The 69,459-nt window shown below is 50.5% G+C and overlaps 2 protein-coding genes and 1 long non-coding RNA gene across 7 annotated transcripts; 1 reads left to right on the top strand and 2 right to left on the bottom strand.

Annotated features, from left to right (window-relative positions):
• Positions 1–10,139: 10,139 nt before the first annotated feature.
• SAMM50 (SAMM50 sorting and assembly machinery component) lies at positions 10,140–31,468 on the bottom strand. The gene is made up of 15 exons (XM_001362433.4): positions 31,196–31,468; positions 26,670–26,780; positions 25,976–26,077; positions 25,534–25,621; positions 24,165–24,271; positions 21,422–21,552; positions 21,176–21,263; positions 18,768–18,896; positions 18,311–18,382; positions 17,807–17,893; positions 16,711–16,781; positions 15,497–15,564; positions 13,961–14,107; positions 13,256–13,397; positions 10,140–10,338 (listed from the first exon to the last, which is right to left on the bottom strand). Exons 1-15 carry the CDS (start codon positions 31,214–31,216, stop codon positions 10,293–10,295), a joined length of 1,410 nt encoding a protein of 469 aa, XP_001362470.1. The 5' UTR covers positions 31,217–31,468; the 3' UTR covers positions 10,140–10,292.
• Positions 31,469–31,511: 43 nt separating this feature from the next.
• Positions 31,512–51,656, top strand: LOC103105925 (uncharacterized). 2 transcript variants are annotated; one of them, XR_008911950.1, is made up of 3 exons: positions 31,512–31,711; positions 38,759–39,914; positions 42,517–51,656. It is a non-coding gene; the product is annotated as an uncharacterized LOC103105925 (long non-coding RNA). The 2 variants fall into 2 exon arrangements; XR_001624639.2 differs by lacking the exon at positions 31,512–31,711 and having other exon boundaries at positions 37,736–39,914.
• Positions 36,341–65,110, bottom strand: PNPLA3 (patatin like phospholipase domain containing 3). Of its 4 annotated transcripts, none has more exons than XM_007502785.2 (9): positions 64,731–65,092; positions 60,138–60,370; positions 54,330–54,395; positions 49,530–49,739; positions 47,489–47,549; positions 45,276–45,500; positions 42,644–42,776; positions 37,294–37,398; positions 36,341–36,779 (listed from the first exon to the last, which is right to left on the bottom strand). In XM_007502785.2, exons 1-9 carry the CDS (start codon positions 64,915–64,917, stop codon positions 36,551–36,553), a joined length of 1,449 nt encoding a protein of 482 aa, XP_007502847.1. In that variant the 5' UTR covers positions 64,918–65,092; the 3' UTR covers positions 36,341–36,550. The 4 variants fall into 4 exon arrangements, 3 of the variants coding, with proteins under 3 accessions (XP_007502847.1, XP_056653474.1, XP_056653475.1); XR_008911949.1 differs by having other exon boundaries at positions 36,736–36,779; positions 37,294–37,744; positions 64,731–65,110; XM_056797496.1 differs by lacking the exon at positions 54,330–54,395 and having other exon boundaries at positions 64,731–65,096.
• Between the last annotated feature and the right edge of the window lie 4,349 nt (positions 65,111–69,459).

The following is a 69,459-nucleotide window of genomic DNA, read 5'->3' as shown; positions in this document are numbered from 1 at the left end:
TAACAAATGTCTGATCAGTGACTGAGCTGAACTGTGTGACAAGAGCCTGAGATACCCTGGGTCCAGGTTGGGTCTCACAGAGTCGTCCACTCTCTCTATCTCTTACCATGGCTTAAGTATTCTCACCCGGGGCCTAGATTCCTTCTCAAGGTGAATTGTGAGCGTGTCCCACCCTGGCCCCCAGACAGCCCCCTCCCTCGAGAGGACCCTCTTCCTGCTGGGTATTAAGTGTCTTCCACCCTGTGAGGAAACAAACCCAACCAAGCCGATTTCTTTTAACACACTGGCCAGCTTACTTTCACTATGGAAATCTCCAGTTCCCCAGGCAGCAATGGACTGGCACAAAGTGGCACTGGAGCTGGGTTTTAAGAGACAGCAATTCAAATGGTAAACGGAGGCGGGAGAGTATTTGTGGCCTGAATAGCACTGCCAACATAGGCAGAGAAGCAGAAGACTGCCATGTATGCTGGCTAAGAGCACAGGCTGCGTGGAAAGGAGCTAGAGGAAACAGATCTGTCTCTGTTCTGTGTCTCTCTGTCTGTCTGTCTGTCTCCTATCACCTCTCTCTCTCTTAGGTGTGTGTGTGTGTGGATGATAAAATGAAAATATGAGCTCAAAGGGATTCATTCGCCTTTTACCAGACCAACCGGGGGGCCACCAGGCTCCTGAATTCCCCAGCGGGGCCACACTGTTCCCATATACATGGGCTAGACCTTGACACCCTACCTTCTGGAGCACGCCCCCCGGGGGGGAGGGGATGTGAGAAACTCTCATTCCCAGAGGGGCCCCCGCCACCCCTCTGCCGCAGGGACTGCTTCTCTCTCCAGAGCTGAGCGGCAGCAGCTTGGCCAGGCCATGCCCACTGAGATCCAGGCTGCTGGATCGCCCTCCTGCTTGCTGCCAAGCTTTCTGCAGAGCTGCTCTCTGCTGCCATCTTCTGGCCTTGGCTACCTCTCATGGCGATTGCCTGCCCTCTCTAACCCACTGCAAGTCTACTGGGGTGAGGGCTTTGCCACATTTCCCAGGGCCCCAGGCCTCCACACCACGGCCTCTTCTAACTCCACTAGAGTGGGGTCAGAATTGTCCTTTTTGATTTGCATCCCAGCTCTTTGGTAGGAGGCCTAAAGTAAATAACTTCCTTGACTGGCCTGTGCTTGGAGAGCTCTAGTTTTGTGTGGATGCTGCCCGAAGAGCATGGTAAGAGCGCAACAAATTCTCTGGCCGGCCGGCTGTGTCTCTCTCCATCTCTGTTTAGTCATCCACCCACCTAGCAAGCTGGCATCTCGCTGTCCTTTTACCCTGAGCCCCAGGGGCTGCCTCTGGCTGAAGAGTAGCCATCCAGAGTGGTCCTTAGACAGCAAGTCTGTCCTTTTCAACTTTCTACTTCTGTCTTTCCATGACCACATTGCCATGACTTGGGGTTAGAAAATTCCTTTCAGGTGCTCAGTGGATTGAGACCTAGAGCCCAGAGACAAGTGATTCTGGGTTCAAATCTGACCTTGAAGACATCATAGCTAAGTGACCCTGGACAAGTCACCTAACCCCAGTTGCCTAGTTCTTGTCACTCTTCAGCCTTGGAACCAATATTTAGAATTGATTCTAAGATAGAAGGTTAGAGTTTAAAAAAAGACGAGTGAGGATTGGGGAGGTGGCTAATGAGGGTGCCTGGGGATTTGGCATTAAGTGACAAGGTCCTGGGCTCTGGAAAGACAAAGAGCTTGGTGGGGGCCACCCCCCATGCTCCATCCTGCTTTGGGGAATCCCCCAGGGGCAGCTTCAGAGGCCTCAGCTCTGTTAGACTCCCTGCCATTTCGGGGAGGTCCATCGCCTTCTGATTTCTGTGCTCATCAGCTCAAATCGGTACCTGCTCAGCACCCAGAACAAAGCCCTGTCTCAGAGTGGCTTCACATTTCCAGTGCCAATCTTACTTACCAATGTAATATTTCAGGGAAATGAAGCCAGGCTGAGCTGTAATTTCTGAGTGTGGTAATGAGATGGAAGCAATTGTACCAGGGGCTCTGACTCAGGAGAGGGAAGTCACCTTGGAACGTGGTGACGGATGGCTCTGCGGCTCCTTGAATTGGGCAGCACACCCATCCAACGGCAAAGCTTTCCTCCAGGTGGGAAAAGCTCCCTCTATTAGAAGCTGATTGATGGAGAAGACAGTGCCAGACAGGCCATCATCAGAGAAGTCGGGGGAAATGGCCGGAAAGTGTGTTCTGAATAAAAAGGATATTTAGTCCTCTGCTGAGGAGGCCGAGGCTTTCTATTCAGGGAGTCCAGTGACGGACCTGTCTGAACAGTGTCGTTGGTGAGACCCCAATTCAGAGGTTCTCCCCAGTTATCTCTGAGTGCGCGGCTAGGATGGATTCACAGCAAACTACAAGTTTCATTCAATTCACCAAAGGATGGTCTGTACAAGATGCTGGGGGAAATGTAAATGAAACAGGTTCTATGCTAAGAGAGACAGATGGGGCAGAGGGGGGGGGGAGAGAGAGAGAAAGAGAGAGAGAGACACACACAGAGACACAGAGAGAGAGAGAGACAGAGAGACACAGAGAGAGACAGAGAGAGAGACAGAGAGAGACAGAGAGACAGAGAGACAGAGACAGACAGAGGGAGAGAGACAGGGAGAGAGACAGAGAGGGAGAGAGAGAGACACAAAGAGAGAGACAGAGACAGAGAGAGAGGGAGAGAGAGACAGAGAGACAGAGACACACACAGAGAGAGAGACAGAGACAGAGACAAGAGAGACCGAGGGAGAGAGAGAGAGAGACAGAGAAAGACAGAGAGACAGAGGGAGAGAAAGAGGGAGAGACAGAGAGAGAGACAGAGACAGTCAGAAATAGAGGCAGAGAGACAGAGAGAGAGACACAGAGATAGAGACAGAGAGAGAGAGGCAGAGAGACGGAGGGAGAGAGAGAGAGAGAGGGAAAGAGAGACACAGAGAGAGAGAGGAGAGGGAGGGAGGGAGGGAGGGAGAGAGAGACAGAGAGAGAGAGAGAGAGAGAGAGAGAGAGAGAGAGAGAGAGAGAGAGAGAGAGAGAGAGAGAGAGAAAGACAGAGAGACAGAGGGAGAGAGAGAAAGAGGGAGAGACAGAGAGAGACAGAGACAGTCAGAAATAGAGGCAGAGAGACAGAGAGAGAGACACAGAGATAGAGACAGAGAGAGAGAGGCAGAGAGACAGAGGGAGAGAGAGAGAGAGAGGGAAAGAGAGACACAGAGAGAGAGAGAGGAGAGGGAGGGAGGGAGGGAGAGAGAGACAGAGAGAGAGAGAGAGAGAGAGAGAGAGAGAGAGAGAGAGAGAGAGAGGGAGGGAGGGAGGGAGGGAGAGGGGGGAGACAGAGAGAGAGAGAGAGAGAGAGAGAGAGAGAGAGAGAGAGAGAGAGAGAGAGAGAGAGAGAGAGAGAGAGAGAGAGAGAGAGAGAGAGAAGGAGAAGGGAGGGGCGGGGAACTAAGTTATTAAAGCTGAAGAGACCTTTGATAGGAATCAATGTGGCCAATAAGAAGGATGATCCAACGCCTCGCACGCCAGTCACACTGAGGTGCATGAAGTGATGACCATCGATCCTCCACAATAACCTCAACAGCTTTTATGCGCTGGACACTCTGCTAGAGACTCCAGACACAAAGGCAGACACCAGAGTCCCTGTCCTCCAGGAGCTTATCTTCTACTGGGTAGAAGGACCTGGAGGGAAAGACAGGGAGAGGCAGGAGCCATGGTGGTGATGCCGTCAATGGGGCACTCCTTCCCATGGTACAGCCAGCAGCCCACCGTAGATCCCAGGAGCGAACAATAATAAAAACTGAATGCACTGAATGCACTGAATGCATGGCGGCGTCACAGTGAGCGGAGCGGGTCTGGGAGTCAGGTGGGCTGCACGGAGCTCTCAAGCTGTCCTAGAGGAGCCACCAATCTGGAGGGAAGGAGGATGTTTGCTCGTTGGACGACATTACAGGTTGTGACGTTCTGGAAGAATTCATCCTTTCTAAGCAGGGAGACCAGAGAAGGCTTCCAAGAAGAGGAGGCACTTGAGAGGAGCCCTGAAAGGGTGGGCAGGGTTCCAATGGGCAGGAAGGAAGGAGAAGCAGGGAATGCAGGTACAGGGAGCATCGTGAGCAAAGATGTGGAAGCAGGAAAGTGCAACGTGCCCTTCCAATAGTTGTTAGTCTGGTCTGGCCAGATCTCAGATTTCGGAAGGGGCCTTTCTATGAGAGAGAGCTTGGAACAAGGTGGAAAATCTCCAGATCTTGGACACTAAGGAGTTTGGCTTTTCTCCAAAGTCCAGACCAAAGGGAATAATTTGAGGTTTTCCCGAGTGGGATGATGGTGCCAGATCTCATCATCAGCAAGTGTTGGGTGGTTCTGATGTGGATGGACCAGGGGTGGGGATGGGGGAAAGTGATGAGAACTGGGGAAACTAAGGAGGATGCCATTACAGTACCAGTCATGGGGATGAAAAGGATGCTAGGGGTCAGATTTAGAGGACCTTGTTCCTTGTAATGACAGTGTGGTACATTAGACAGGGCAATAGGCTGGGAGTTGGGAAGACCCAGGTTCAAATTTCTCCTTAGACATGTTTTAGCTGGGCAACTCTAGGCATGTTGCTTGACTGCTCTATGCCTCAGCCTCTTTATCTGTAAAATGAAAGAGTTAAGACTCTTTGAGCTTTAAATCTATGATCCTATAATCTATAAAGAGGGGAGGGGTTGGATTTCATGATTTCTGAGGTTGGTTCTTCCGTCTGCCTCCATTTCCTCATCTGTAAAATGGGAATAACAAAAGCACCTACTTCATGGGGTTGTTGTGAAGATGAAATGAGATGTTTGTTAAAGTGCTTAGTACTGTGCCTGGCACATAGAAAGGACTTAACAAATGCTTATTCCCTTTTCCTTTCCCCTTGAGATCTCTGATGATAACGATGCCAGGAGACTCATAAGGTACTATTAGCCCCATTTCACAGATAAGGAAACTGATTTTAGAGACTTACCTATAATCATATAGTAAAGATCTAATGCAGGATTTGCAACTAGGTCTTCCTGACTCCAAGTCTAGTGCTCTACCCACTGCCCTACATTGCCTCTCAAAAGTCCTTGTCAGTACTTTTTTAAACCGTACCTTCTTAGAATTAATATTGAGCATTAGTTCCAAGGCAGAAGAGTGGTAAAGTCTAGGCAATGAGGGTTAAGTGACTTGCCCAAGGTCACCCAGCTAGAAAGCGTCTAGGGCCAGATTTGAACCCAGGACCTCCCATGTCCAGGTCTGGCTCTCTCCATTGAGTTCCCTGATGCCCCCACTCCCATCCCTTGCTAGTTCTAAGGTCCAAACGACTTTCCTTGTTTCCAGGCACTCATCAAAAGTACTTAGCAGAAGGCTGTCTGTTTGTTGTTTTTGTTTGTTTGTTTGGCCTGCCGAGAACCACCCTTCATTTTCCCTGACCTCTGACCATTTTCTTTAGATTTCTGAGGAAGGAGGTGGGAAGTAAGCAGATACAAACCCCTCAAGGGGCCGCCATAGAGAACTGGACTTGTGTTTTCGGGAAAGAAGGGGGCTCAAGCCTAGAGGGCCCCCACTCTGCTCCATGAAATGCTGAATATTTCCAGGCTGAGCTGTTCTCTGGATTCCATATTTGGCCCAGAGGGATGGATCCTCTGAAGTCAGACCTCCAGGGAACGTTTGTCCTGTTCAAATTTAACAGCCAACCTTAATTCATGGTGTTTGGAGAAGACAAGGCAGTTACTTGGAGTCTGTTTTCCAGAGGATAGAAACTGTAAGAGTGTTGAATTGGGGAAATGCTCTATTTATGATGTGTCTGCATCGTAAATTGGAGAAATCTTCCCCTGGTATTTCTCCTTGGCAAAGTTATTGCTTCTAACAGAGCCAAGGTGGAGGCTCTGATCCTTCAAATGGGCCAGGGAGGTTTGCCACGGAGGAAACCACGCTGCCACGACATGAGTGAATCCCTCACCCTAGGCTGGCCTCTTGTGAATGCCGGGCGGGTGGCTGAAGAGCGAGTCTATGGTCTGCCACTGCCCCAAGATGAGGGGACAATATGTGTACCATCATGAGACCTGGCTGCACATAGTAGGCCCACAATAAAGACGTTTCAAATTAAAAATCAATCACACTCTGCTATGGTCTAAGAAACAATGAGGGCTCAGGGGAAGAGATTAGGTACCCAATAGATGGTAGTAAATGACCGTCGTAATTCTAACGCTTGATAAACCCAAAGATCCGAGCATTTGGGACAAGAGCCAACTATTGAACAAAAACTGCTGGGAAAATTGGAAAGGAACTAGGAATAGAGCAACAACTCCCACCATATGCTAAATAAAATAAGGCCAAAATGGGTACATGAGTTAGACATAAATGGATGATACCGCCAGCAAATCAAGGGAGGATGGAACAGCTTACCTGTCAGATAATGGAGAAGAGAAGACTTTGGGACAAGATAAGAGGGGATACAAAATGGATCATTTTGACTGTATTAAATTAAAAGGGTTTTGCACAAACAAATCCCATGCAGCCAAGATTAGAAGGAAAAAGGAAAACGAGAGAAGAAAATGTTTAGAGCAAGCTTTTTTCTGAGAAAGGCATCATTTCTCAAATACAAAGACAATGGAGTCACATCTGTAAGAACGTGAGTGATTCTGACATGGATGAAGGGTAGGAACAGGCAGCTTTCGATGAAGAGATCGAAGCTATCTCTAGTCACATGGAAAAAGTGATCACTATCAGGGAAACGCAAATGAACACAACTGAGACATCATCAGATAATATGACGGCAAAGGAAAATGACAGCTGCTGGAGGGGATGCGGGAATGCTGGGACATCTCTGCATTGTTTTTGGAGTTGTGAGTTGATCCCAATATTCTGGGGGGCAATTTGGGAATCATGCCCAAAGGACCACATACCCACCCTTGGGCTAGGAATACATTGAGCCACTAAGCCTGCATCCCAGGGATCATAAAAAAGGAAAAGGACTTGGGTACAAAAGTACTGATAACTCTGTGTGGTGGTGCAGAACTGGAAGCTGAGGGAATGCTCATGAGTTAGGGAATGACTGAACCAGACGTGGTGTGGATTGTGGTAGAGCGTATCGCTGTAGGGCATATTGAACACGACGATTTCAGAAAAACTGGGGAAGCCTTACATGAACTGATGCAAAATGAAGGGAGCAGAACCAGAACCGTGGACACAGTTACAGCAATATTATTTGATGATGAACTGTGAAGGATTTGGCTATTTTCAGCAATACAATGATCTAATACAATTCCAAAGGGTCATGATGAAAAATGCTATCGACCTCCAGAGAAAGAACCAATGGAGTCCAAATGCAAACTGAAGTATACTTTTTAAAAATGGGGGGGTGGGGGGGGCAGCTGGGTAGCTCAGTGAATTGAGAGCCAGGCCTAGAGGTGAGAGGTCCTGGGCTCTAGGCTCAAATCTGGCCTCAGACACTTCCCAGCTGTGAGACCCTGGGCAAGTCACTTGACCCCCATGGCCCAGCCCTTACCACTCTTCTGCCTTGGAGTCAATACACAGTACTGACTCCAAGACGAAGGGGAGGGTTTTAATAAATAAGTAAAATGCCTACAAAGAACAAAACAATCCCTGCTCACAATGAAGAAGGTGGTCCTTGGGACGTACTTTGTACTGGAAAGGATGAAACCAACCCCAGATGGTCAATCCTGAAACGTGCAGGCTAAAGGAAGAGAGGGCGACAGGGCAAAGCTAGCTGCTCCCCGTGTGTGGCTTGGTCCCCGAGCTGGCTGAAGGCCATTCTGGTGTGCTGGGACAGCAACGTTAAAGCGGATGGGGCCAAGCCAAGGAGCTTGTCACGGAATCCTAGCAAAAATCCAGCCTGCATGAAGAATAGTGTTTGAGTAACTGAAAAGGGAAGTGGTGCTAAGAGCGCTCGTGGGCCCATTTCATCCCAGCCGTGGTAGGCTGGTCCCTGCTGCCAGTTGTGGCACGTGTACTCTTCTGGTCTGTCAGGGACAGCAGGATCCTAGGTCTAAAGGGGACCTCAGAGGTCACCCGAGAGGGCCTCGTTAACCCAGAATGACCCCATGAGACGGACGTGCATGGGAAGTGCTCTGTAAGCCTGGAATCTGCCAGAGGAAGGTCCACTTGATTGGTCCCCTCCCCGGATCTTTAGCAAAGCACTGGCGAAATCCTTCCTGCAACTCTCTGTGAAATGTGGAGACAGACAAGGATTCGTCTAATTAGGCAGTTCAGAGCCATGAATGCAAGGATATCAGCGTAGTAATATCCAGCGGGTGCTGGTGGGCATTTTTAATCCATCGATTTAGAAGATCTGGTAGCAGCCTTATGGGAGAGCTAAGCGGACAGAAGCCAAGATCAGAACACCAGACGCTGCCTTACTAGAATGCTTAGGGTTCCAGGCTCCTCACGAATGGGGAAAGTTCCCTTTGAAACCCAGCTCAGCAACCCAGAAGCACTGCAGAGCCTACTAAGTCAGGTGTTGGGAGACGGCAATGGACAAGCACTCATTAAGTGACTACCGACGGGCTGAGACAAAAGTGGGACAGCCCTTGCCCTCAAGGAACTAACACTCTATCAGGGGAGACAAGCGGCCAACGTCTCCATCATAAGGCCTTTCCCCCGAGATTCCCAATTGCTACTGCTTTCTCCCCTCTGAAGTACACTGGGTGGGTGACGTCACTTCTCCATAAGCACTGTTTCGCTGAAGGCGGGGGCTATTTCATTTTCGACTCTGTATCCCTAACACCTACGATGTCTTGCACATAGACTGGATCTCCACAGGTTCAAATGATGGGATAACACTTAGGAGATTCCAGTTAACAGGACGAGGTGGCCAGTAAAAGAAGCTAACATGACCTTAGTTGATATGAAGGAAGGGTGATGGCTACAGCGTCCAATGGCCTACTTGGGGACATCAAGCACTGGCTTTCCTTTGGACGACATGGACAAAGTGGGGCAAGTCCAGGAGAGTGACAAAGATGTTGAGTGGATTAGAATATAAGACCAGTTAGGAAAAAACAAACAAACAAAAACTTGGGGGGCGAGAACGTGACGGCTATTTTTAAGAACTCTAAAGGCTGTTATAGAAAAGAATTAGACCCAAAGGACAGCATCAAGAAAAATGGTACGAGATGCAAAATGGGAGATTTGGGCTCACTGTACGGAAAAACTTCCTAATAATAAAAGTGGAATAGGATACCTTGGGAGGTAATGAGTTCCTCATCACAGTGGGTCTTGAAGCAGAGCCTGAATAGCCATCTGTGAAGAACATCAGGGAGGTGATTCCTCTACACACTCAACTGGGTTAGGTGACCTCTGAAGTCTCTTTACATTCTACATTTTTCTTCTTTAAAACCCTTACCTTTTGTCTTAGAATCAATTCTAGGACAGAAGAGTAGCAAGGGCTAGGCAAGGTCCAGGGTCACACAGCTAGGAAGTACCTGGGGCCATCCTTGAACTCAAGACTTCCGACCTCTAGGCCTGGCTCTCAATCCACTGTACTGCTTAGCTACCCCAGATTCCTTTTAATTCTGAGAATCTGTGATTCTATGACTTGCCCAAGGCTATAAAGTGGCCAAGCATAAGCTTGAATGCATTTTTCCTCCCTCTGAGGCTGGGATACTTTCCATCGTTCCTCAAAAACTAAGAAATGGCAATCCAGAAATAAAAGTATTTGGAAATAGCACATTTAACAGCTTCTGTGGGCACACATGGGGCTATAATTACACAAGGCCCTCTCACATATTTCAAACAATTGAACATAGCCTGTGGGGAAAGCCCTGGTGAACACCACTTTTAATACTCCCTAAAATCTGTGATTTCTCTGCAAGTTCTCTTTCCATTGATATAAATAGCAGCTCCGATGCATCTTGGTATCCTTTTCTGCTTTGTTTTGGCTAAAAAAAAAATGGCCTCCCTTAGAGGCTAGCCTTCTGGAGAAACCTCTCTGGACTTGGCTGAACTGTCTCGATGAGACCTACAGAGTCTTCAAAGCTCTTTTGCCGTACGTGGTAGGGCCTGCTTGTGTGACTCGACACAACCTCCAGAACTCCCCATTTGCACGTGGCCACGTGGCCACATATAGACCACTCTTTTAAGGAAATCACAGCCACAGCATAACCAAAGGAATAGTATTTTTAAAATTTATTAGTGCCATTTCCTGTAAAATTTGCAGTTAAATAATCACATAAAGATCGAGACCGTAAGTAAAAAGTGGATAGCAATGAGTGATTTATTCCAAAGCTTTTGTGGGTAGCAACAGGATTGGGTTTTTCTTCAAAATTACAGAAATCTTATCCCAGCTCCAAACTGAACACCATCACATATCCTGAAATGAAAAACACACACGTCAGACGTGAGGCGCCAGCACAAAACAGCTACAACCAAGTTACCTCCATGCTCCTAAGCATGAAACTGCACTGAAAACAGGCCAAGGAAAATCCCAAGACAACCGATTCTACAAATCTTGAGGAGTTTCCACCAGAAGCTGCAGTTTAATGTGATTTCCAAGTTCTGTAATCCAACCCAGAGTGGCTTCATCATCTGGGAATGGTGTTCATCAGAGGTTCTCTCAGGGCAAAACAGTGTGGCTGCCCACTAATCATGGGCCTGGGCCCCGGCTGCACGGCCTTGAGCCTGTGAGCCCCTCACCCGAGAATCTTGCCTCACATTTCGCGGAAAATGACAGACCATTTGCCAACTGCTCCCTCCTCCTCTCTTCAATCCCCAACTACCTCTTCTTGTCCCAAGGCCACATTCTCAGGTGGCCTTTCCCTTAGCCGAGGCTAAATCCTTCTCCTTGCTTAAGCAACCTCATCCTCCACCCACTCCTCCAGACTTGCCTGCTCTGCCATCTCGGCCCTCCCCAGTCCCCCGGCTGCTTCCCTGTCGCTGACAAATAGTCATTCCCAACCCTCCTCCGTCCTCACTGGACCTGTCCCTCCCCACCAGCTAACATCCGTATCTTTCTTCCTTTGGAGCCCGACCTCCTTGAGGCCATCTACACTGGGGGCCTCCACCATCTTTCCTCTCTGAACTCTCTCCAGACTGGCTTCTGATCGTCTCCCGCCACAGAATCTGCTCTCTAAGGAATGGACGAATGCTCCTTAATGGGGAATCCAATGGTCTTTTTGTCCTCCTCATGCTTTGGGACCCCCAAAGCAGCCGCGTCTACTGTGGAGCAGGGGCTATCCTTCACCTCCTTGGGCTCCCTGTGACTTGATGCAATGCCTGGCAGAGAGGCGCTTCATCGATCCTGGCAGACAACCTAACCCCAAACTCTTCATGCCTTAGACCCCAAGTCTCCTTGTCGCAATAACGCTTCTCTCCAGCTTACAAGCTCTTGTGATAACCCACCAATAAGCAGCCGTCATTCATGAGCTGGGGCTGGAAGGTCTACTGAGGCGCAACCACTTGAGGATGGCCAACACGCCTCCAAAATGGTAGCAGAGCATCCCCCTCCCGAGCCGCCTCTCACTTCCAAATCGCTCCCCTTCCTTGGGAGGGGGCCAAGTGCTTTGGGCGCCCAATCCTGCCACATGCTTTCCAGGCGGAAAGCCATCCAGGGGCGACATCATCCATGAAAGAAGCTCAAGGCCCGGCCACTGGCCCTGGGGAGTCGGGCTACAGAACTCCTAGAGAACACTGACCCCAAGTGGCCACCAGAAAGGCTGCAGATTGCAAAAACATGACAGCCAGAAACCCGAGCATCTTGGAGCGGAAGGGTCAGCAGAGGGGAGGCCCGCAGGGCAGCTTCGAGGTCGAGTCTCCCAGTTTCCCAGCCTGCCCGCTGCCCACAGACCCACGAGGGCTCTCTCGGTCTCTTCTGTCCCCAAGCCTGCGAGGTGCTCGGCAGAAGCCAGCCAGGTTCAGCACTGGCCCCTCCGAGGCTGCTTGTGAGTCCTAATTGGGTTTCACCAAGGATCATCTTAAGGCCAGCTGTAGCCCCGGGCCCAGGAGGCCGACCTGACCTCGGCCAGGGTGCAAGGACCGCCCTGGCACTGAATCATGGGGCTGAGAACACGTGTGGGAGCCAGAGTGATAAAGCAGTCAGAGCTGCGAGGCCCGGGGCCCCATCTGTGGCAGGAGGAGCCAGTGGCAGCATCAGCCGTTCCTATGGGGCCTTGAAGGCCAAGCCCCGAGTGACGAGGCCCTGTTAATGTGCTCACAGGCTGACCCTGTGCTCCTGAAGGCTTCTGAAAAGGAGCGTCCTCCTCTGCTGGGACACAAAGCCGTCTGGAGAAACTGGTGGCAAAGCACAGAGCCCAAACACAGCACCAGCCAGTGCCAAGTGACGGCGGTCAGAGCCCACCCTGCGGAGCTCGTTCACGAGAGAAGAGGGAAAACACGCAGACAGACCATTGCGGCCCAGCCCCGGCACGGTCAGGTTGTGAGGAAGCGGTGAGCCCACAGGTCCTCTGAGGAGTGCACTGACACCAGAAGTCACCGGGTCCAGGGAGAGGGACAGAGGGAGGAAGGGGGAGGGCAGCGGCCCTTTCCACCCTGCAGGTTCTGGCTGCTCCTCCCCCAAACTCGGTCTGACTGGACATCCATGGCTGCATGGCATGAGCCTCACAGATAAAACAGGGATAAGGGGGGAAGCCAACGGTCCTTGGCCGCCACCAGGAGCTTGATTGCCCCCCCCCCCCCCCGGCTCTCTCAGAGATGACCAAGCACCAAGAGAGCCCGAGCTGCTGACCTGGCCACTTGAAAGTGGACACTGAGGCTGGGGGGTTCTGGCCCAGGCCCAACCCCTGCTCTATTTCTGGTTGCATCTGACTCCATTTTAAGACTTTTTGGCAGACATCTCCAGCTTATTTTCCCATTGAGGAACATGAGGCCAATAGAGTGCAGTGACTGGCCCAGGGTCACTGAGCCAAGATCTGACTGTGGAAGGAGTCCCCCTGCCTCCAGGCCCAGAGCTCTATCCCCCCGCCACTCTGCGGCCCAATAACAACGAGGTCGGGGGCCGGGCTGGCTCCTTGGACCCTGAAGGCCTGAGCAGCACCCACTGGCATGCACCAAGAGAAGAGAACGAGCTTCGTGTACCAGACCATCGGGGTCACTGGGGCTCAAAGTGTGTTTGCACAGAGAAGTCGAATGCCAGAGTTCCTGCCCCGGCCAGGCCTGGTCCTTCCCAGCATGGGGAGAAGCCACAGGCGAGCGTCTCCTCCCTCATGGGAGCCCGAGCGCCCCCTGGCCCACAGACATCCGGGACCAGAGCCCGGCGCCCCCGGCCGGCTTACCTGTCGCCCCTCTGCACGCCCATGGGGATGCAGTAATTCAGCTCCAGCCGGGCGATGTTCCCGAGCCTGAGGACGATGCCGGCACCGTACGACCAGCGGATGCACTCGGCCAGTTTGCGCAGATGAGCTCTGGGGCCTTCCCCTGAAGAGGAAAGGATTTCCCGTTGTCCGTGTCACAGGGTGGGAGCAGAAATGCAAGGCCTACTGGTCAGGTAGACCCTGGATGAGCCCCCCGTTTGCTCAGCTTCCCCATCTGTGAAATGGGGACGACGAGGGCATCTGCCTCACAGGGCTGCCGAGAGAACAACTGTCGGTGCTCGGCAAGGAGGTGCCCAGAAACGCTAGCTGGCCTTGGCGCTGGTGCTTACAGCAATGGCGCTCTACCCGCTGCCAGCCCCACAGCCATCCGTGAGCGTGGAGAAGGGCCCGTCTTCTCATCACTCCCAGCTACGATCCACGGACCAAAGGCCGGCCTCCGACTGGGGTGGAGAGCGGGGCCGCCCAGGCCTAGCAGGCAAAGCAGCCTCCCGGCCCTGAGCACCACACAGGCCTGAGCCCTGGAGGAGGGTCACGTGACACGAGAGAAGAGGCCCCAGACCATGTGCTCCTCTGTGGCTCATCCAGGCTCCCCCCACCCGCTGCGAAGCCCTGAGGAACAGCAACCCCAGGAGCGGCACGTTCTCTCCAGGAATAGCTTGGCCTTACCATAGTTGAGGTTGCAAAGGTTTCCCGCGTTGAGGAAGAAATGAGTCCGGAAGAGATCCCCGAAGCCGCCCTGGCCGGGCCGGAAGGGCAGGGGCGTGTAGAGGTGTAGGCCGCCCGCCCAGTAGGCTTCTCCCCCCAAATAGTCGCCTAGACGGGGACACACAGGACATGTTGGGGGAGCGGGCCAGAGCCACCGACTCCCTCCCTGGCACAGTGGACCCCCTTCCCCCGACCCGGCACTCGCTGCCTACGAGGCGGACTCGGGCCCAGGGCCCAAAGCTGAGCCTCGGGGGCCAGGGGGAAGCGAGTCTGTGAGTGCAAGAGGCCCTCCGAAGGGAGGGGAGAAACAGCACTATCTGAGCACCTGCCTGGGCCTGCCCTCCAGAAGTCCACATTGAAACCCAGAGCTCGGCGACACCAAACAATGACAGGGGTGGGGAGGATGGGCAGGGCCTGCTCACAGTTCAGGGAGTGGGGAGGGGCGCGTGTGAGCAAAGAGAAGCCCCCCAGAGAGGCCTGATCCCAGAGGAGGTGCCTCCACCCCAGACTGAGGGGGCTTGGACACTCCTGGAAGAACCAAGAAGGCCAAAGCCAATAAATAAAAATGCAGATGGCGGGATCCACAGAGAGCCAGAGAGACAGGAGAGAAAGGGGGTGGGGGACCACAGAGACAGAGAGGGAGAGAGATAAAGAGACAGACAGATAGAGAGAGAAAGGGGAGCGGAGAGGGGGAGAAAGTGGAGCGGAGAGGGGGAGAGGGAAAGAAACAGAGAGAGAGACAGATAGACAGAGAGACAGAGGGAGAGAGAGACAGAGGGAGAGACAGAGGGAGAGACAGAGGGATAGAGACAGAGACAGAGAGACAGAGGGAGAGACAGAGACAGAGAGAGAGACAGACAGAGATAGTGAGTGAACGTGGGAGGCCTGGACCCACATCTGCTCAGGACAATGCAGTTGTCAACCTTCTGCAGTCCCCAGAACCTCCGTGGCTTGCTCAGGGTCTCATAGGCAGATGTTCCCAAAGTGGGATTTGGGCCTGGGATGGCCTGTAGCCTGGGCTTGGCAGGGACCTCTCGGTGCGTGGTCCTGGGCCTGCTCTTCCTGGCTCATCCCCTTCACCAGGACCCCCAAATGTGGCAAGTGACTGTAGCTGGGGTTGGCTGGTTGCCGCAGGCCACAGGTGAGAAGCAGCTTAAAAGAAGCCATTTTCCCTCAAAGACGCTGAAGGCGCAGAGGGGAGGCCCCAGAACCAGACAGGGAAGCTCCTGGGGCCCCTGGGCTGGCAGCCAGGGCAGGAGGAGCCCGGGTAGACAGGAGATGGAGAGGGCAAGTGTGAAGTCAGGGACATGGAGGCACAGGGACTCGGGGCCACATTCCCCAGCCTTATCTCTCTGAGCCCAAAAGAAACGGTGGGATTGGGGGGGGGGAAGGGGGAGCCCTCTGACTGCTTTCCTAACCACAGTCTGGTCTGGACCGAATTCACCCAACACGGGAAGTCTGCGATGTCCCAGGAGGAGGCAGAGAGGCCCAACCCACCTTCGCTTTGGGGTCCGATGCTGTACATGCTAAAGCCACGGACGCTGGTGGGCCCCCCGAGATAGAACCTAAAGAGACAAGAGAGCCTTTGTCACTCAGTGAAACCAGTTGCATCTGTAGGGGGGCCACAAACACAGGCTGGCCCAAGGGCATGAGTACAGCCAGCTGGGAAAAATGTCAGTCCAGGAAGCAGCGTGGAAGCCCTGGGTTCTGATCCTGCCTCCAATACCTGGTGTCTGTGTGACCCTGGACAAGTCACTTGAGGAGGGGAGAAGGGGCCACCCCTAAGAGTTCAGGACTGAAAAACGACAGGCATTTCTCACCCAGTTGGGCCTTCAGTCATTCTGGTGCCAGCCCAGAGGCCGTGCGGAGCAGGGCAGGCCTGCTTCTTGCTCTTTCTCCGTCCACCCGTCGGCCAGGCGAGGGATTTCTCCAAGGTTCCTCACACCCCAACACCAGAGTCTCACAAAGGCCACGGGCCCAGAGCACACCCCCAAGAGCATGAGAATGGGGGCGCTTTCTCTCAATCTCCTGACTGGGTAGGCCTCCCCTGCTCCCTTTTCAAGAAGGTGCTACAGCCTGGCAGGCACCGACTCCTAGCTCAGGCTCTCGAGGGAATCCTGTGTGTCCACTGGCCCCGGGGCAGGTGGGAGAAACATCTCCCCTCCTTTGTGGGCCACAGAAGCATTGACCCTGACAGGAAGCCCGAGGGGCCTCGTTCAGCAGCTCAGAAAGTGGCTGGGGGGCCCTTTGGCCTCCCAGGGCAAGCCAATGACCCACCAGGGGCCTTGCAATGAGGGTGGCTGCGTCCAAGAGGCCTGCCCACGTGAGACGCTAAAACAGCCATTAATCTGGGGCATCACAATGACCAGGCCTGGCCCTGGAGAAGAGCAGAGGAAGATGGGAGCTCGAGGGCTCAGTCCAAGCCCTTGGACTGACAGACAAGAAACCAAGGCCACGTGGGGAAGTGACTCATCCAAGGTCAGAGGGGTGGGGGGCGTCAGAGCAGGCGAGGTCCTGGCTTCCAAGGAATGTGCTGCTTTGTGGGGGGATGGAGCCGGGGGCCCACTGCCAAGCTCTGCCTGAGCTGCCTCTAGGGGAGCCTGAGGGGGGACCTCCTTGGGAATGGAGGTGAGGCAAAAACAACAAATTACCAAAAAAATCCCGGCAAAGGGAGAAGGGAAGACGGCCCAAGGCTCACAGGCCAAACCTACCTATCGGCGATGCACGACGGCTTCTCTCCAATTGGCACCAACATCCCACCCCAGAGAGAGCCGGACAGAACCTGCAAAGACATGGGGAGGCCAGCTGCTTCAAGCCCCTCTGCAAGCGCCCAGGCACCACAGGAGGGCTTGCATGCCAAGTGGGCACATGCTGGGCACACGGATGAGGCATGCTGGATGTGTGGCCTAAAGGAGAGTCCTCAGTGCAGCCTCCTTCTGGAGGAGCTGTCCCTGGCGTGAGGAAGGCCCTGGACAAAGCGGGCCCAGGCTGGGTGGGCCAAAGTACCCTCCCCTTGTGTCCCCCTGGTTTCCTCATCCACAAAATGGGCACCCATGTGTGTGTCTCAGCCCCAGGCTTAGGAAATCCCACAAACGTCAACAGTCCTTTGGGATCCCCTGATTCACCAGACCCTGCAAAGCCACAGCCAGCCCAGGGGGTCTTTCAGGTCCCAGCCACTTCTCCCAAGGGCCTGGGATTCAGGGACTTTCTGCCCACCCCCCTTGGCCCAGCTTGGGGCACCCTGAAGTGACCACACTCCTCAGTGTCACACGGAGCACCCTGGAGATGGGGGAGGGGCCGGAGCCCGGTCCAAAAAGAGCCTGTGTCATAAGCCCACCCTCCTAAAGGTGGTTGCTCCCCAGCAGGCAGCTAAAAGGCGCAGGGGACAGAGCGCTGGGCCTGGCGCCAGGAGGACCCAAGTTTAAGTCCAGCCTCTGAGACTCACTAGCTGTGTGACGCTGGATACAGCACTTAAGCTGTTCCCCTAATCCACTGGAGAAGGGAATGGCAAACCTCTCCAGGGTCCTGGCCCAGAAAACCTGTGGATGGTCCTGGGTGCTGCGGTCCATGGGGTCACGGGGTCGGGCACTCTCTCTACCAGGGTGGTTTGTGCCCCATCATGCCTCAGGGGTCAGTCTATGGCCAGAGGTCCTGGGGTAGGGGTGGGGGCGAGGGCTGATGACCACAGATGACACTTTTAGGGCCTGGGCCCAAGGACGAGCCAAAAGAAGGGGGTTGGGGGGCACACAGAGTCCTCTGGTCACAGTCAGGATAAACGGAAAGATTCCAGGGTCCCCGGGCACTCACTGTGTCAAAGAAGAGCTGTTTGTTCAGCTGGAGCTCGAAGTCCTCCTTGAGGAAGCTCACGTCTCCCCCGGTGTAGCCCGCAAGCTCCTGTTTGGAGACAAGAGCCCATGGGTCAAGGGCCCCTCTGTCCGTCTCTGGCCCCAAGGCCTGGCAGGCGTGAACCCGCAGAGAAGTCCAGAGCCCAGGGATACTAGAGGACACCGGGAGAGTGAGGCCCCCGACAGGAGGAGCTGGGAAGCAAGCCCGAGGCCCCACAGCCCGTGTGTTGAGCTGCCAGCCCACAGGACCTGCGCCCCGGCCTGTACCCCAAGCGCAATGCTTCCCTCCCTTATCAGATAGGGGCCTGCAACCACCCCAGCTTCTGAGCCACACTGAGAGCAGGGGCTCAGCCCCCAGCACCAGGCCGGCAAGTTTCAAAACATAAAACGGGGCATTCAGAAACACTTCTGCTCAGTGCCCTGTCCCACCAGTGCCCTGGGAGAGCACAACACGTGCGGGGGCTACCTGGTTCACTTTCAGCAGAGTGCCCTTCCTTGGCAGGATGGAGGAGTTCCGAGAATCAATGACCATCGCGTGCTGAAAGGAATGGGAACGAGGCCCAGCAGTGCCTCCTTAGTTGGGCCCCCACTTGACCCCCTCTGGGGCCAGAGCTAATCCTCCCACCCTCCTCAGACCACAGCTAGAGGAAGAGATGTGGGTGAGGACAGACAAGTGAAGGAGGCCCCCACTGCCTGGCAGGAGGTTGCCAAGTGATACAGAGTCCGCCTCCAGGCCTTCTGACTCTTCCTATCCCTCCTTGGGCAGCATGGGCAACACTGGTCTTGGGCCCTGGGCCCTACAGGGAAGGGAGCCCGAAGCCCACACCCGGCCTCCTATCTTCTCTCCAACCAGCACCCCCACTTTTGCCTCCCTCTACACCACATCCTGAGCTCTCTCTTTCACTGAAAAGGAACATCCATACCGACAGAGACGACTTGAGAGAGTGTCCACTCTCCTTGCGGACCGCAAAGGATGCCGTCCTTGCAAGGCAGCCCAGCTCTCGCCACACGCCTTCCCACTTCACGGTGTGGCTCGTCTTCCATATGGGGAACTACAGGAAGAAGAGGAGGCCCACCCCTTGGTGCCCAGCTCATGGGCCCTCCTCCCAGAGACACAGTGGGCACCAGGAGCCCCAGGCACCCTCCCGCCTCACAGTGTGGCTCGTCTCCCCTTGGTGCCCAGCTCGTGGGCCCTCCTCCCAGAGACACAGTGGGCACCAGGAGCCCCAGGCACCCTCCCACCTCACAGTGTGGCTCGTCTCCCCTTGGTGCCCAGCTCGTGGGCCCTCCTCCCAGAGACACAGTGGGCACCAGGAGCCCCAGGCACCCTCCCACCTCACAGTGTGGCTCGTCTCCCCTTGGTGCCCAGCTCGTGGGCCCTCCTCCCAGAGACACAGTGGGCACCAGGAGCCCCAGGCACCCTCCCACCTCACAGTGTGGCTCGTCTTCCATATGGGGAACTACAGGAAGAAGAGGAGGCCCGCTCCTTGGTACCCAGCTCGTGGGCCCTCCTCCCAGAGACACAGTGGGCACCAGGAGCCCCAGGCACCCTCCCACCTCACAGTGTGGCTCGTCTCCCCTTGGTGCCCAGCTCGAGGGCCCTCCTCCCAGACACAGTGGGCACCAGGAGCCCCAGGCACCCTCCCACCTCACAGTGTGGCTTGTCTTCCATATGGGGAACAACAGGAAGAAGAGGAGGCCCGCTCCTTAGTGCCCAGCTCGTGGGCCCTCCTCCCAGAGACACAGTGGGCACCAGGAGCCCCAGGCACCCTCCCACCTCACAGTGTGGCTCGTCTCCCCTTGGTGCCCAGCTCGAGGGCCCTCCTCCCAGACACAGTGGGCACCAGGAGCCCCAGGCACCCTCCCACCTCACAGTGTGGCTTGTCTTCCATATGGGGAACAACAGGAAGAAGAGGAGGCCCGCTCCTTAGTGCCCAGCTCGTGGGCCCTCCTCCCAGAGCCATGGCGGGCACATGCACAAAAGGTCCCTCCTAAATCAGGCCCATGGAGGTAACATGAAGAGACTAAACTGCCTGGTCTGCCTTTCCTTGGACCTTTGCCCAAAGTGGCACGGCAACAGAGCTGGGAATCAAGGACTGAGGTGTCCAGGCCCCTGCCAATGCCCAGGCCTGCCCCTGCCAGGCTGGCCTCCCCGTGAGCTGGGCCAGTGGGCTTCTGCCTTGCATACACACTCACACACCCCCCCATGAGAAATCCAGCAGAGCCTGTGCCTACTGTACAACTCAGGGGAGTCTTTTTGTCTCCCTTCAGAAGCCCCAATTTTCTCACAAATAGCAGGAGTGGATGGAGTCCTGGGTCTATAGTCAAATCCTTCCTCAGACTGTTACTGGCTGTGGGGGACCCTAGGTGAGTCACCTTGCCACTGTCTGCCTCAGTTTCCCCAACTGTAAACCAGGAATGAGGGGTCCCTGGTGGGGAAGAGGGTGCTGCGGTAAGGCCCGCACAGCCTCTCCATCCCTCCCGATACCATCAGAGGCCCAACAGGACGAAGGCCTCACAGACACCAGGGACCTGCAGATGCCCCTCTCAGGTCATTCCTCACCCTAACTCCTCGGGTTTCCCCAGCTGTCGACGAGCCCGTGCCCAGAGAGCACATGGGTGTGTGCATGTGCGTGAGGTTCCACACTGGCAGGAGATGCGGCCTCGTACGGGCCTGTCCAGGGTGCCTGGGCTTTATTCCTAGGCTTTCCCAGGCCTGGGGTAACGGGGGCAAGGGAGGGGCATGAGGGGGGAGAAGGCCGGCAGAACAGGCTCACAGTGAATGTGGGCAGGCAGCTTCTCTGTGGGGAGCCTGTACTGGGCACCAAATGCCACCAAGGCAGGGGCCAAAAGCTCCTCAGGTACGGTACCAGGGTCAGCGGCCCAGCAGAATTCGGGCCCAAGCGGGGGGCGCCACACGCTGCCCCTCTGGACCCCTCCATCAAAGGAGAGAAGAGAGTCAAGGCCATAACAAGGTGAGTTTTGCCTATAGGCCCGGGGAAGGAGGTACAGGCACAGGGGGACCCCAGGCAAGGGGAGGGGGCTTGGAGGATCCCAGGGCCAGGACCAATAGAATCAGTTTTAGTGCCAACAGCACCCCGCCCCCAACCAATGTTCCCAAGACACTTCCGTGGGACCCTGAAGCTGTCGAGACCGGCTAGCCAGAGCAGGGCCAACAGTGGGGAGACTCCAGGCTAGGACACCTGGACAGTAATCACTGGCTTGGCTTGCTTGCTGCCCCAGGCACCGTGCTCTTCCCTCCCCGCCTACCCTGGTGCTCCTGTCCACGTCCGGACCCTCTCCTCAGGGACCCCCCTGAGGCGCTACTCACACTGTACTCTGCTGACACGCCTCGGTCCGTCTCCCGAAGGGAGCTCCACGGGAACTGTCCGGTGACTTTATACAAGTTCACAGAGAAGCTAGGATATGAGGAGGGGGTGGGGACAGAGCTGGTGTCAAAATGGAGATTTGAACCCCAGACTTCAATCCCAGAAGTCCTTGGTAGCTCCCGGCTTTCAGCCCACCCCCAACCCCAGCACCGGCCCCCATGAGCCGTCCATCCCACGGGATTCCTTACTTTCGGTCAAAATTTCCAGGCTGTGGTTTGAAGAAGGACAGGCCATAAGAAGTCTCCTTTGTTCCATAGGAGAACTGGAAAGTCACCTTCTCTGCACGGCCAAAAATATTTGGGAGCTTGAGACCAAGGACCTGGAGGGGAACACAAGCACTCGGCTCAGACTAGCCAGAATGACCCTGGGAACAGCTCCGGAGGGTCCCCAGAGGCTCCCAGGGCCAGCGCAGGAAGCAGGTCCCAGACCCTGGGAGCCGTCAGGCCAGGCACCCAAACACGGTCCTGTCTTCACTCAGGCCATGATCATCAAAAGGCAATTCCTGAGGGCAGCTGGGAGGCTCAGTGGATAAAAAGCCAGGTCTGAAGACAGGGGTCCTGGGTTCAAAACTGACCTCAGCTGTGTGACCCTAGGAAAACCACTTAATTCCAATTATCTAGCCTTTACCACTCTTCTGCCTTGGAACAAATATGTAGTATTGATTCTAAAATGGAAGATAAGGGTTTAAAAACAAATTTTTTTAAAGTGATTCACTAAGAACTAAGCAGCACTGGCCATGACCCAAGCAAAGTCCAAGATGGTCTGTCTATGGGACCAGGGCTTGGCAGAGAAGAGCCACAAGCATGCTCCAATCAGTCCTTGGGGAAAGCCTGGGCCAAGACCACCAATGGAACAATCCATCCATCAGCTCGCTACGTGGAAAAGGCAAGGGCCTATATGGCCCTGATGGCTTTGGCACGAACCCAAGGCCTCAAGGGAGTGAGGCCCCCCTCCAGCTTCATTCACAGGCACTCCATTTCCTCACCAGTGAAATACAAAGGCTGGCTCTCAACAGGGTTTTTCCTTATCCTGTAGCTCCATGGAAAGCCGATTCCTGAGGCGTGAAGCCCCACCCCTAGCCCCCACCTGAAGACTGAATTGGGGCTCCACACGATGGCTCTATCATTTGGCTTCCAGAATTAAGATGCCACAAATCAGGGCAAAATCCCATTTCAAAGTCAAAGTTTGGGCTACAGGTCTTTGGGGATTATCTAGGCCCTCCAGTGAAGCAGAAAATCCAGGGCATATTGGCTCAGTCTTTTGAGATGTTAGGCTATAGTCCCAGGAGTTCTCTATTGCAACTACAGAGCACGATAATGCTTTTCTGTTCTTAAACATACGTGTCCGTGTGCATCCATTCAAGTCCTAAAGACAGAAGTATGGAAGGAGGTGGACATCCCGAGACGTGTCCAACACGTGGATTTGGCTGGCTGGGATGTGTGTATTTGCGACAAGGGAAGGCTTTTGATTTGAGAGTTTGGGTTTTTTTTTTAAGAGGGGTGAGAGAGGGTATCTATTGACGATGATGGCCAAGGGAAAAAAATATATAAAAAGCAAAGAGCATCCATGAAACAGCTAGAAGATGCATCCACCTGGGGGGAAAAAGGTCCAGGGGTGGAAGTAGCCACTCAGAACAGGAAGGGAGCCAATGGGCCGAACTTGTTACCAATGTAAGGACAAAAAGAGAGCTGATCTAAGAACTAGAGATTTGCAGTCTCATGTCCCATCTTCTTTCTCTGTTCTTTGGATTTAGAAATATTTGTGCTTACTGATCTGTCAAAGCCAGAATGCCAAATATGAAAATCCCCAAGGAAAAAATGAAAAGCTCTAAAAATGGATGCAAAAAAATGAGAAGAAATTTCCAAGAGTATGTCCACTTTAAGTGAGTTGTTGTAGGCCCAGAGGAGCAAGGATGAAGCAGGTTCTTGGTCTCCTGCTTCTCACAGAGATGGTAGTGTATACCCTGTGTATACCCTGACATCTGGGCCACTATTTTGGCCAGTTTGTCTCAGAGGGCAGGGCTGAGGTCAGGAAACGGTGGGGGATATGCAGAAGGTTTCACAATATTCTTTCTAAGGGCAAATTCAACTCTAGAGGTATCAAGTATTATTTAAATGGGGAGCCCAGCACTAAGAGGACCTTGACAAAAATGCGATACCTAGGGGGCAGCTGGGTAGCTCAGTGTGTTGAGAGCTAGGCCTAGAGATGGGAAGTCCTGGGTTCAAATCTGGCCTCAGACACTTCCCAGCTGTGTGACCCTGGGCAAGTCACTTGACCCCCATTGCCTAGCCCTTACCACTCGTCTGCCTTGGAGCCAATACACAGTATTGACTCCAAGACGGAAGGTAAGGGTTTAAAAAAAAAATGCGATACCTGGGGAGGGGTGGCAGAAAAAAACTGGATTCTTTTGTGGGTTTGTCAACATAGAAGGTGAATCTGGGTGCAGCAGAGTACCCCAATGAGAAGCACGGGGTCCTAGGATCCCAGGGCTTAGAGCTGAAGGACTTTGGTCATAGGCTGACTCCCTCATTTTCGAAAGAGGGAAAATGAGTTGAAGTTAGAGCAGCAACTACTTTGGCCCAGACAGACACCCCAGCACTAAGGAGTCAAGCTCTGGGCCTGGACACGTGGGGACAGTCCTGGGCTCCTGATGGGCTCTGCTGCCACCTCCCTCCCTCAATGATGATAAGCCAGGCCCTCCTTCCTTCCCTCCTTCATCTGGACCTGGAGGGGATGAACAAGGCCACTACGGTCTTTCTCTGCTTGGACATTCTATGACTGAATTTTATTCAGCAGGACAGGACCAGAGCCAGTGAAATGAGAACTACCCAAAGCCCTTTCCACCATTTGCAGTGGTAACACAAACGAATCCCTTCTGCCATGTTTCTGGTCAAGCCCCAGGGCTGGGAAGGAGAGGAGACTCAAACGTACCATGCTGCCTTCATTGTTGCCCACCATGGTGTTGTAGCTACCTGTCAGCCGCCTCAGCTCGGTGACTTCAAAGGTGACGTCCAAGCCATTTGGGAGGGCATCATCTCCTACAAGAGGGACAGATGAGCAAGTAAACTGAGGTCAGTGTTGGGTCACACAATGAAAAGCTAGGAGACAGAGGATGCCTGCCCCTTCATCAATATACAAGACGAAACAGGCCTATGGGTACGCCCACTCAGGGCACACATCTTTGCAGGCAGGAGAATGGCTTGTTTTCTGAGCATTGTTAAAGGAAAGACTGTTCTGAGCCTGCAAACATTAGGCAGTTGATAGCCCAGTGGGCAGTACCCCCAGCCTGGCATCAGGAAGTCCCTGCTGATGTGGCGGCCAGTGACAAAGCCCAAGAAAACAAGAACAATAGCAACGCTGGAGAGAAAAACAACTTTAAAAGTCTTCGGAGGGCAGCAAGGTGGCATAGTGGATAGAATACCAGGTCTAGACAGGAAGACCTAGGTTCAAATGAGGCCTCAGACACTTCTGAGTCGTTTGATCCTGGGCAAGTCACTTAACCCTCATTGCTTAGTTAAAAAAAAAAAAAGATTTAGGAACTCTGACCAATGGCACAACCAAATGCCCCTCCGGCTGACCAAGAAGGAGGCTCCAAGTGAAAAGGAGCCTAACATACACCACATGGGGATCGGTTTTGGGTGACCAGACGGTTTGTTATCAGGGAGGCAGGGCAGAGGAGAAATGACAATGATATGTGTCACAAAGAATCAGTGAAGCCCTCAAGAGAACAGGAGTACACAAGGGGACTCCTCCAATCAGCAGGCCTGTGAGGGCACTGCCACCTCACATTTTATATCTGCCCCAACACCTGGCTGCCTGGCCATCTTCGTGGCCCCATCCTTTGGACATGGACACATCTGGGCTGTCCGTTCGCTAAATCACAATAAAACAATCTATCTTCACAGAACCATGTATGGAAGTCCAGGAGCCAGAGTCCTCTGGATCACCCAGGCTGACCTTGGGAGCCTCCTAAGGGCAGAACTCGAGGAAGGGAGTGGAAGCACTGCCCAGACCCAGTCAGCTGCCTCAGGAGGTGCCAAGGCTGCTGGTACCAGGGCATTCGGGTGGTGGCTCCATCTGGGGGGGAGGGGGAGGTAATGACCTTCCAGGTCACCTCTACTGCGGGTTCATCAGGAGTCACATCCTCACCCGCTGCCTGTCCCTGGAACTGGCTAAGAGAAGGGAGGGACAGCAGTGTGGCACACCAGGAAGGAGGGGAAATAACAAGAGTGTGTGAAAGCCCCAATGCCGCCTGACCCTGATGGTCTGACAGGCCCCCAGCCAAGAGCAGGCTTTTTACCTTGGCATGTGTCGATGAGAACATCCACCTGCCTGAAGATGCCAAGGCGGAGCAGCTTCTCGCGGGTTTCATGAGACTTCCTCATCACCTGTCAAAGGAGCAGAGGCACCCTCGTAACCTCCAAGGAGCAGATAGTGACCAAGGACCCCATTGTGGAAGCCAGGGGAAATAACGGTTGCTTCTACACCCAAACTGCTCCCCACAGGGGTCAGGGGCACACACAGAGCGCCCCCCATGGTCCGTGGAGGGAAATTGGGATATACCAGGACACTGCATCCAGGGACCAATGATGCCGACAGACCCAGGCATGAGGCCTGCCCCTATTCCACCTGGCATCTCCCACCACACATTTGGCCCTTTTCTCCCCCAGAAGATGGAGATGACCATGTGCTGGCTCAGCTCCTGGATGGTCCCGAGGGCTAAGACCACCCGACACACTCACATCAATGAGGTTCTTGGCCTTAAAGACGTCTCCAATTTCATACATGATGATGTCATCTTTAGTCCTTCCCAGGCCTTCAAAATGGACGTGCTGGACCACCACCTGAGCAGAGTAGAGTGAAGCAGCTGGTCAATAAACATTGACTAAATGCCTTTAGTAGGGGGCAACTTGGTGGCTCAGTAGACTGAGAGCCAGGCCTAGAGATGGGAAGCCCTGGGTTCAAATCTGACCTCAGATACTTCCTAGCTGTGTGAGCCTGGGCAAATCACTTGACCCCCATGACCTAGCCCTTACTGTTTTTCTGGCTTAGAACTGATACTTAGTTCAGTTCTAAGATGAATGAGGTTTTTAAAAAAAGTCTCCTGTGCACCAGGCCCTGGGAATCAGCCTACCTTCACAAAAGGCTGCACTGAAGATTCTGTTCCACAACGAATTTTTCCCCCTTGAGCTCTGTTGTTCTTCTCCTACCCAGCTCACTTGCTGTCGCCCCCATCCCTCTCTCCCTCTGGGACTCAATTTTCTTATCTGCAAATGGGAATGCCTGGGCTCACCGCTTACAGGGCAGGAGGAAAGAGAGCCCTCTGGGCTGGCCCAGGGGTGGTTCTCAGTGACTAAACACCAATGGACCCCCTTTCCTCAGACACCATCAAAAGTCCCCAATTCTGTTCTCCGTGGCCCCCAGGAAGGTACTCACATCTTTGTTTTCCAGGACTTCCTGCTTGATTTCAGGCTCAGCCTCCACAAATTCAGCCTCCTCTCCCAAACCTCCAAAATCAGGCCCACTGACCGGGAGAGGCTCCAAGCTCTGAATGGAAAAAGAAGCCCCGGCTAAAGGCAGATACAAACCAAAGAAGCCAACGTTCTGCACCTTTGTTTATCAGACAAAAGACCAGCTTCAGCGGCCTGATGCCACTGGCAATCACTACTGGGAGATTAATCGTCCTCCAAAACAGGCTGCTAGGCCAAACCCCGCTTGTCAGAGCAAGCCTGGTACATAGGAACCAGCTGGTGGGGCTCCCCAACCAGAATTACACTGGCAGTGAGCTGGATAGCCAGGCAGTGAGTTCTGAGGCATAAACAGAAAGAAGAAAAGGAGAAGAAAGAAGGCAAGAGACAAAAAGGGAGGAGTGAGGGTGCCTGGCAATGGCACCTGGGCCAGTCCTCTGGTAGTGCTGCCTCTTCTAGGCTGCTCCATCTGGAAATGAAAGGGGTGAAGATTCTACAGCCTCTAGTCATTGCTTAGTTGATGAGTTACAATCCCAAGCCAATGGTCAGGGTCTCCTCAGTTCTAATTAGGGTCCTGACTACTCTAATGAACATTCTCCAAATCACCCAAGGGTCATGGACTGAGGGGTTGTGATGTGCCAGGCACTGTGCCAAGCCAAATGCCCACCTACAAACCAGTCCCTGCCCCCAGAGAGGAGGGTTCTGGCCAACAGCCCTGGGGGAGTTGAGAAGAGGGCAAGGGTGAAGACTCATCCCTTCTGAGTAGTTCCCTGGGATCTGAGGTGTTTGGGGCCGGGGGGGGGGGGGGGGGGGGGGGGAGGATGAAGCAAGCCAGGGAGGGTTTGAGCAGGGATGAACAGGGGATTAGGACAGATGAGACAGAGCAGAATTAATGACCAAAAAGGTTGAGAACAGGAAGAAGGAAAGGGAAGCCAGAGAGGGGGTGATGGCTCCTCTTTCCTGGAAGCAGATGGCTAAATCTTGTGCAATTTATAAAACATAGTGGTATTGCTGGGGCAATGGCCATGGTTCTAATTGTTCTTCAGAATGAGTGGACCAGTTCACAAATCCAACAATACATTAGTGTGCCTGTCTTTCCACATCCCTTCCAGCATCTGACCTTTATGTTTTCTGTCACCATTAGTCAACTGGATAAGGTGTGAGATGTTACCTCAGAATTAGTTTGCATTTCTCTAATCAATAGTGAATTAGAGCATTTTTTTCATGTAAGGCCCCCTCCCCTGTGCAAGTTTCCATAGGCAAGTTTGTAGCCATCAAGGAAGCAGCCAGTAATAAAGAATGGAGATCATCTAGAACTCATTTTTTTAAAGTGAATATTAAAAAGAAAAGAAAATTTAAAGATAGAAAAAATGTAAACATGCCCATGTGTTGTTCCCCATTCTTAAAACTCTCCCTTGACCTAAATGTCCCTTATTTCTCCTCCCCTTTCTCTACTCTCTCAATTCTAAATCCCAGCTTAACCTGGCTCCCAACCTCATCATTCAATTGAAATGGTTCTTGCCAAAATTACTGGTGCCCTCTTGATGGCTAAATCTAGAATCCTCCCATTCCTGACCTCTGGGTAGCCTTTAACAGTGTTTATAGCCCTCTTCTCTCTAGGCTGGAATGAGGCACCTTTCTCCTGACCACTACTTCTTGCTGAATCTTCACCCAAGTCATATCCAATGACTGTGGGCATGTCCCAAGACTCTGTCCTGGATCCTTCTAGCCCATCTTGCCCAATGGTAAGCCACGATCTCACATCTCAATATCATTCCCAAGACTTTTTCCCACCAGCCCCCTAGATGCCAGGCCCAGGAACCACGTCAAGACAAATCCTTAAACACAAGCCCAAGGCTCTAGCTGGACTTCTCACTGAATACCATGGAGTCTTCTCCTCCCACTTTTTTCCATTCAGGAACTAGAAGTGTATCAATCAACCCTGTCACTACACTTGGACAGTTGGTGTATCAACTTACTTTTATGAGAGGGACTTCTCATGGGATGTGAGAGAGCCACCCCTAGGAAACAGCCTTTCTCTACTATTAGAAGGGAAGTATCTGGAAGCCAGAACTGCCTTGGCTTTAGCAGTTGGTCTACATGTGATAATGAATAAGTGTTTGCTTTTTCACTCATTCATTTCCCTCTCCCTGAGATGGAACCTTCCTTTCGACCTGCATCATCACAGAGAAGGGATAGGAAACCTCCTTGGAAATCATTGTGGGTATCCTCTGATGCTTCTCTCAAGGGGGACCACCAGTCAGTCCTCAACTGCCTCCTCCATAAACCTCCCCCATCTCCTGACTTCTAAACCCCAATTCCCATGGGAGGCCTAGGCAACCTTGGGAGAGTAATTTCTGCTCCTTGCAGGCCTCCAGGGTTCTCCAACTGCAGAAACAAGGAGAATGTTGGTTTGACCTCAAGGGATCAAGCTAAGACCCAGTGCAAATAGTAGCAGCATTGGCTCACATCCTCTGCTCTGAAGCTGACCCAGGGGGCTCACTGATCTCTTCAGTTACTGGGCCAGTTAGCAGCAGTATATGGCATAGGATTCAAGGGAGAGGAGACTCCATAGATCATTTGAGTCAAAAGTGAGGTAACAAGCCCTGAGGAGTTACTGGTGACTTGTCCTGTCACACAGGTAGGATGCAGCATGGCCAAAATGAAACCCAGGTTTCCTGATGCCTGGCCCAGCTCCTCTGCCAAGACATTGCACTCCCCACACACAGAGTTCACAAAGTTCTTTAGACATGTGATTTCATGACCCCATGGGTGGGGGTAGTCCAATTATTACCTCCATTTTACAGATGAGAAACTGAAGTTTGGAATGTGACTTGTCCAAGGTCTCTAATAAACTGGCACACTGGGCTTACCTGGAAGTCAAGTTTAGTCACTGACCTGCTGTGTGACCTTAGGGAAATGACTTCTCCTTTCGTGGGTTCTAGCTTCCTCCTCCATGAAATGCCAGCATTAGGTAGAGTAAGCTGTGGAATCCCGCTGAGTGGTCATCTAATATCCAGGGGAATGCTTGCAGCAGAGTCTGAACAGCTGCCTTCCTGGCTGGGCTAGGAGCATTGGCTGGACTCATCCCTGTAGTGACTCAGGCTGACACTCCTTGGTCACAGCACACAGGAATGAATGTACTCCATGCACTCTCTGGGGTGGCACCAATGCTTAGAACCCTTTTACATCTGGGTAAACTCCAGAGCCCTCGATGCCATGCCCTGGCAGATGCCTTGGGCAGGGCAGCCTTACATCTCCATAGACAAAGAGCCTGGACCAAGGGCCCTTTGGCAGGTCCTATCTGGCAGGAGAGCTGAAGGGCTGAAGGTGACCTTTGATGCTTTGTAAGAGGAGATGCCTCCTGGAGGCAGCTCTCTGACAGCCAGAATGCAGTCTCAGATACATGTACAAATCATTGCCCTTGTCCAGGGCTCGGCTTCCTCATCTGTAAAGTGAGGGGTTGGCGTGTACAGAGTGTATGTGTGTGTGGGGGGAGGACAAACAGGGAATTGAGTATTGGGCCTGGAGTCAGGGGATTCTGGATTCAAATCCCACCTCGGATACTACTGTGTGATCCTAGACAAGTTCTTTTAACTGTTGGCCTCAGTTACCTCATCTGAAACAAGAGAAACTGTAACCCCAGAGTGTACAAAGCACTCTGGGGTTACAGAGGTAGCTGGGGGGCATGGGGGATAGCACCAAATCTGGGGACTGGAAGTCCTCGGTTCAAATCCAGCCTCAGTCACTTCCTAAGTGTGTGACTCTGGGCGAGTCACTTCATCCTGTTTGCCTCAGTTTCCCATCTGTAAAATGGACAGCAGAAGGGCCCAGCAAACCTCTCCAGCCTCTTTGCCAAGAATATTCCCCGGAGGATCAGTTAGGGTGGGTTAAGACCAGAATGAGAACGCAGAGCCCGGTGTATTGGTTTATACAGAACGGTAATCAAATTGATCAATATAGGATTTGCCCGCGTGTCATTTGTTCCCGATGACCCTGGTCCAACTCCTCTGCCAAGACATTGCCTCCCAGCCTCTGATTCCCAAATTTCCTTATCAATAAAACCGGGAATTTAAGATTAATCAATCGATCGATCACCAAGTGCTGCCCGGCCCCAGCTTTAACTCTCGGGTTCCCAACAGTAGACAATGCCTCTCCTACTGCTGTCACTTTAGACAAACACGAGTGCGTACGTGCACGCCGTCCCACACACTAGAATGTGCCCCATCACGTGTGTCCATAGTCATGGGTGGACGTCTAGCTCCTGAAGGAGCCGGACGAACCTCAGTTTCACCTCCCCGCCCCCCCCGTAAAACGAAGCGCCTCGTTCGAGGTTTTAAGAGGGTCGTGATGACTCTGGCACTTCGGACGACTTTGTGCCCCGCCCCACCTCCCCAAACAGCGAGCCTCAGTTTCCCCTCCTGTACCGCGTGGCTGGGGTCCGGCCCCTTCCTCCCTTTCCTCCGCCCCCTCCCCCTTGCGGCCCCGCCTCACCCGCGCGTGCACGGTGCCCATGGCGCCCTCCCAGGGAAAGGGCGCAAGCGGCCCCGCGGTGACGCAGGACTAGGCCCAGGGGCGATTGGAACACGCGGCGGCTGCTCTGCTGCTAGGCGGCGGGAGCAGCTTTCGTTCAAACTGAGGCGAGCAGCAATTAACAAGGAGTGCTGGCGGCGGCCATGATACTGGGCTTTACGTCGGCGCCACCCTCTCTTATTGGTCCGTAGAGTCATGTCCCGGAAGTCCTGGCGGAAGTCCGGGATTTACGCATGCGCAATGCCGCAGAGATGTGGGTGGGAGCCTGCGGCGCGGGGGCCGACGGGAGGAGGCCGAAGGGCGCCGAGCGAAGGGCGATTAGCAGAAGGCCGAGGTCAAGTCAGGGCGGGGACAGGGGGCGGGGTGGGGCGGGGACAGGGGGCGGAGTCTCCTGGGAGGCCGCGCGTGGGGCGCTAGGGTGAACCCGGCAAGTTGCTGAAGCCGAGGACCCCCAGGTTTACCAAGAGGGAGACTGAGGTACCGTCAGGGCATGTGCTTTAGGACCCCAAATCTAGATGTCCCGCCTTTTAGATGGGAAATCACGTGGTTAAGGGGTACCGAGCTAAGGCTGGGGGCAGGGGCAGGGACCGCATACGGACCGGGCAGCATTTGAACTTAGATCCTCCGATTTCCGTGCTCGGCACCACAAAGACACGCCGGCTCTTGTTCAAGGGAAGAATCATGAGAGCCAGCGTGGAAGCGCTTTGGCGAAGAGAATAAGTTTGTAGTCACTAAAACCTCGCAGATGGGAGGCGCAGTTGGTGACCCCATTTGACAGATGAGGACCCTGAAGCAGGCTGGGTGGAGTGGTCAGTCCAGGGTCTTCTGACTTCAGTCTGCGGTGCGGGCATTGTGGCGCCCCCTGGCGCCCTCATGCACATAGTGTGTGTGTGGGGGGGGGGGGGGGGGTCCCTGTCCCCTTTCCCTGGCGGTTCTAAGCCTAGACAGTGTCCGACCATGGAACCCGATGCCTCCTTCCTCGCGAGCAGTCGGCCTCGTCTGGGGAAGATCCAGAACAGGAGAAGATCGGGCCACCATCGGGACGTGGCTTTCAGCGGCCTCACACCCAGAAAGGCTAAAGGGCGGGGGGAGATCGGGCTTCAGCCCGCCCCATGAGGCAGAGATCTATCGAGGGGTCCGCACACTGGCTGCCCTTAATTTAACCTAAAGGGAGGAGGGCAGAGGGAGGAGGGCAGAGGGCGGTGCCGGGGCTCAGTGGATGGAGCCAGGCCTACACAGGTACTGGGTTCCAGTGTGGCCTCAAACACTTATTACTGAGTGGGCCTGGGCCAGACACCTAACTCCACTGCCCAGCACTTACTGCTCTTCTGCCTGGACTGGAGGAAGGGAAGAGGTGAAAAATACGGGAGAACAAATGAGTGCCATTATCAGTGCAGAAGAGCCTTTGTGGAGGGAATCTCCAGGAAGGGACATTCTGTGCTCCTAGAAGTTCACCTTCCAGGGAATCTCCGGTGTCCTGAGCATCACAAAGAAGGGGGACAAGAAGGGAGAGGCTCAAGGGAGGCCTCAGCAGCCGGGAGAGTTAATGCCCTACTCCCATGCCCCAGCCACACCGGCTTTCTTAACACTTGGACAACCATTTGCCTTCTTAAATAGGCCCTGCAGCTGCATTTTGAGTTTTGCCTTAGCCAGGCCACAGTGAGGCTTCTGGGGAAAAGAACATCCACCATCTTGCCAATCAGGGTGGAGGAAGGTGTGGGCTGCTGGGAGCCTGTGGGCCCCATCTGGGGAACCCTGTTCTTCTGTCTCTTTCTCAGATTGTTATTGTGCACTTGGGGGCTGAATGCTCAGTGGCCAAGAATTGATAAAACATCCTTGTGAGACCAACAAATTGTAGAGGAAGTGGGACTCTTCTTGTCTCCAGAAGCCTCTCCTACTGTATCACACCATCCTTTTGAGGATTGAACTCGGGATCTTCAGCTTTCAAGACTGATGCACTACCTACTGTGCTAGTCACTTGGCTTGGGCTTAGCCTCCACCTCAAGTGGATTGTCTTTATCTTAGGGTCCATTATTCAGTCTGAAACTGCTAGCCTGAGGTTCCCTTCAGGGTGGATGCTCACAGGATCAGGGAACAAGGACAAGCTTTGGAGTCTTCAACTTATAATCTAGTCCTAAAACTTGGGGTTCATCAGATCTTACTAGGCTACAAGTTTGGGGTTTCTAGATTCCATGTTGACAGGGGCAAACTTGGGATTTCCAAAAACCCAGTTGACAATAAAAGCAAAAGAAAAATCGGGTGGCTACCTCATCTCTGATGAATTGTGGCAACAGAAAAATCTGATAGGAGTTCCCCTTGTCTTTGAAGAAACAAAGACATATTTTCTCCCCTTTTGGATCAGAAAGATAGGGCACTTGTGTGAAGGGATCAGACTAGGCTGCAGATAGAAGGTGGCACCTGGCCCGGGCCTCTGGGCATTTTCTAGGAAAACTAGAGAAGGGAAGATGCTTCAGCTCTGAGGGACAACCTTTGTGAAGACCCAGAGACAATGGCATGGATTAGAAACAGCAAGAAAGTTTGGCCTGTGAAGTAGTCAAGATATGTAGGCTGGAGCCAAGATGGCAAAGTGCTTTCAAGGTCAGAGAGAAAGGACCCAGTGAAGTTTCTGGAGCAGGAAATGCTTGGGCACCAGTTGGCTGCTATTTCGGGGCTTAACCATAAGAAATGCATGTGATTTAAAAGTAAATTGATCTCTAGGGCTATGTAAGGTTACCAGAGGCCCTTTGGGCCACTTTCCTGGATCTTGCTTGTCCAAATTGGCAGTGGCAATGTTTTTGGAAACATATAAACAGAAATTTATAAATTTACAAAACAGAAACTTTATGTGAGCTTAATTTTTTTTTAATTTTAGGTTTTCTTTATTGTTTTTTTATTTTGTATTTACATCATCTTCATTTCTAAATTTCTCTTTTCTCCTATCCCTTATAACAAACAAGAAAAGAAAAAGGAAGAGGAGAAGCTGCTGGGCAAAACTAACCACCCCATTAACTGAAACACTACAGGAAGAGTTGACTTTTCTCCTCTCTTCTTCAGGAATCATTAAAATTCTAAATATTTATAACTACTGCTCCCAGTAATTCCTCTAAACTCTTCTTATATTTCTTCATTTTCCAGTCAAAGTGTTTAAGAAAAGTTAATTATACTCATTCATTGTGTCCACTTTCTTCTAGTGCAGTCTGACAACTCTGCTTTCCTAAGTTACCACTGATTTCTTAATGGCCAGATCTCCCAGTCTGCTCTGAAACATCATTCGGCTTAACCTCAGGGAAGCACTATGGATCACTCCTTCATATTTGAGTTTAATTTGAACAGTTGCCTGTCTGAAGCATTTACCATGTGCTAGGGAAATAAGAAGAAAAGCTAAAAACTGGCCCTGCCCTGCCCTGCCCCCAAGAAGTTGCTGTCCTAAAGTTCCAAAATGCAAACACCCGAAAAACCAGAGCACCGCTTCTAGGCTCTACCATGTCGAGTCTACATGGAGGAAATGAGGCCTATGTTTTAAGTTCTCCAAATAAGCAAAGTGAGCCTTGAATTAAACACTTCACAGTTCCCGATAGAGGGGCTTGTCTTAATGAGATGCTTTCTCTCAGGGGTGGGGGTGAGTTTTGTCAGCCTCCGCAAGTCAGGCAGAGAGTTTCCAGAAAAAGACAACCTAGGGAACTGTGTAAGGGCTTTAAGGCCCTGACCAGATCTCTGTAAAGCCTGCCACCAATCCCTTCAAAGGAGCTGGCCAGCTCTGAGGGACCATTTCCCTGGCCTGACCTTGACCATAGATGGGCCTGTGGTTAGGACTTCATTGAGCAAATCATGGGGCTCATTGAGTTAATGGCTGGGGAGAGTGCAGGAAGAGGTTTGGAGGGCCACCAGTTCTTCCCTCTTAGATAAGCGTTCATTTGAAAGGTATTAGGACAATAGGGAACCTCAGCTGTCACTGGGCTCTTTCTATAGAAGGTGTGCAGGCCTTGGATCACCCACCTTGTTTAAGGCCTTGGCCAAGGACTCCCCCTATTTGAACTTGTGTTCTCCTCTGCAAAATAAGGGGATTCAATGAACTGAATCTGTGATTCTATGAGACCCCACTGGAGAAGTCATGACTAATGATCCATCTAGTTCTTAAGTTATCTCCTCTTTTAGAGCCAAGACAGGCCTTGGCCCCGGGATGCCCAATGGGAACAAAAAGGAGCCTTCCCTCTTTTCCATTACGCTAGAAACTAGGCCAGGCAGTGGAGGACAAGGATTGGTGTTACTAAATCCCCACAAAGTGGGGAATAGCATTATAGTCAACACCTCAGAGAACATGCAAATATTTACTGCCCTCAAGGAGGCGTTAGTTTAACACCTAGACATCCTTTATACATGGTGCTGGGGTTGTACAGTCTGAAGACCTGGGTTTGAATCCTCCCTCTCATGCGCCTCCCTAGGTCTCTTTTCTCCTCTCTAGAACGCAGCCAGCTACCTTAATATCAGCACTACAGCTACTCTCCACTTTCTGTGTTGGTTACCTGGGCTAGTCACTCTTCTCCCTACTTAGCTTCTAAGCTCCACGTCTCAGTTGTCTTTGTGTTTGCCCAGCAGCTAGGACGCAGGAGAGGCTCTGTCAGGCAAGATGTAACCTTGAAATAGGCTTCCCGATAACAGCCATAGCAGCAGAGGCGTCTCACCAAGAAACAGCTGGAAAGGAAGGCCCTGCAGGCTGGCCGAGGCCCAGAAGCAGCTAGGCAGAGGGGGCTCCTGCCACCAGCATTCAGTGCCTGCTCATTAAAGGCTCTGATGCCCAATCTTACAAACACTGAGGCAAAAACAAACTGTTGGCCTGAGAAAGGCAATTTTTTTCAAACTTATTACGGACATAAATGCATATCAGTAAAAGCCCCCGAGCCCTTCTGAATCTCTTCTCATTTACTGGTCCAAATGTTCGGGGTGCCAAATGATTTCACGTCAGCCTGCCTGCTGAGTTAATGCTTCTCTCCTTTGTGGAGCAGCAGCATTCTCCAGCCTATTTAATCCACCAACTCAAACACTTGACTTTGGAAAAGAAGAGCCATGATATTGCTTCCATTAAAAGTCACTAACGCTTTTTGGATCTGTTTTACGTTTTTTATAAAAGTCAATTGGAAGTCTCGGTACAGAAACCACAATTCCATATGATTATAGTCTCTGGTAGGCCAAGTACGAAAAGTAACCCCAAAGTTTATAAAAGTTTTTAGCACCTGAAAATTGATTTCCTAAATTTCTCTTCTGAAGTGGCTGAGAAACTCCTTTCTATTGGAAAAGGAGAGATGCTCGAACCTCCCTCTACCCAGGTATTTGATCATTTGAGAAAACCATGAGGTTGGCTTTGAGGATAGCCTGACTTTCATTTCCAGCTTTGGTCTCCATTGCATCTGAATATAAAGGCTTATGGCAGAGCCAGACTTTAAGATAAGTAAAAGGACTGAGAGTTTTTGTGCGCTGGCCAGGCTCCTCTAGAACTGCTTCAGGAGAGACGAGCCGATTGCTTCTTCCCAAACATGGCCTTTGGTTCCTGCAAGGTAAAGACAACTCTCTGCATTCTTAAGATTTTAACAGGAAGGCTTATCACGGATACAATGGCTTATATGGCAGAAATATAGTAGAAAGAGGACTGAATTGGAATTCTAGCAGCTTAGGTTCCTCTCTAGACTCTACAACTTATTATTTGAGTAGCCTTGAAAAGGATCATTTCATCTCTGTAGGCCTCATTTCCTCTCCTGCCAAATGAAAGGCTTAGGCTAAATCAGAGACTCTTCACTTTTTTTGGTGTCATAAACCCCTTCTGCAGTCTGCTGAAGCCTATGGACCCCGTCTCAGAATCATAAATGCACACAACAAAATACAAAGGATTACAAAGGAATCGATGATATTGAAATAAGAGACCCAGGGTTGGGAATGCTTGGGCTAGATGATCTCTAAATTCCATGTGCCTGCTATATTATCCCATATACATTGAGCATCCAATAACTAAATGTTGACTGGCAAGAGAAATGATCCACCTGTCTGCAAAGACAGCATTTACTTACTTGGAAGGTGAAAAGAGACCCTCGGTAGCCTGAGAGCACATTTTACAGGCCATCCATTGCAGCCATTCCAGGTCTTTGGGCATGTCTGGAAACCATCTCACTAGCCTGAAAGGGGAAAAAAAGACACAAACACACCCAGGACTTCTTCACCTTAAAGACTAGCATATCTGAGGATCAGGATCAGAGCAGAAGGTGGGGTGCACCCTCTAATCTAGAGATTAGCATCCGTTGAGCTGAACTACAAAACTCTGCGCTTATTGGCATGTCAAGATTGGTTCTGTGTCATGTCAGCTGGACGTGTCATCCTAAAGACTCAAGGCTTGTGAGGAAAACATCCTCCATGTCACCCAGTGGCATCCGGGCACCTCATCCAGAGTCTGGTGGTCAGTAATGTGTCCAGGTCAAGTCTCTCTGGTGTTTCATAGGTGGTTCAGTGCATAGAATGCCAGACCTAGAGAGAGGAGGTCCTGGGTTCAAATGGGATCTCTGGCACTTAACTGGATGACCCTGAGCAACTCACTTAACTCCCACTGCCTAGCCCTTACCATTTTTTGACTTAGTATTGATTCTAAGACTGTAGCCAAATTTGAGACCATGAAAGATGAACTTGTGGTTTGATGGTTAGGGGAAATTGGAAAAATAAAATAATTCAGTAAAGATTTAGAGTTTCAATTAGATTTTTTTTTAAGTTTGTCTACATTTGTGCTATGAGATAAAAAGGATGTTGTGGCCTGTGTAAATTCTGATATAAAGGGAAAGACATTATAAACCTAGACTGCTATGATTGACTAACTTAAGCTTAATAATACAACTAACATAATAATATAGTTGGGAGGAAGGTTAGGTGATTTTTTTTTTTTAGTTTGTGGAATCTATGTCCACAGAATTTTCTTTTATTCTCCATAGAAAACCAGGATGTTGTTCTATGAAGCTGTTTAAAAAAATCAAAGAGGGGGCAGCTGGGTACCTCAGTGGATTGAGAGCCAGGGCTAGAGATGGGAGGTTCTGGGTTCAAATCTGGCCTCAGATACTTCCCAGCTGTGTGACCCTGGGCAAGTCACTTGACCCCCATTGCCACTTACCACTCTTCTGCCTTGGAACCAATACACAGTATTGACTCCAAGACAGAAGGTAAGAGTTTTATATATTAAAAAATAAAATCAAAGACTTCGGGTACCAAACAATTAAGAAGCTTCAATGAAGTTTCTAACTACATTAGATGTTGAGGCTTCAAAGAACTCAGTAGCATAGGAACCAGACTTCCTGGGTTCCTATAATGTGCCACTTACTTTATCTGTGACCCTGCCTTAATTTCTTTGATTTTCACTTCAGTAGTTTTTTCCATTAAAAAAAAAAAAGCAAAATTGCAAGTCTTTCCTTATTTGAAACATCATTATCACTTACCAGATGGAACCAAACAACACATTGACTATGTCTCTGTCATCCACTACCTTTTTACCTATAGGCAGCAGGAATGCTTCACTATCAATTTCTATGAAGAACTCACCTTTTTGCCCTCATTTTCCACACCTGTAAAATGGGAATTATAATACCTGTCCTACCTAGCTCACAGGATTGGAGGAAATACTTTGGAAACTTCAAAAAGCTATGCAAATATAAGATAGCATAATTAATAGTTCACACAATATTTTGCAATTAAGAAACTATTCACCAGAACAACTTCTACAATAGGGACATTCTAAAAATGGACAACTCAGAAAGGCCCAAGAACTCTGATCAATCCAATGCTAACTCTAAAGGATATGTGGCTGCCTACCTCTTACCAAAGATAAAAGATGGGAATATTCAATGTTGGAGAGACATTCTAAAGCATTTGTGAATTGGTACAACCATTCTGGAAAACAATTTGGAATAGCACAAATAAGTCTATATCCTGTTGCCCAACAGTCAAAGGGGATGAATAGGCAGTTCTCAGAGGAAGAAATTAAAAGTATCCATAGTCATATGAAAAAATGTTCCAAATCACTATTGAGTAGAGAAATGCACATTTAAAAAACTGAGATATGCCCTCGCACCTATCAGAGTGGCTCGTATGACCAAAAAGGAAAATGACAAATGTTGGAGAGGATGTGGGAAAACTGGGACACTAATACACTGTTGGTGGAGCTGTGAACTAATACAACCATTCTGGAAAGCAATTTGGAACTATGACAAAAAACTAGGTTTATATCCCAAAGCGATCAAAGATAAGACAAGATCTACTTGCCGAAAACTATTTTTAGCAGTTCTTTTTGTAGTGGTAAAGACTTGGAAACTGAGGGAATGTCCATCAACTGGAAAATGGCTAAACAAGTTATCATATATTGTTATAATGGAATACTATTGTGCCATAGGAAATGACAAACAAGATGGGTTCAGAAAAGCCTGGAAAGATTTACATGAACTGATGCAAAGTGAAGTGAGCAGAACCAGGACACTGTATATACAGTAACAGAAATATTGTATGATAATCAACTGTGAAGGACTAAACTATTATAGCAAAGCAAATCTCCAAGGCGACCACAAGGGTTTCATGATGCAAATGCTCTTCACAACCAAAGAAGGGACTGTTGGAGTCTGATTGCAGATCAAAGCACACCATTTCCCTCGATGTTTGCCTTGTGAGTTTTTCGTTGTTATTTGTGATACATGTCTTCTGTCACAGCATGAGCAATATGGAAATATGTGTTGCTGAAAGCACTGGTATTACCTGTGTTAGACGATTTACCACCTTAGGTAGTGGGGAGGAAAGGAAGAAGGGCAAGAATCTGAATCATAAAATGGCAGATGACAATTGCCAAATATTGTTTCTATGTGTAATAAAAAAAAAAGTTAAAAAGTAAAGTCAATCCCTCTGAGCCAGAGATTCTCTTGGGAATACACCCCGAGAAGGTCATTGATAAAAGCCCCTCTGTACACCAGAATACTTATTACAGTGGTTTTTGTGGTGGTAAAGAACTAGAAACCAAGTAGATGCTTATCAATTACGGAATGGCTAAAAAAGCGTTATATTTGAATTGAAATTGAAATATATTATAAGTGGAATATTACTATGCCGTAAGAGACATTATATTCAGGGGAAATGGAAAAACGAATGTGAACAAATGCCAAGCAGGCCAAGCCAAGCACACAACCACTGTGCCAGTGTAAATGGCAAGAACGTCCATAGAACAATGAGAATGAATGACCCCAAGGAGAAGCTACACCTTGCGTTCTTAGGATGCTGAAACAGTGCATACACTGTCACATTTTTTCCAGGGTATTTATTTAAGTTTTGTTTATTCTTTTTCTCCTCTTTTTTGAAGAAAAAAAAAGCCTTTGTTACCTAGAATGACTTTTTTGGGTGTAGAAGGGAGATGGGGAAGGTAATTTAAGTTATACAAAAATATAATAAATGGAAAAATATTAGTCGGGGCAGGTAGATGGCTCAGTGGATAGGGAGTAAGGTCTGGAGACAAGAGACTCTGGGTTCAAATGTGGCCTCAGACATTTCCTAGCCGTGTGAGCCTGGGCAAATCACTTGACCCCCATTGCCTAGCCCCAACCCCTCTTCTGCCTTGGAACAGATACTTAGTCGTGCCAATTCTAAGAGAGAAGATAAGGGTCAAAAAAGAGAGAGAGAGAGACTAGTAACTTTTGGAAAGACATCTTTACTTGCTTTGGAAGCCAGATTGCAAAAGGCTGAGGACTGAGTAGGAGGAGAGAAAAGTAGAAATCAACAATTTTCTGTTTTTTCAGTTTTGTTTTCAGGAATTTGGCAGAGGAAACAAGGAGAGGTAAATAAGGTGCTAGTTTGAGAGGATGGTGGGATCTAGCAAAGCTATATAGTTTGGGGGGTTGTTTTTAAGAGGAGAGAGATCTGGGTATGTTTGGCCACAGCTAGTTCATCAAGAGAGATGGACTATTTGGGAGGGAGGCCAACTGAGAAAGCCATCTGCTAGGGAAGATGGGGAGGACATGTGGAGGGGTTGAGCTTGGTAAGGAAAAAGGCATTCTCATCAGAGAATGGAAGAAAGGATGGAATAGGCATTGTAAAGAGGTTTTCAGCTCATATCTAGGGACCTTGATTTTCTCTGCAAAGTAAGAGGTGAGGTCCTTACCAAGGAGGGAGAGAAGAGGGAGCTTGGGAGGGATTGTACTAGAAAAGCAAGTAGGGAGGAATCAAGATGGCCTCCAGGGCATTGTCAAAATAAGGGAACATGATTTGATTGTCCATCCTGTGAGCATTAGTGACTGCACTTGAGTAGAGGCAGAGGCAGAAGATGGTGAAAATAATCCATGGCTGCATTGGCAAGAGATGAGGTGTGGTGACAGGGACATGATGACCCTGGCGGGTCCATCTGGAAATCAGAGTAGGGACAGTAGCTGGAGAAAGCACGAAGGGATGGAAGAGTGAAAGATCAGAATGAAAGGGAAGAATAGGTTTAGAAGGGTGAGATGGATGATGGGAAAGAACAGTCAAATAACAGAATGCCAGAGTCTGCCGCAGAGAGTAAGAAACATCAATGAGATCCAGGGGAAACCACCCTGGGGTGGCCGAGCCAGACAGAAGGAGTTTCATGGGTTTCAGACGACTGAGGAATGGGGAGGGCCAGGAGCTTTGTTGTCATCATTGGCAACTGTTGAACTTTCCTAGTGTAAAGGCAGACTCTGGGGAGGTGGGGAGCAGTAAGCAGGGCACTGGGCTCTCTGAGAAAAGAGGGAGGATGATTCAGGCTGGCACCCAAGAAGCACTGTCATCTGAATGGGATGGAGGCAGGAGACTTTGACCCTGAACCTAAAAGGAAACGGTGCTGAGACAGAGGCAGACAGTGGAGGGAGGCCAGAATTCCTCACCACCCAAGTTCGGGTGTTTGGGGAGGGGAGAGAGGAGGGAGAAAAAGGAGTGAAGGTACCAGGAGGTACTGGTGAGAATAGCCACAAAGCCATATCCCCAGGGAGACCCAAGCTTGGTGCTTACTGTTGGCAGTGATTGCTTCCTGTTTTGTCTCTGTATCTCAGTCCCTAGCACAATGGCTGCTGTTGGTTGGACTGCATTGATTTTGGGGTGGTGTAATGACCAAGCGCTGGGGCTCAGGATCTGGCACTAGCTAGGCCTTGGACAAAACTTGGACTCGTTTTCTCTACCTACAAAATGGAATTACATTATCTTGTTTTTTTCCTTTTTATCATTTTTTCCCATTAAAAATCTCTTTTTATCTCTGTCCTACCTACTTCCCACAGACCCAATGGAAGAAAAGAAAAGAAAAAGAAGGCAGCTTTAATGGAAGCCACTCCCCCAAGAAAAGTCAGTGTGAGCCAAATAAAGAGAAGATCCACTATCCTTTTTAACTACCGGGAGAAAGCTCACCTTTGCACAACAAAAAACACCGATTCCACAGGCAGTGTACATGGAAGCATCATGTAGGACATTATCCGAACAGGTAAACTGTTGAGTATCTTGGCCAAGTATCCGCCCTTTTCTTTTATTGACTTTTGTAGAGCTGAAAAATTATTAAAAAACCGTTTACCATCAGAGCCATCAGAATATGACTTCTGGGTCTGATCTTGACTCATGGTGTGACCCTGGACAAGTCAAGTTGCTTCTCCTGTTCCTTTTTCCTCTATGCAAAATGAGGGAGGTTGGACTAGTTTCAGTGCTTGGGGCTGGCAAAGGAACAAAGTTTATAAATCCTGAATCCTCTCCCATAAGATTTAAGGAGGGGAGCAGTGAGGTGACTCAGTGGATAAAAAAGTAGGCTTAGAGATGGAAAGTCTTCGATTCAAATGTGGCCTCAGATACTTCCCAGCTGTGCATCCCTGGGCAAGTCATTTAACTCCATTTGCCTAGGCCTTACTGCTCTTCTGCCTTGGAGCCAATACTGAGTATCCATTCTAAGGCAGAGGGTGAGGGCTTAAAAAAGCAAAGACTCCGGTAGATGTAAGCACCACATACATAGATAACTAGAATATAAGATATGCCCTGGGTGTACAACAGAAAACTCTGGGGAGACCGAGGCAGTTTCCAGAAGCACATGGCACCTGAGTGGAGCTTTAAAAGATGGGTAAGCAAAGAGGAAGAGGAGAACTCTCCAGGTATTATGTGCACAGTGCCTGACATACAGTAGGTGCTTAATAAATGCTGGTTGATTGCCTGCTCTGTGATAAGGCTAGACGACCCTGAATGTCAGACAAAGGAGGCTGACACCCAAGCTCTCCAGAAGACCACTGGCACAGAAACGGCTTGTGTCAGGATCAATGGGAGAAGGGATGGGCACGATCTCGGAAAAGAACTTGAAAGTTCAGATTCTCCAAGAGTGTAAACATCACAATGGGCCAGATTTTCTGTTTTAAGATTTTTCAGTCCAGCCCAACTGCATGAACATGATTATACAGAAGAAGGCAACCAGGAGTCCTTCCACCAGCCTTCACCCTTCTCCAACCTTCACCCATGTCAGGGAGAATGAAAGGACAGCCAAGAAAAGGCTTCCCAGGTGACTCTTAAGGACCCACAAGAGGGCAGTTGGCAAGGCTGAATGCCCACAAAACCAGTGTTTTCAGAGCCCGGCAGCTTCACAAGGATCACCTTCTTTACTGAAGTTCTTCCAGCCCCCTTAGGCAGATGTGATCTTTCCCTCCTGTGAGCTTCCACAGAGCATCATATGTCTCCTGCACAACCTGTCTTGGATGGTGATGCTGGGTGTGCTTGTCCTCCACTCTCTCCCCACCCCCAAATAACAAACTCCTTTAATATCTTGCTCATCTTGGGGACAGTGAGGAGCAGAGTAGATAGAGCACCCGGCCTGGAGTTGTGAGGTCCTACCTGGGCAACTCACTTAGCCCTGATTGCCTAGCCCTCACCACTCGTCTCTTTTAGAATCGATACTGAGGCAGAAGTTTGGGTTTAAAGAGAAAAAAAAGGCTAAGCACAACCTTGTAACCCCACGGCGGGGAGCTCCGGCCATGTGCTGCCCAGATCAGATGCTCAGGAAATATCATCAGACCAGACTGTTGACTAATCTTGGAAGCAGCCCTATGAGCTACATCAATAGTCCTTTGTGAGAATGAAGGATGTGGTATTTCTCCAAGAAGTAAGACTGTTGGATTAAATCCTTCGGAAGTAAGAACTATATGAACCAGCTAGCTGAGTGAATGTGTTTCTTGGTCCCCAAGAGATGGTCAAATCATTTAAAGGTTAAGATGGGGAAAAGGACATTCTGAGATTCCTAACCACCTAGAAAAGGCATCTGAAAAAATGCTGTGCTTGGAGGGTGGCGAGTTCCTTGGGAGTCTGAAGTGTGATAGGACTAGTCAAAAAAAAGAAGGAGATCATGGGATGCATTAGGGGGAATGACGTCCAAGAAGAGGGAGGGGATAATCCTTTGGCCATTTGTCTGTTGGTCTGCCTGTCTGCTCATAAAGCCCTTCTGAGCTCAAGCTTGGCCATCAAGAATTCATGATCACTTCTGCCTCCCAATGAAGCTTCAAGCTTTAAGAACAAACTGACCTTTCCATGGCACTTTGAGATCTGCAAAATGCTTTCGAGATATTGCCTCACTTTGGTCATTACAGTGACCTTCGAGATGATTCTATTCCCCATTTTAAAGTGGAAGGAGCTAAAATTGTGAGAATGTGGGCAGACAACTCAGAGCCTCAGTATTTCCACTGGCTACTTGTCTTCTTATGGAGGTGGCCGTGAGGAAAGCCCTTGGCCAGTCTTACAGAGACATTCGATCTTGGTTCATTGACCATTATGTGTGTGCCATATTGGCGAGAGTGCTGGAATTATAGTCACACGACCTGGGTTTGAAATCTAGTCCTGTGACTTTCTGTGTATGTAACCTTGGAAAAGGTCCCCATTTTCTTATCTATATGCTGAGAAGATTGGCCTAGAATAGGTCCCATCCAGTTCCAAATCCAAAGAAAGGCTAGCTGCTCCCCCAAAGACTCCTTCCTCCAGAAAGGAGACCCTGCAAGCATCTTCTCCATGAACGTTTCAGTACCTAAATAAAAAGCAGGTGAGAGGATTTCCAAGATGTCCTCATCCCATGGAATTATGCTGAGTCGCAGATGGTCCAGAAACTCGGTGCCCTCTGCTGTCATCTCATGATTCCTCTGCCTCCTGAGAGTTGTGGGGGGACTCTCATTTTCACCGCAGGATGAAGTGATCTCTGGTTCGCTCTCTTCTGAAGGCCCATTCAGACAAGCAGGCGATGGGTTACAGATGCCTGGGGTGAGTAAGAGGACAAGGGAAAGAAAAGTCACATCTAATTTTGGAAACAGCAATTGGTCCATAATTGGTTCAAGGGGATCATGGTGTACATGCAGTCAACGAGTGACAGAGCCACAGCGGAGACAGCATTCCATCAGCTGGAAGAAGGGCCCAAACTGTAACTAACTGAGAACTGCCTGACCCACAGCAGGTGAAAAGTCTGCACCAAGAACTTGGAACAGTTGGGCATGGGCTCTGGAGAAGCAGCTGTCCCTATGAAGCCCTGGGCCTAGAGTCACACGGCCACCTCCAGCAGCCCTCCGGGTCTCCCTGAAAGGGTCTCAGCAACTCTGAGGGGCACCAGGACCACACCTTGAGAACCCGGACATCATCATCTCGAAAGTACCTTCTAGCTCTGCCTTTCCATGGCTCCTAGTGAAGTCACAAAGCATCAAGCAGCTACCTGAGTGTAAACTAGGGTTACTCTCCCATATCAGAAGACAACATCTAAGTTTTGTCTTTGTTTCCACTGTATGGCTTCATTTTCAAGCAAATGGTTTGGCTCATTCGGGCCTATTGCTGAGGACCCAAAGTAGCCTGGAGGCCTGTGTTATCCAATCTAGAGCACCCGATAAAGGCAGGGCAGGATGTAAGAGCTGGTAGGCCTACTGAGCTCTTCCATGCTCAGACTCTGTCGGGTGTTCTCAGTTCTAGATGCCACAATGTGAGAAGGACACTGAAAATTGAAGTATAAACAAACGAGGGTAATCTAGATGGTGATGGGCCTTCCAAAGAAGAACTGAAGGAAGGAGGAATGCTTGATCTGGTGGAGAAGGTTTAGGGGGAGAAGTGTCACAGTAGTGTGGGGCAGTGATGTGGCAGGGAGGAACTAGACTTCCTCAAGCCCAAAGGGCAGAATTCAGAACAATAGAAGGGCAGATGTGAAAAGATAAACTTCCTAATACTTAGAGCTATTTAAAAGGCAAATCAATGGGCTGCCTCAGGAGGCAGGAAGTTCTCCATCACAGAGAACTTCAATCAACGTCTGCTGTGAGGGTGGCCAGGCAGCTCCTCCCCATTCTGATTCTGGGAAAGGCTCTCACCTTGCTCAAGGATGAATTCCGAGAATCAAAAAGGTCTTCAAAACATGCTGTTGTCCACCTAAAATCCCAACTACCACCTGCTCTATGTCAGCATTGTTTAAATCTAACTGTACCAACCCAGCTTGGGAAGAATAACATGAGGAGGCATAACTCAGCCATCTGGCACATAGGAAGGGCAGCCAAAAGGGGGAATATGTCCTCCAGCTCTGACTCAAGTTGACTCTTTGAAGCCAGCAATTCCAATGGCCTTTCTCATGAAGAGACGTCCATCCCTCATCTTGTCATTTCACTAAAACTGAGATGGAATCATACATTTTCATAATAAGTGGGGCCACCTAAAGGACAAAAAGGCCAAGAACCGACCATGTCTGAGAGTTAATGTTGCTAATAATAAAGTAATCTAACTACCCAAAGAGCCATCCAAAAGGGTCTCTCTCAATGGTTCTTCACCTTGTTCATGTCATGACTCCCTTCTCAAAAGAATGCTATTTGAAATGTCTAATTGAAGGAAATGAGAAATTTCAGCTAGAGGTTAGTGAAAACAAAGATTCCTTTTCCCCACTCAAGTTAAAGGCCCCCTATCTATTCCTAGGTCTTTTAGGGTTGGACCCTCAGTTAGGATCCCCTCAGATATAATGGAGCCTCACGTCTAGTCCAGCCCAACCCTGAATTAGAGGCCTCTCCTCAACATGCCCAAAAGATGGCCTCGAGCTTAGAAGACTGAATGAAGAGGCACCTCTCCAAAGCCATCCATCCCGCCATGACAGTCCCAATTATTATCAGTTCTGCTTTTCTTATGTCAAGCCCAAACCTTCCACCATCCCCTCATTGTTCCTACTTTTGCTGTTCGAGGACACGTCACCTCAGAGCCCACAATGATCTGAGCAGAGCATCAACATACCCTTTTCTTCCAAGAATCTAAATGCATCCAAATATCCCCGAAGACAGATCTCTCCAAGTACCTATAAATAAGCCAGATGAGCAATCCACAGGAAGGAAAATTAGGGCGGATTAAGCCAAGAAGTGTCTGCTTTAAGCAACCCTGTTCCCAGGAGGTTTTAGCAATCCCAAATTATTACTCCCAAGATACACTTGGAATATTCAAATACCCTAATCAAACAAAGGGACCCAAGTCAGGCTCTCCATACATTTTAGTCTACACTAAAATAAGATCCCAAAGAGTTTATTGAATCTTCTGCGGATTTTGTGGTTATTTGATAAATACTTATTTTATAAATGGGGACAGAAATGTTTGAGTGTTAGCCCTTTGTGAAGACAGCAAGTCACCTAAGGGATCCCAAGGGCTCTGCAAGCTCCAGACTATAATAATCATCTTCCATTCATTGAAGCCATGTTTCCTGACTTCAGTTGGGTGATTTGCTATCATCGCTACTGCTGTTTGAAGGAGGGGAAGAGGAGTTCTGTGCTGCCCTGGACCCAGGATTTCATTGGGTAGGGAACTCTCTCTGTTGGTATAGATGAAGAACTGGTTTGCCACTTCTTTCCTCTAAGAGCTTCCTGAGGATCTATAAATTCAGTAACTTGCCCAGCGTCACACAGCCAGTTCAAGGCTGAACTTGATCTGCTGTGCAATTCTGTCTCTTGGTTATCCATTGGTGTTGAGTCCTTTTTCAACTGTCTCCCTGACTCTTTGTGACCCCATTGGAGGTTTTCTCAGCAGAGATACTGGAGGGGTTTGCCATTTCCTTCTCCAGCTCATTTGACAGATGAGGAAACAGAGGCAAAGAGTGTTCAGTGACTTGCCCAGGGTCTGAGGCTGGATTTGAACTTAGATCTCCCTGATTCTCTGGACTGTGGCACTGCCTCGCTGCCCCTGGTTATCAATGACTGAATCAGATTTTCACACTTGGAAAGCAGCATCCTAGTTTTACCCTCACATCTTATACATATCCTTCCCCTTCATCTCCGTTTCCCATGGAACCCAGAGCACTCAGAGGCATCGACACACGTCAACATCAACCCGATACTTAAAGCAATCCTCTCTGCTCTTGAAACCTGCGTCCCTCCAAACAGGAACAGTCACTTCCTGCACTTTTCATCTGGCATCTAGTTTTTCCTGGTTTTGAAACGATATCAATTTGCCTGAACAAATCTTTACTACCGAGTGTGGGGTGTCCTGTGCTAGGTGCTGGCAATGTCAAGACAAATAGCACAGAGACCTGCTTTCTAGGAGTATAACGGGAAAGGCTCAGCCACCCATAGCTTTGATAACAGGAGAGACTGAGGAGAAAGCTGAGGAGCGAGAGAATATCTAATGGAGGAGGCCGTAGGAGCTCCACTCTCCAGCTGGAAGAGACCTCCCAGGCCATCTCATCAACTCCCTCCTTTACAGAGGAGGAAGCTGAGGCCCTAAAAAGGAAGTGACTTGCCCAAGGTCACCTAAGTAGATGTGGTATGTGAGTCAAGGTGTGTCTGATGGCTCCAGGGCTAGTGTTCTTGCTCTCTAAACTGCCCCTAAGCAAAGAGGGGGCTTTGCCAGACAGAGATAACGGGGAGATCTTTGAGATATGGTGAGCTAAGATAGGCAAGAAGGTAAGACAGTGGTCAGTCTTGTGCAGTTTCACTTTGTTATATGGAAGGCTCCTGTGGCGAGTGATTAGCATAACATAAAACCTTTTTTTGGTTAAGTTTTTAGAAAAAAGAAGTGTGGGGAGTCTAAGTAGCAGGATGGATAGAGTCAGGAGGACCTGGGTTCAAATTTGCCCTCAGACACGTCTTAGTTGTGTGACCCTGGGCAAGTCACTTAACCCCATTTACTTATTACCCTATTGTCCTAGAGTTGTTACTAGGGCAAAGACTAAGGGTTTAAAAAGAAAAAGGAGGGGAGGGGCAGGGCAGCAAATCCTTTCTAGGCATGGGCTGCTGCAGCTTTGAACCCTGGATGAGCAGCTGGAGGATGCGGGGCCCCCAGCTTCACATACCTTTGGCTCCGGTGGGAAAAGTGCTCGGGTCACGAGGTAAACATTGGCTGAGCAGAACCGGAAGCTGAAGTCGGTGACCGCCACGTAGAAGAAGTTGGTGGATATGACTTTGGGGCAGATGTCGTACTCCCCGTAGAAAGGAGACACAGTGATGGTGGTGCCGGCGTCGATGAGAGGCGAGTTGCTGCTCGCTCCTCCGTCTATGTACCGCTTTAGGAAGAAACAGGGCCACAACGTTTACTATTTCTTCCAAGGCGGGACGCCCATTCCCGGGCCCCACACGGGACGAAGCCCTCCCCTCGCCCGCCTCTTTTCTCTCCCTCATCTCTCTGCCTGTCGCCGCTTTCCTCTGTGGGTCTCCAAGCCCGGGGGGACATTTGATACACATTGGCTTCAGCCGTCACGAGCCAAAGGTCGGATTTTCCTGAAAACGAGTTGTTAGCAAGAAAGCAAACCAAATGAGGGAAAGGGAGGATGCGAGGGACGGAGAAGGAAGAGGGCGAGGGAGAGGGGGCGGGGGGAAGCGCGTCCCTGAAGTCAGAGCCTTTCTGCCATCTGGAGACCCGGCAAGAGGCCACGGGAGGCCCCACCGGTCCTGTCTCTGGGCCTGGAAGGCCTTTGTGCCCACTTGGTGCCCAATGATGTGCTGCCTGGTACTCCACAGACTGGTCACTGCTTCAGCAAGACTGGCGGCTGCCCAGGACCTCGGCTCCGCCTGTATTCTCCTCCCAAAGCTCTCCTGGGCACCCAGGAGATCGGGAGAGGACCTCCTCAGTCTGGGCCTCTGAAGCTACAAAATGGGGAGGAAAGTTCTCATGCTGTCTGCGGTGTGGAAAGTGCTTTGAGAGCCTGAAAGGCCCAGGGGAGTGATGGACATCCCCGCTGGATCCCACCAATGCTCGAGCGCTCACACCTTGCAGGGAGTGTTTGTTCATGGCTACATTGGGGTCCATTTTTGTCTTTATAGCCCAGTCAATGCTTCATACACGTCCAAGTTTGGGTCTTGGTCTCCTCTTGGACCGAAGCTTCTTGAGCTCAGGGCCCCCCACCTGGGCTCTCATGGGGAGGCAGCTTCAAATCTCGTTAGCCAGAGGATCCCAGAGAGCCACTTCAGCCCTGTCTGCCCCAACTGCCTTATCTGTAAAGTGGGCATGACGGGCCCTCCCTCCCAGGGAGTCCGGGCGGGTCTGCCGTGGTCCGACCCAAACACCGCCCAGGTCTCCTAGAGATCTCCGCGGCTCAAGCCATTTCACAAACATTCGCTCCCGCTCTCGCGCAGGCAGGCGGTTTAGCCCATTGGGGCCTTTGCCGGCCCCTGGCTCGGGGCCTCATCGGCCAATCAGCCGGCACTTTGGGCTCTCCTAGTGGAAGCTCCCCGAGGGCAGGTTCCGGCTCATTTTGGCTTTGCATCCCCAGCCAGGAGCCCGGGGCAGATCCGAGGCTAGAGCCCAAGTCTTCCTGGAGGGAGAGACCTCCAGGGGAAAGACCCTCAGCCTGGCATTCAGGGAAGCGGGCTTTCCCTGCTGCTCTGCTCCCTGTGGACATCTAGGCTCTGGACGAGAGCTTCCCCTGGAAGCCTCAGTTTCCTCATCTTTACAAGAGGCGCCAGGACTTCCTGCTCCACTGGCCTCACAGGGACCGTGAGAAAGCCTGTAAACTGAGCCCTGGATGCCCGCCTTCCTCCTTTTCTGCTGGGTTGGTCACTATCTTGCACCTGGCATACACTTTGACCCCTCAAAACGCCACCCCCATGCTAGGGCAAAGAAGCTTTCCCAGCCCTGACCCTAGCACAAGATTGAAGCTCCATCACCTACTTTGGGGGAGAAGGGGCTAGGTGAGGGGGGCTACACTCCTTAGTCCCTGCCCCAGGGGAAATGTTTTCAAATTTAGTTAATCCTCAGATGACCAACCCAAGGCTCACGGGAGTTTGTTTTTGTCCCATCTTTGAATCGATTTTATATATTGGTTCCAAGGCAGAAGAGTGGTAAGGGCTGGGCAATGAGGGTTAAGTGACTTGTCCAGGGTCACATAGCTAGGAAGTCTCTGAGGTTAGATTTGAACCCAGGACCTCGTATCTCTGGGCCTGGCTCTTTATCCACTGAGCTGCCTAGCTCCCCCGACTTGCCAGATTTTTAAAAGAGAAGGAAAAAGAGAAAGTTTTGTTTAACTAGCCAGCATGTATCTAAGCAGCCAACCCTGCTACCAGTGGATTCTGGTGCCCCAGCGTCTTGTCCAAATCCCAGGCAGCCCTCTTCCTTGGAGCCTAGGAAAGGAATGGAGCACACTGTGGACTTGGAGTCAGGCAGGTGTGAACACTCACCAGCTCCAAGACTGAAGTCCAACCTCTGTAAAACAGGGGCCCAAATGCCCCTGACCGCAAGGTTGCTGAGGAGCCCAAAGAGCTGCTGGTGGTAGTGATAGTGGGGGGAGGCGGGCTGTGACTCACCAAGTCACTCTGGGCTTTGGTTTCCCCTCTAGAAATTGGGGTGAAGGTCATCTTCCCTGCCCATTGTTACTGATCCTCTACCTAGTAATCTGGAGAATTAGAAATGAGGGTTACTCTCTTCACCATCAGCACGTGTGTACGAGACTGCTGGCTTCACTAAAGTCATATTGACTTCGTTATTTCATTGAATGAGCAGGGGCCGAAAGCATTTCTTTGTGGTGAGCGGCAGGTTAGAAGGCCCACGGCTGGAAAATAGGGATGTTCAGCTTAATCCTGTAACCTAAGCTTTCTTAGACTTCAATCTGTCTTCTGACAGGGCAGCTTCCTGCCTCCACTCTCCCTCACTCCCAACACACACTCTCCCTCCTCTCTCTCTCTCTCTCTCCCTCCCTCCTTCCTCCTTTCCCTCTCTCTCTGTCTCTCCCTCTGTCTGCCTCTCTCTCTCTCTCTCCTTTTCTCTGCCTCTCTCTCTGTCTCTGTCTGTCTGTCTGTCTGTCTCTGTCTCTGTCTCTCTCTCTCCCTCCCTCCCTCTCTCTCTTCTTTTCTCTGCCTCTGTCTCTGTCTCTCTCTCCCTCCCTCCCTCCCTCTCTCTCCCTCTCTCTGTCTCTCTTCTTTTCTCTGCCTCTGTCTCTGTCTCTCTCTCTCTCTCCTTTTCTCTGCCTCTCTCCCTGTCTCTCTCTGTCTGTCTCTCTGCCTCTCTGTCTGTCTGTCTGTCTCTCCCTCCCAAGCTTCCCTTCCCTTTACCACCTAAAACATCACCCATGATGTCCCGTGGGGTCTTTAGCCAAAGGGAAGCTAGGATAAATGGTATTCATTTCCTAGGAGAATATGAGACATTGAAGTTCAGTATTTTTAAAAGGACAAATGGTTCTCTTTCATCAAATAAGTAAATCTCAGTATGAAAAGGCACCTTTAAGGTCATTTAGTTGAAGCCCACTTTATAGATGTGGACAATGAGGCCCACACAGGAGGGAAGTCACTTGACCAAAGTTCCTCAGATAAAAGTGGCAGAGGCAAGACTGAATAGTGTCCAAGGTTCTTGCCAACATATTAAATGGAGACATAACTCAACAGAGAACGTGGATTCCTAAGACCAGGCCCAGCTATTATCAGCCCCCTCTGTGGCACTAGAAAAAAGCAAATGTTTAAAGCCTCCCCATGGTCTGAAGTCAAGGGCAGCCCTGGGAAAATTCTGCAGAATTACAACAATAACCCACAAGTCCAAAGAGCAAAGTTGAAGTAGCTTGCTTGGATCAGTGGCAGAATTGAACTCCAATGCAGAATGCTTTCCCATTGCACCAGAAGACTCCTTCCTGTGGGCCCTCACCTCCCCTGACCCCTTTGGTGCCTTTTATTCAATAAACATTTAAGAGCCTATTAGCACCCCCCCCCCCCAACTCTAGTGGAATATCTCACATCCTGTTCAGGCTCTTCTTAAAACCAGAAAATTCCCACTGACATGTGAAGGACTTAGCCTGTTGTCCAGGATGATGAAAATGATGAAGCCTCATAGAAATTCAAGGTGATATAATTGAGAAAAGGACCTGCAGGAAAAGCCTGGACTGAACTCAAAGGGCTGCTAGACCATTAGCACTCTACAGAGACTGGAGGCCTAGCAAGCAGAAATCATGGCCACGTGGCCACCCAGCTCCCAGAGGGCAAGGTCAGGGGCTGATCTGGGGCATTCTGACTCTAAGCCCAGTGTTTCCTATGGCCACCCCTCAGAAAGGAAAAGAAAATGGCAACATTTCAGCAAGCAGGGACAGGAAAGCAGGGAGCCAATGGGCTTTTTCTTGTCTCAGCAGTTCAAGGCAGAATAGACTCAGACCTGGAAGGTTCCCTAGAGGCCATTTGCTCGAACCCTCTCATTTCACTGTTGAGGAAACTTTCTGAGAGATGGGAAGTGACTTGTCCAGGGTCAATAAGTAATACTAAGAGCTGAGGTTAAGAACCAGGTGCCCTGATCCCTGCTTCAGTCCTCTTCCCCCTACAGCCCTCTGCCTCTGGAATCATTCACAGAGGTAGCTATCCATCTCTTCTGTCTACACAAGCCTGGCTCTGTCTTTCATTTCTGCCCTTGGGATAAAGTGCTAGCTTGGCCTAAGCAAAAAGTACTTACACTAAGTCTGAAGAGTCTACACCCAGACCCTAGCTCACTTGGCACACATAGATTCTGGTCAGTGGCTTGGAAGGAAGGGGCTTCCTGTTTGGAAGGGAAAGATGCTTAGACTAGCAACCTTTTCTGGGCTGAGAGGCTGATGAGATTGCCCTGGAAATGCTTAGCTCTGCCTCCTATTCTGTAAAGGGTTCCTCATGCCTTAGGATTTAGCAACAGCCCTCAAGCCAGGACTTACCACACCTCTGAAGGATGGAGGAATTAAGCCACAGTAGAATGGAATGAAACAGGAACAAACTAAGGCCTAGAGAAAACAGAAAACAAGGAAACCACAGGTAAGAGGCAGTATCTGGCCTCAGGAGCCACGCGCCATTTTGGGGGCAGCATTCCTAGGGGCAGGCCAACTGAGAACAACCATTTCCAGGCCTTTGGCACTTAGGGGGAATCTTGGATTGCTAAGCCATGTTCAGGATCTTGTCCTATCTCCCTCACTGCCTTACTTCTCTGTATCGTGCACACCAGGCCTCAGCAGCTACTCGGCATGTCTGGTGGCAGATTGATGTGATGAGATGCTAAAGACAAGGGGAGAGGGGCAGGCTATTTCCAAGAGTCAATTGTCTTAATCGCTAAGGGATGGTTTGGAAATTTTCTCTGGGAAGTTGTTTTTTTTTTGTTTGTTTTTGTTTTTTAGAGAGAAGAGCAAACAAACCTGTTTGACCTTTAAGACAATCCTTCCTGTCCCATTCACATGCACCTGTCTGCTAAGTCAAGTGGACATGCATTGAGCAAAGTCTACCAAAAAATCACCAGAAAAAAATTGGCAATGGCATTGTAAAATGAGGGAAAACCCCAACCCAACCAGCCAATATGGTACCTTTTATGTTATAGAAGCCCAATAAATACTAAATGGCTGAGACTAAAGAAAATTACATTGGAGATCTCAGGGACCATGTGTATAAAACACTAAGTATACAAAAACTCAGTCAAGATTTAGTTGATGGGAAGATGTCAGAGTGGAGTAGGAAGCTTCCTTGCCCTCCTAATACCTGCCACAAAGAACTAAAAATTACTCCACAAGATCAATGCTAAAAGTGGAAGAAACAAACTGGAGTCAGGAGTGACACTGAAGAACCAAGGATAACTAGGAAGGAAGGTTTCTGACTTCTCTCACCTCAGTCCCACTGCAGGAGGCTCTAGGGACAGGACCAGAGCACACAACATGGAATCAGTAAGGCAGCCCCTGAAGGCAGGATCAGCAACCTTGTCTTGTTTGCTGAGCTCAGGAGCTTATATCTAGGAGGATACCATGTGGAGAGCAGCTGTGTCAGCTGCAGCATCAGGCTGGGAGACCCCCACTGGCCCATAGCTGAGGACTGAAGGAGTGGACTTATGACTGCTATTTTTTTTAATGAGCAATCAAAAGAGAAAGAACTCAGCTATGCAACTATTATAGCTATTATGGGGACAGAAACCTCACCTCAAACGCAAAGGACAGTGAAGTAAAAGCACCTACCTCAAAAATAGCAAAGAAATATGATAAATGGCTACAACCTTAAAAAGAGCTTTTGGAAGAGCTTTAAAAGGACTTCAAAAACTAAATGAGATAAATTGAGGAAAATTTAGGGGGGGGGAAGCATAAAAGCAATGCAAGAAAATAAAAATTATGAAAGAAAGATCACTTGACTAAAAAGAACTAGAACTGAACAAGCAGAAACTAACAATTCCTAAGACAAGAAGAAATAATAAAGTAAAACCAAGAGAAAATAATAGACAAGAATATGAAACATTTTATCACAAAAACAACTGATATTGAAAATAGATCAAGGAGAGGCAATATAAAAATAGCTGGAGACCCAGAAAGTTATGATCAAAAAAATAATTTAGACACCATACTCCAAGAAATCAAGGAAAACTACCCAGAGATTCTAGAATCAGAGGGTAGAAATGGAAAGAATTCACTGATCACAGCCTCAAAGAGACTCAAAGATGAAAATGCACAGGAGCATCACTACTAGGTTCTATAATTCGTAGGTTTAGGAGAAAATACAAGCAACAAGAAAAAAAAACAATTAAAAAACTGTGGAGCTACAATTGGAATAACATAAGACTTAGCAACTTAAAATTTAAAAGGACATAGGGCATGGGACACTATTTAGTAAAGCAAAATGACTAAATTTACAACCAAGAATAACATATCTAGCAAAACTGAGCATAAGTGTAAAAGGTAAAAAATGGATATTTAATGAACTAAAGGTATTTCAACTATTTCTGGGGGGAAATCCCAGAACTTAGTAGAAAATTTTATCTATAAGAAACACACAAAGGGGGGCAGCTGGGTAGCTCAGTAGATTGAGAACCAGGCCTAGAGACGGGAGGTCCTAGGTTCAAATCTGGCCTCAGCCACTTCCTAACTGTGTGACCCTGGGCAAGTCACTTGACCCCATTGCCTAGCCCTTACCACTCTTCTGCCTTGGAGCCAATGCACAGTATTGACTCCAAGATGGAAGGTGAGGGTTTAAAAAAAAAGAAAGAAAAGAAACACACAAAGGTAATGATGAAAGACTAATCATAAGCAACCCAAAAAGTCAAATTATTTGATTTGGGAAAATTTCATCTATGGCTTCTGGGAATGGCATCATTGTCTGGGTATTTTGAAGCTACACGTATGGATGGAAGACTTGAGGTTGAGGTTAATGTCATAGAATGAGCCAGAATGGTAGTGGAATAGATCAGGAGGAAGTAGAGTGGAATGGCTATCTCAGATGGAGGAGGAATGAGTGGAGAAACTTCCACAGAGAAGGGGAAGGGTGGAGGCTGGTAGTAGTAGAACCCTACCTATTCTCATCAGATCTGGGATAAAGAGCTAACATACACAATTTGAAGGGTAAAAATCTTAATGTTCAGAGAAATAGGAGGGAAGGGCAATAGGATAAGACAGGGACTGGGAGTCTTCTTGGGGAACTGAAGGACTAAGAGAAAAAAGGATAGGTTAAGAGAAAGGAGGGCAATGAGATTTTTTTAAATGGAGCACTATCAAGAGGAAAGTACATAGGGAGGGGTTGGGTGGGATTAAGGTGAGGGGATAAGAGAAGAACTCTTAGGACAAGATAGGGGAGGGATTTTTATTTTATTTTTTGACACCCCCCCCACGTTTTTTATCTTATTTTTTAATTGTCATATAAAATGCCTTTCCATATTGGTTGTTGTTCTAAGAGTGCACTCATACATAACCAAAACCCCCAAATAAACCATAAATATACTGATATGAAAGCCAACTCCAACAGTTCTTTCTCTCGAGATGGAAAGCATTCCCTGTCATATGTCCATCATTGCCCCAGATCATTACATTGCTGAGAGTAGCCAAGCAAAGCATGTTTTGGCTTTTTTAATTGGTTTGTGTAGTGGGATACACAGGAAATTAGGGATTCGGCCTCTTGGCCAGGGGTCAGTAGGTCACCATCACCAACTCATGCCTGTCATCCTCTGGGACCTATCTGTTGAGCTCAATCAGTTGGTAAACCCAACAAATTATATTTTCCTATATATAATAAAATAGATGTTAACTAAGACTCTAGAAAGTGGCTAATATTTCTTATTTAAACAATGACAACAAAGCTTTGCCTCGCCATCTTTATAAACCTTTATGAAAAAGTGAAGCAACAGGCCTTGATTAAGCACTTAGTAGGTTTTAGGCATTCCACTAGGTGCTGGGGATATAAAAAAAGGGTTGGGGAGGGATCTTTTGAATTAAATTCATATCAAGAAGTAGGAAGGCCCATTTGGGGTGAGGAAGGGATTTTTGGAAAGGTGGATAGAATAAGAATTAAAAGGTAAGGAGGAAGAGACAAGTGGGGTCCTTTGGAAAGGTGGACCAATTTGGAACTAGAAGGGCAAGGAGAAAAGATAAGAAATGATTTTTGGGAAGATTTGCAAATTGGAGAGGTACTGGTCAAAGGAAACTGGACATCTGAGGAGGGATATGTTGGAAAGAAAGGAAGAGGGGAACAAACAATGAGGTAGAATGGAGTAGATGGAAATGCATAGCTAGTAACTATGACATTGAATATAATGGTATGAATTTATCCATGAGATGAAAGCAGATAGTAGTATGGATCAAAAACCAGAACTCAACAATGTTTATAAGAAAAAAAACAGTAAAAATGAGGCACACCTAGAATGAAAGTGAGGGAGGGACTGAAGCTGAATATACTATGCCTCACTTGATCCAGAGAAGGCAGAGGTAGCAGTCATGATCTCTGACAGTTAGGGCTAAAATAGGTATAATTGGAAAGGATGAACACGGCAACTATATTATGTTGAGAGGTACTATGGATAAGAAAGCATTACCAATATAGGACCTATATGTACCAAGTGTTGTAGCACCTAGATTTTTTTTTAAACCCTTACCTTCCATCTAGGAATCAATACTGTGTATTGGTTCCAAGGCAGAAGAGTGGTAAAGGCTAGGCAATGGGGATCTGCGACCAGATTTGAACCTAGGACCTCCCATCTCTAGGCCTGGTTCTCAATCCACTGAGCTACCTAGCTGTTCCCATACCCAAATTTTTAAAGGAAAAACTAAATGAGATAGAAATAGATAACAAAATTATAATAGTGGAGGTCTTTAATTTTCCCCTCTCAGAACTAGATAAATCTAACAAAAAACAAAACAAAAAACAAAAAACAAAGCATTAAGGAAATAAATAAACCTTAGATAAGTTAAATATGACAGATATCTGAAGAGGTCCCACACACCTGCTTGAGACTAGCAGTAAATATAAGCCTGACCATACACATAACTCACATATGGTATCTATTGGGACAATAATGGTTTAGAGAGCATAAATATTCTGCAAAAGCCTTACTTTAACATTCATCATACTATGGAGGTAATCCTGCAAACCTAAGGGGTTGTGGCATTGTGATAAAAATTCCATTGGGTATGACCAAGCCAGAGAGACTTGGTTTGGGAAAGAGTATGGTTCTTACAACAGAATGTGTCTGTTGCCTAAGGACCAATCTAGTTAAATATGGCTCTAGAAATGCATGTTACCTGAGAACTAAACTAGCTAAAATGATCAAATTAAATGTTGATAGGAACATGGAGAAACAGGCCTTATATTACATTGCTAAAGCATCTGTGAATTTTTTTTTTATAGAAAACAAGAGCTATAAAGCTGTTTGTGCTCATTGACCCAGGGATCCCTTTACTAGAATGATACTTAAGGGAATTACTAAGAAAATAAAAAACTGTGTTTGTATGAAAATATCCATGGAAGCTTTGTCTGTAATGACAAAATAACTGGAAACAACACAAATTCAATGATTAGGAGAAACGGCTGAATAGACTGCGATATTTGAATGTAATAGATTGTATTACATTATTAACAACGACAGATATTGGAAATAAAAAGAAAATAAGGGAAATATATGAAGAGTTGAAAAAAGAAAAGAGAATAAGAACAGTACATACCATGATTACATGAAAAAAGTCCACAAAACAAAGAGAAAGAAGTATCAAAGTAAAACAAATCTAAAGGGAACTCAAAAGCAGAGAATGTTGATATTAGCTACATATATAATTCACATGTTTTTAAACAAATTATAAACAATGTGGAGTTTGTAGTTTTGCACATTTTTTTGCATTTATTTAAATGCTTTTTGGACATTGATTACTAAGTATAGAATAAAAAATATGCTCTTCACCACCTAAAAAAATAAACAAGACTTAGTTGATGTGTTGGTTAGACAAGAAGGATCCAGGCTGCGCAGCATATACTATCCCTCCATCATACCTATGGGCTAAGAGGGTCTTTCCCCTAATCACACAATGAATCCTGGGCATTAGGACTCAAGAAGTGAAACCCACGTTATTCTTGTTTCTTTCACTCCTCCCCATTTTCCATTGTGCAGGGGGGATGCAAGGCACATTTAGGAAAAAGAGTTCGAGGAGCCTGTGTTGACAGGCCTGTGGGAAGCCCCCTTGGGTGGACAACTTTGTTTTCTAAAAATCGCCAAGCACATATAAGCAAAATGAGACACTTACATCTATGACTTCTTCCTTGGAATCAAAGTCTGATACCAACACATTCTTCCCATCAGACACTCTGGTGAGGGAGACAACCATCTTGCCAGAGACCAGCTGGTGAGCATTATCGGGGAGGTGCTTGTTTAGACCATCCCGGAGGTGTTGACTCATATGAAAGGAAGGATGTAGCACGCCGAGGTTGCGCTTTCTAGCACTTCTGCAGAGATCCATGAGAATTTGAAGCCGATGGTCTGGGGATAGAGGAGAAAATTACATTTTTTAGAATTAGAGGATTTAGTTGGGGCTATCTTGTTAGGTAATGAGTTCCCCATCAGTAGAGGGGTTCCATTCCAGGTGGAGGCTTCCTGACCTGACCCATCATTCAGGTTTTGTACTCCAGGTCTGGACTAGTTTAGATGCCATGCAAGGTCCGCTCTGATAGATGAGGAAACGGAGGCAAACAGGTGAAATGAGCTGCTCAGAGTAAAACAGCTAGTGTCTGAGGCTGGATGTGAACTCAGGTCTTCCAGACCAGACCTGGCACTGTCCACTGCACCACCTGGCCACCATGGCTCTTAAACAGAAATCCTTGCCTGCCTGGGTTAGGTAGAGGCTAAGCCTGCTGTCCACTGGCATTGAAAATGTTGGCAAAGCCCGCTTGTCAAGCCTCTATTTTCCCATTACGAAATTCAGATGGGGGTCTAAACCCAGAAGGGTTTTGCTGAAGGAGGCCCAGTTCCCAAGCCCGAAAGAGGAGGAGAAACCCTGGCTGGGTCACCCAGGGGCACTTTGGACAACAGGGACCCTTAAAAGTAGGCGCCACTCCAACGCCCTTTGCCCTCCTTCTGCCACCGGGGAAGGCAGCTGGGCAAACAGCCAGGGAAACCCTATCTGCTTCTCTCCACCTCCTGGTCAGCTCAGGGCTTCTACCCAATGGCAGGCCTTTCAGGAGAGCTCCTCAGGAAGGCCTCCTCCACCTCATGCCCTCCTGGAAGCCACCTCTCTGAGCAAAGTGTGTTACTACTGGAGATAATGGAAGACAGAGCGCTGATAATGGGGCGTTATCCAACATTATCTAACAGGACCTTTGGGAGCCTTGGCCCCGACTCTCACACTCCCCACTAGACACGTGGGCCCAACTTGGGGATCCCACAGGAGTCTGGGAGACCCTCCCTCACAGTATGGAATTCAGCTCTCTGCCTTGGTTCCAAGGATGGCACCGAGCTTGTTCTATGATCTCATCCAATTCTCCGTCCCCACTCTCTAATGGATCCTCTGGAGACATATGGCGGCCCATATCAGGGGCCTACCACATCCCTCAGTGCTCTACAGGCTTCTATAACTCCCTCTTGCCTCTTGGCTAAAGTGCAAAGTCCTCCCGTAAGCACTGAAAGCCATTTACAATGTGCTCCTCCAGTTCACATTCCTGCCCCATCATGCACCAGATTCCAGATGGACAACTGGCCTGTGGAGGGCCGCAGAGTGCAAAGCGGAGCAGACCTTTTTCTCTTTTCTTACTTTTTCTTCCTGGAACATGCCTAATGGAAAAATAGGTCTTTGCATGACTTCACATGGATAATGGCTATTGTATTTCTTGCTTTCCCGGAGGTGGGGGACGGAGAGAATTTGAAACTGAAAATGAAACAAAATTGAATTTAAAAAATGTGAATGGACTATATTCGGTCTCCAACCAATGCCTGGAATTCGCTCCTTCCTCACCTCCATCATCCAATTCCTAACGACATTCAAAGCTCAAACCAATGACAAATTTTTTTTAAATGAAAAAGTACTTAAAAATCAATTCTTTAGTCTTCTGTGTGCTAGGCCCTGAGTTACTTGCTTTACAGATATTTTCTCATTTGATCCTCACAACAATCCTAGAAGGTAGTTGTGGTTATTACCCCTAGTTTACAGATGAGGCAACTGAGGCAAACAGAAGTTAAGTGATTTGCCCAGGGTCACACAGCTAGTTACTATCTAAGGCCATATTTGAACGCAGGTCTTCCTGCCTCCAGGAGGACCGCCAACCCTCCCTCCTTCTCCTGAAGATAAAAAACACCCGGGAGATGTTTAAGAGCTACGATAGGTCTCCTGAAGAAACTGCTGCCCATCTTTTCGCTGAGGGGCAGTGCATTCTGGGAGCAGCCCAAGAGCTCCTTTTTTGGCCTCCGACAATGAGGGAATTCATTTTTCTTTGCCTTGTTTGTCTGCTCTAAGGTGGCTCTTTCTAGTTCAATGTGTGTGGGGGAAAGATAGGAAAGAGGGAAGAGAGATGGGTTTGAATTACCCAAAAAGCTCTTTGTAAACAGTTACATGCTGTGGACGGACAGCCTCAAACCAGATGAAGTCTAAAGCTGAAGCTTAGAGGGAAGACAAAGCGGAGCTAAATCAGTCCCCCAAAGTCTCCCCTGCGAACCCCAATCCCCACAACCATCACGGTCTTCCCAGAATGCTCAGGGCTCTAAGGACCCCCATCTGTCAGGGCTTCTGGAGGAAGCTGAAGGATCCAAGAACTGTTCACCTCCACCCAGGAGCCTCAGCCTCTTGCCCTCAGCTCTCTCCACCACCGAACTAAAGTTCCTGTGCCTCTGGGCCTCATTCTGTGGATGAGTCCATCCCCACAAGCCCAGAAGAAAGCCCCCCGCCCCCCCCACGCACCTTCCTTCCTTGGTGGCCCACACCTTGTGGCCTCCAGCCTCCTGGGAATCAGAAGGACTGTCATAGGATCAATCCTGGCCACTACTTTGCCCTTTACAAAGCATCCCCCCCCCCAAAGCCAGTCGGGGGCCAGCGCAGGATTGTCTCCCCATTTTACAGATGCCGATCTGGAAGGGGCCTCGGAGGCCAAATGCCAAGGCCTCCAGGGAAGGAATCCTCCACCTTCGGCTATCTGGAGCCCTGGACAAGGCAATGACGAACCAGGCCAGCATCTCTGCCAATATAACCCCAACGGGGATCACGAGGAGTCGGACGTGACCGAGACGTGACCGACCAGCCCAGGGAGCCCACTAGAGCTTGTCCGCAGCCCCGTCCATTTGTTAACGACCCCAGATCTGCCTCTTCAGGACTCTCTCCCTGCCACTGCCCTGCCCTGCTCTCCCAGGCTCCTCCACTCCATCCGAGCATCCCCAGCTCTGTGGGCCTGTCCTGCTGGCCGAGACCATCCAGTACCCTCCCTGGCCTCCCAGGCCTTTCTGAGGCGCTGCAGCCCAGAGAAGGGCAGAGGCTCCTGCTTTGGCAGCCAGCGGAGCCCCCTCCTGAGCTCGGCACACTTCCCACGCCCAAGGGACTTGCCGGCTGCCCAGAGGCGCAGACCTTTCTCAGAGAAACAGCTTCCTGCCCAAGCCGCCTCCCCTTCCACAAGGGGTCTGGAATTCTTGAAAAGGATTTTCAAGACTTTCTGTTTATCTCCAGGAAATCTCCCATTGCCCAATGGGTGCAGCGAGGGGCAGCTAGATGGAGAAGCCCAGAGAGAGAGTCCCGGTCTAGTCAGAAAACGCCTCCTCTTGGACTGAAATCTGCCCTCAGACACATACTAGCTAGGTGACCCTCCTGTTTGCCTCAGTTTCCTCATCTGTCAAATGAGCTGGAGAAGGAGATGGCCAAGCAGTCCAGGATCTCCGCCAAGAAAACCCCACGCCGGGTCATGGAACTGAATAACAAGGAGGACGCTTTTCTGGGCGCCCCTCTTCCAACCCTCGGGGCCACCAGCCTCGCCCACTGAAGCAGGGACTTGGGGTTTGCTGGGCCAGGCTCTGTTCTCAGAGAAGGACCCGGCTGTGGGCAAGCCAGCTTCAGGCTGGGGTGAATTTGGCCCCAAACACTCCCATTGGAAGCCTTGCCCGGCCCCCAAAGGCTCCCATTTAAGACCTGAAATGAAGCATCTGCCACAGCCAAGGAAGGAGTCAGACAACGTTTGACCAATCAGGTTCCCCCATCCTGGAATTCCCGAGCAGAGCCGGGAGAGATTGGCGAGATCTAGTCCAAACCTGTGGCCTTCAGGGAGGAGGCAAACCAGCTGGAAGAGGAAGGGCCAGGACTACTTCCCAGGTCCCCCTCCTCGGGATGGCCATTAGATTGTATCTCTGGCCTCTGGCTGCGCAGCACTTGGCAATGGCACACAGAAAGAGCTTAATACATGTTTACTGACTACCTGCCCCCCCCCCCCACCTCCCCAAGAAGCTGACCTCTGGGAGCCAGCAAGACCTGGGTTCGAGTGGTGCTCGTGACCCTTACGGTCTGCACAATCACTTAAGACTGGAGGCATTCAGAGACGCCCTGCAGAGGTGGCCTTCTGGCTGGAAGCAGCCTCTCCAAACACAACTCCCTCCTGGCGGGGTCCCAGAGGTCAGCCAGCCCCGGAGCACAAAGGGGACAAAGGGCCGGGGGGGGGGGGGGGGGGGGCCACAAGGGAGCCAGAAGCCAGGAGCTGACCGGCCAGAGGTTTACGGTGGGGGGAAGAAGCCCCGGCTCCGCAGCTCTCTTGCTTATCTCTGCTCCGGGCCGGCACCGGGGAAAGCTCAGGCCGAGATGAGCCTGCGGCCCCCCGCCCCAGCCCCAGCCCCAGCCCGGGGAGAGAGGACGAGGGAAGAGACGGGGGTCCTCACGCACCCAGTGTGAGCCCGCACAGGACGGTGGCGCAGTGCAGAGCCCCGGCCGAGGCGCCCAGCATTTTGGGGGCGTTGTGTACCAGTTGGGGGGCGTGCTCGTTCAGACACCGGGTCACCCCGAGGTAGTAAAAGCCCATGAAGCCGCATCCGGCAAAGGAAAAGCTCCAGCCCCGAAGCTGCTCGGCCATGCCTGCTGGCCTTACTGCACAGCCCCAGGCGGCGGCACCCGAAGCCGCTGAAGCGCTGAGGAAAGGAAGAGGCGAGCGAGTGCGGAGGTCAGCTCCAAGTGTGGCCCCCGCGGCTGCAGTCTGCCTAAAGAGTCGGTGGGAGCGGCCAGTGATGCGCTCTTCTCAAGGGCCAATCGGCGCCCCCCGGCATCTCCTCCAGCCTCCGGAGCGGACCAATATGCAAATCGGGCCGAGTGGCGGCCCAATGACGGGGCCAGAGCGCCCAGTGTCCGGGACACTCGTCCAGGACCGTCCCCAGCGAGCGATCCCGAGGATAGTAGCGGGGGTGGGGGGAGGGGCGGACCCCGCGAGACACTGCTCTGCCTACTGGGAGCGATCCACGCTGTCGGCCGCTGGGGGGACGGGGAGGGGGCGGGAGGAGCCTGGGGTCCAGAGGGCGAGGGACTGGGCATCTGCCGCAGTCCGCCGGGGGAGCGATCTTCCTTGGCGTTAGGAAAGAGCTGGGATGGCCGAGCTGGGAGGGACGTTAGAGATCTAGTTGAATAGCCCAGAAACTTGCCCAGTGCCCCAAGTTAGTGGCGGAAGGGAGATTTGAATTCAGCACCCTGGCCTCCCGGGCAGCTGGATCTTCTTCTCAGCTTCCCTCCAGTCTTTTTCAATCATTCACGCAAGCCTTCTTTGGGGCTCCCTCCGTCCCGGGGCCGAGGATTCAAAGGCAGAACCCGAAAACGACCCGAGCGGGAGAGAAGTCCTGTCCAGAGAGGCTAAACAAGTGCCAGCTTCCCGGGGACACTCTGGGCAGGGGAGGGTAAGGAAGGCTGGCCCCGCCCGAGGCTTTCTTTCCTCGATCGTCCGGGAATTCTTCTCTCGGGGAAGCCGCGTGGGGCTTGATTCACACCAGAATCCACGTGGAAATATGGATTGTATGGTAGTATTGGAGCAGCCTCGGACCCGGGACCTGCCCGCCAGTAAGGCGACCCTCCATCTGCCCTCTCCGAAACTAGGGATTCTGGGAGCTGGCAGGACGGGGAGGAGATGGAGTCCCCGGTATGAAGGACCAGCGGGGCCAGTCTCGGGAGACGCCAGTGTTTATGGAAAGGACGAGCCAGCCGAAGCCCGGAAAGGAACTCGGGACAAGTTCCAAAGGGCTCGAAAAGCCAAAGAGAAATAGTTATTGCTCGAGTAGGTAATAGGGAGCCCCTGGCGTTTACTGAGGAGAATCCGGTTGGCAGGAGGGCGAGGGAGCCCCAGAAGGAGGTGCCAGCCCGGCCGCACTGCGGGGAGAGCTGGAGGTGGGTGTGGAAGGCCTTGGGAAGCGCAGATGGCAGGATCTGGCACCCGACTCCTCCGAAGCACGAGGGAGTGCCGGGGAGCTGCAGCCGGGAGTGGGTTTGGGGTGTCCACGAGGAATCTAGGAACCCCCAAACTGGTAGCCTGAAGAACCCCAAGATTAGGGTTAGCGTGTGAGCGGACACCCCCAGTTGGCCCCAGGGAAGTGTCAGGCTTAGGCTGACCCCGAGAGCCCGAGGCGGAGGAGGCGGGGCCAAGCGAAGGCTCCAAGTCTATCTTAGAAGTTTCCCCGTCGTGTCCGGTCCTTCCCTGGAAGCCCGACGCCTGCCCGGGACTCTCCTTTTAGCGCCGGCACCGGTTAGCTCACGCCGGGATCCCCAGCCTCTGGCTATGGGCTCTGTCCCAGGCGTGCGCGCCCGTTGGGACACTCGCATTTCCCTGTAGCCCTGGGTCAGGATGGAGCGGGGAGGCCGACGGACCGGACTGGAGGGCCAGTTGGAGGAGCGAGGGCTTGTGGGAGAAGGACGGCGGGCTGGGGGGGTCCGAAGAGCCCCCGGGCTTTGCCTTCGGACGGAGCGCTGAAGGTCCGCTTTCTGGGTGGCTGGGCTTGTCCTGGTTCCCTCGGAATCCCAGGCTGGCCGTTTCAGACTGGGTGGGGGACCCTGGGAGAGGGAGGATCCTAGTTGGGTGGGACTAAGCAGCTTTGTCTCAGGTAGTCTCCCCTATTGTACCCCACCCTTTCCCAAGAGGGACCACCCTTTAGTATCCCTTGGGAGCAGCCCCTTCCCTTACACCCTCGCCTCTGGCTAGGATTCCTTTCCCAAGCTTGACCGGATCCTGGCTGTGTGGTTTGAAGGCTCCCACTTCCTTGGCTCTAGTGACGTCCATCATCTTTCCCTGCCCCTGCGTCTCCCCAGCGATGGAGCTTCCCCAAATGCTTTTGGCCTTAGAGGTGGCACTCCCAGGGGCAACACCCCGGGGTCCAGGGTGTAGACCCTGTCAAAGTAAAGAGCCCTGTGTAGGTCTTATCCTTTTCCTGATTAAAGACGCGTTTTTTCTGACTCTTTAATAGTTCTTTTCTTTTCGAACCCCTGCTTTCCATCTTGGACTCAGTAGTGTGTTCTGGTCCTAAGGCAGAAGAGTGCTAAGGGCTAGGCAATGGCAGTTAAGTCGCTGGCTCAGGCTCACACAGCTGGGAAGTGTCTGAGGCAAGATTGGAACCCAGGACCTCCCATCCCTAGACCTGGCTCTTGGTCCACTGAGCCACCCAGCTGCCCCCCAATTCCGTGTGATTTTCAAGTTAACAAAGCCTTCCTCTGCAGGTGCTGACTGGGAGACAAACGTCTCATCCCCTCCGCCTTTTACATCAAAGGGGTTCAAGGGATAAGGACTGCTTGTTACCACTTGAGAAGGAGAGAGAAGGGAACTGCCTGTCGGTCTCCTGCTTTCACCTCTGCCCCTGTTCCTGATCACTTGGTCCTCCCAGCACCTCACCCAGTGAGCCAAAGCCATCTACTATGAATATAAGAAGGATCCATTTCCGCACACGGGAATGCCAATCATGTTTCCCCCCAAGTGCTTTTGTCCTTGGGAGTTGTCCATCTAGCGGGGGCCACTGGGGGGGCGGTCAGTGGCCAGCGTCTTGGGACTGGGGCGCAGCTTTGTCAGGGGACCTTGAGGAGAGCACTGACCCCCCTTCCCTAATCAGAGTGATGCTTCCGACTCTGGTATTCTGTGTTTTTCCCATTTAATGGGGGGGAGGCTCAGTCTGGGATCCCCAAGTTTGGGGTGTCTGCAGCACCCCCAGGAAGACAGTCGCTGTCTGCTTGGCCTTGGCACTCCAGAACCCTGTGTGTGGCTGGCTGGCTGTTCCAAGAAATGGGATTTTTTCCTTTAGAAATAGATGGGAAGAGTCCAGGCTTGGGGGCAGAAGGAGATTTTAATCTGGGCTCTCTCGCTAGCTCGGATCGGAACTCTGGGTAACAGCAATAGTAATGAGCATTTCTGTAGCACCTTGCCGAGACCTCATTGGATGCTCCCTGGGACGTTGGGGTTATTGGGATCCCCGGATAACAGAGACCACCTGGAGTCCTGATATGTGCTCAGGAAAGTCTTCTTGTAGCCAGACTCAGCACTCGCCACTGCACCAGCTGACCGCCCACTATATGGCCCACTAGGATCCTTCTGGATGCTGGAATGGCCTCTATTGAGTTGCAGGGAAGGGGTGAGGGCTCCTTAGTACCTCAGTCTATCTACACTTTGGCTGGGGGGTCTCTCCCCCGGCACAGACCAGCCCCAAGGAACAGGCTTAGTATCTGTGGGTCTAAGCCGCCCTGAGTGTTCCCATTGGCTGCCCCAGAACCCCAGGCCCCAGGGTGGCTTCAGCAACATCACTGGCTGGCCCTGGATCTCGCTGGCCTTTGGTCTGAGAGGCCAGCGGAGCAGGGCGAGCCCCCATCTTACAGGCCCCAGGAAGGGCCCTCCCAGCTCGAGACTTCCCCACCAACCAGAAGAGACGTTATTGGGCGCGTTGTGGTTCTCAGGCCACTTCCATGTTCTGGGTCCCCCGCCCTCCCCAGAGTGCTCAGCCTGCTCACATGCCAATTGAACTCTGCCACAGCTGCCTGGCCCTGGAGGTGGGGAGGGTGCTGTGGGCTTGGGTTTTGGAGAAGAGCAGGATTCTATGCCTTGGAGATGGGGCAAGAGCTGTAGACCTGCAAAGGCTTGAGCCAACCCAACCCCCTTGGCCTTTGGCTTCTCACACTCTCACCTGAATCACTGAAGACTGTCAGGTGAGGGCGGGGGTGCAGATAGTAGTCTTGGGGTCCGGAGTGGCCAGGGTGAGCCAGGAGCCTTGGCCAGCGCCTTTGGGAGCTGTCAGCCCCTGTGCAAATGAAGCCAAGTGAAATGAAGTCCCGGGGGCTGATCCCTAACCCAGGCAGCTTTCCCATGCTTCTTCTTCTCTTGGGGGTTCACTGAGACCACACTCCCCCCAGACAGGACCCCCCTGGGGGAATCTGAAGGTAAATCGACAAAGGGTCAGAGTTCCTGAGCCATTGTACCTTGGGACCCAACACACCCGCCTGACTCCCTGCTAAGGAGTCCAGGGTGCTGTGGGGGGCTTGAGGGGAACCCCTGGGGTTCCAGAAGGGTACCTTTTGCAAGGGTACTTTGCAAGACTCCAAAACTTAGCTTAAACACAAAAAGAGAAATGTATTCATTTAGAAGGTAATGTTGAACAGCCAGGTGGAA

This window comes from Monodelphis domestica, chromosome 5 (genome assembly GCF_027887165.1).
Source record: "Monodelphis domestica isolate mMonDom1 chromosome 5, mMonDom1.pri, whole genome shotgun sequence".
Lineage (NCBI taxonomy): Eukaryota > Metazoa > Chordata > Mammalia > Didelphimorphia > Didelphidae > Monodelphis > Monodelphis domestica.
The sequence above is the reverse complement of the archived record's forward strand: the minus strand, read 5'-3'. Positions and strand labels throughout refer to the sequence as shown.

What these genes read in the sequence shown, in the direction of transcription:
- SAMM50 (XM_001362433.4), bottom strand. Translation starts at nt 31,216, where the DNA reads ATGGGCACCGTGCACGCGCGG. An exon ending in GCGTGTCAGCAGAGTACAGT is followed by an intron (nt 18,897 to 21,175) that starts GTGAGTAGCGCC and finishes TTCTTCCTGTAG; the next exon opens with TTCCCCATATGGAAGACGAG. An exon ending in AACAGCTCTTCTTTGACACA is followed by an intron (nt 16,782 to 17,806) that starts GTGAGTGCCCGG and finishes ATGTCTTTGCAG; the next exon opens with GTTCTGTCCGGCTCTCTCTG.
- PNPLA3 (XM_007502785.2), bottom strand. Translation starts at nt 64,917, where the DNA reads ATGGCCGAGCAGCTTCGGGGCTGGAGCTTTTCCTTTGCCGGATGCGGC. An exon ending in CCTGTGCGGGCTCACACTGG is followed by an intron (nt 60,371 to 64,730) that starts GTGCGTGAGGAC and finishes CTCTATCCCCAG; the next exon opens with ACCATCGGCTTCAAATTCTC. An exon ending in TTTTCCCACCGGAGCCAAAG is followed by an intron (nt 47,550 to 49,529) that starts GTATGTGAAGCT and finishes GCTTATTTATAG; the next exon opens with GTACTTGGAGAGATCTGTCT.